At 61.0% G+C, this 67,658-nt stretch overlaps 4 protein-coding genes across 8 annotated transcripts in view; 2 read left to right on the top strand and 2 right to left on the bottom strand.

Moving 5' to 3' along the window:
* Positions 1-11,673: 11,673 nt before the first annotated feature.
* Positions 11,674-29,723, bottom strand: MTRR (5-methyltetrahydrofolate-homocysteine methyltransferase reductase). Its single transcript, XM_055123656.1, has 15 exons — positions 29,631-29,723; positions 27,392-27,548; positions 25,301-25,454; positions 23,823-23,940; positions 22,769-23,102; positions 21,103-21,228; positions 19,907-20,060; positions 18,846-18,934; positions 17,794-17,974; positions 17,604-17,646; positions 17,106-17,280; positions 15,033-15,151; positions 13,608-13,700; positions 13,348-13,530; positions 11,674-12,194 (listed from the first exon to the last, which is right to left on the bottom strand). Exons 2-15 carry the CDS (start codon positions 27,518-27,520, stop codon positions 12,050-12,052), a joined length of 2,043 nt encoding a protein of 680 aa, XP_054979631.1. The 5' UTR covers positions 27,521-27,548; positions 29,631-29,723; the 3' UTR covers positions 11,674-12,049.
* A 47-nt stretch (positions 29,724-29,770) lies between these two features.
* FASTKD3 (FAST kinase domains 3) lies at positions 29,771-37,948 on the top strand. 2 transcript variants are annotated; one of them, XM_004605630.2, is made up of 7 exons: positions 29,771-29,876; positions 30,676-32,134; positions 32,858-32,943; positions 34,084-34,258; positions 35,004-35,073; positions 36,309-36,423; positions 37,599-37,948. In XM_004605630.2, the coding sequence occupies exons 2-7, from the start codon at positions 30,709-30,711 to the stop codon at positions 37,695-37,697; spliced, it is 1,971 nt and encodes a 656-aa protein (XP_004605687.1). In that variant the 5' UTR covers positions 29,771-29,876; positions 30,676-30,708; the 3' UTR covers positions 37,698-37,948. The 2 variants fall into 2 exon arrangements, with proteins under 2 accessions (XP_004605687.1, XP_054993028.1); XM_055137053.1 differs by lacking the exon at positions 37,599-37,948 and having other exon boundaries at positions 34,084-34,211.
* Positions 37,949-41,957: 4,009 nt separating this feature from the next.
* CFAP90 (cilia and flagella associated protein 90) lies at positions 41,958-47,025 on the top strand. Of its 2 annotated transcripts, none has more exons than XM_055145717.1 (3): positions 41,958-42,191; positions 45,206-45,322; positions 46,385-47,025. In XM_055145717.1, the coding sequence occupies exons 1-3, from the start codon at positions 42,039-42,041 to the stop codon at positions 46,556-46,558; spliced, it is 444 nt and encodes a 147-aa protein (XP_055001692.1). In that variant the 5' UTR covers positions 41,958-42,038; the 3' UTR covers positions 46,559-47,025. The 2 variants fall into 2 exon arrangements, with proteins under 2 accessions (XP_055001692.1, XP_004605632.2); XM_004605575.2 differs by having other exon boundaries at positions 46,379-47,025.
* Positions 47,026-52,484: 5,459 nt separating this feature from the next.
* The window catches only part of ADCY2 (adenylate cyclase 2), a 318,735-nt gene continuing 303,561 nt past the window's right edge, over positions 52,485-67,658 (bottom strand). For 2 of the 3 annotated variants that reach the window (XM_055122120.1, XM_055122115.1), the window contains exons 22-25: positions 65,664-65,771; positions 59,595-59,709; positions 55,113-55,237; positions 52,485-53,270 (exon numbers count right to left, since the gene is read on the bottom strand). In XM_055122120.1, coding sequence (XP_054978095.1) covers positions 53,118-53,270; positions 55,113-55,237; positions 59,595-59,709; positions 65,664-65,771 — 501 coding nt within the window. In that variant the 3' untranslated portion in view covers positions 52,485-53,117. Of the gene's footprint in view, positions 53,271-55,112; positions 55,238-59,594; positions 59,710-65,663; positions 65,772-67,658 lie in introns of those variants that run through there. The other variant, XR_008627337.1, reaches the window with a different exon arrangement.

The following is a 67,658-nucleotide window of genomic DNA, read 5'->3' as shown; positions in this document are numbered from 1 at the left end:
GAGTTCTAGAAGCTTGCAGTAAAACAATTACAACCTACAGGTGCTGAGTTGGAGGAAGAGAGTTGGGAGGTTTGGATCAGAAACGCCGAGAGGGCATGCAGCCTATGGGCTGACTGCAGAACGCAGCTGACTGGGCTGGTTTCGGGGACACACCCTTGTCCCACCTCGGGAAGTGGTGAAGGGCTCTTGAGAAAACACACGGGCGGCGGGGATATGCCGCTAATCCCTGAAATTCCATAATATTGTCAATCCAGGACCAATAACAAATACTCTTAAAGCATCCTGTATGGATATTACCAAAAAAGAAAAAAAAAGCGAAACACTCAGAGATCAGAGATAGGTTCATCAAGGATCCCAGGGGGTGGTGCAAAAAGCCAACAACTTCCTCTAGGCTCCCGGGAGCAGGGCGGGAGGCAGGGAGGCTGCACGGGGGCTCTGCTGGCCTTGCTTTGGCCACATCCAGACCCAACACTTACCTCAGTCCAGTAGGAAGTGACTCGCAGGTTGAGAACCAGCCTCAAGATGCTTGTGGTTCTTTAGAAAACTTTGAGGCATTGGGGTCATCCTCCTCTTCCATGTTCCAAATAGATCAGGCTCTCTTAGAAAAAAAGAAGTCTCTTTTTCGGTATAAAATCAACTCCCCCCAACCTCCTCCCCCCAAAGAAAAAAACCAAGACAGTAGTATTAGAATAAGTCAAAGAAAGACTTATTCCTAAGCTCAAACAAACACAGCCAATGTTTGTTGCCATAAACTACGGAACTCTCCCTTCTAGGGAAAAATAAGATGAAATTAAATCCAAGTGTTAAACCATTGTTTTCTACAGATTCATAGTCGAAAGACCAGAAAAACCACAATCAATAAATCTGTGGCTGCTTTTTTGCCTTGAAGAATAAATAAATTTCTAAGCTATGAATCTTGCTCTCACTGAATGTTGGAAATAAACATTTGGAGTCAAAAACACCACGAGTTTCCATGGTGCTTCCAGAGCCCTTGGGAAATGCAACTCACAGGCTGACCTTGATCTCCAGGTGCTTCTTCTGACCCCACCACAATCAGCTCTTTGCTGGACTGAGACGAAATGGAATGATGGATGATAAAAACCAAACCCAGGCAATAATTACTTCACTTCAAAATGGCCTACACACTCCAAACAAAAAGCAGAGATGAGCAGATTAGATCAAACAGCCAGCCCCAAATATATGCTGTCCACAAGAAAACAGTTTTAAAAGTCAGAAAAAAAAAAACGAATTAAGACTAGGAGGAGGTATATCACGAAAACCATTACCCAAGAAAGCTGTATCTGTGTCGGAGTAGACTGAAGAAAGAGAAATGCCACCAGGCGGCTTCGTAATGGAAAAGTTCAGCTCATCAAAGAATATAATATTAAAAATACTTATTCCCCTATTAAGGTTTGTGCATGTCCAAAATGCACAAAGATAAACTTGACAGAACTAAAGAAGAGACAAGCCCCCGTTACAGCTGCAGATTCCCCACCTCCCTCTCGGACACTGATAAGACGCGTGGAGGGGAAGTCAGCCGAGAGAGAAGAGAAAACCAACTTGCCACTTTTGTGATTCTTCAATTTCTGCCCCTGCATGTGCTGCTAATGTAGACTCGGAGACACAGCATGAGAGAGCAGGCCACGAGGACTAAACAAGTATTAAGAATAGGAAACGGACGCAAAGATACACAACAAAATAGCCGCAAAGACCCAAAGGCAACATAGTGGGGAAAATGAGCCACAGAACTGAGTTGGAAGTGGGGGGGGGGGGGGGCTTGGAAGGGAAGGGCGTTGCGGCCCTTGAGGGAGGGAGGTCGGTCCCCTGAGGATGGGTGAGCTGTTGAAATGATGCAAGAGAAACCATTATTAATTAAACCACAAGAAATAAATACATGGAGTCTCATCCTACAGTGCTCTCCAGCCATAGGAACTAAATGAGAAATAGGTAACAGGGCCGGGGTGGGGCTGAGTACTAGAGCCTTGCGGGCGTGAGGTTGAGGGCCTGAGCCCTGGTCTACAACCCAAGCTGGTCTGGACTCTGTCCCTATGGGTATGACCCCTATTGCCCCACACAAGTGCAACTGACCCCAGGCATGTGAACCAAGTGGACCGCCCCCTACCCCACCACCCCCACCCCCATTTTTTTCTAGTTGTGGTGCTTGCACATGCTCACTGGGGCTTGCCTACAAACACCCTTGAAGAAGTGCTCCCTAAGGGAGCTAATCCGAGTAGTGCTCACCCAGATGCTCACCGCAGGCCCTCCTCCTGGTCACAGTGCCAGGGTCTCTCGGCGGCGGTGCTCACACACCTGGCTGCAGCACAACCAGGGGGCCCACCCAGCGGAACCCAGGTGAGCGGCGCTGGGGACCCAATGGCCTCTCTCATGGGGCTGGAGCGATAGCACAGCGGGGAGGGCGTTTGCCTTGACGCGGCTGACCTGGGTTCGATTCCCAGCATCCCATATGGTCCCCTGAGCACTACCAGGGGTAATTCCTGAGTGCAGAGCCAGGTATGACCCAAAAAAACAAAAAAACAAACAACAACAAAAACCAACCGAATGGCCTCTCTCGTGCAAGGCGGATGCTTTGGTCAGGGAGCCGTCCAGGTCCCGAAAGGGTCATGTTTTCGCTGTGTCTAGTCACGCATGTAGTCCTGAGAGTCACAACCCATGGCCCATTCCAGCCCGTTCTCTCCAGGTGCTCCAAGGAGCAGCGGCAGGGAGGCGCGTGCCCAGGGCGGGATGAGGCTGGAATGCCCCCTGCAGCTCACGGGCCAGACAGAAGCTCCGTGCTGCTCTTGCCCAACAGGATCCAAGTGGCCGCCTGACTCACGGTAATTCCCCGAATCTTACCAAAATAAGTCACTTTCTACCTCTGTATTTTTCAAGTCCGGATCCAAATGAGCCCTCCCCAGTTTTTGAGCCTTTTGGACTCCAAATAAGACCAAAACAGCGGGATCTAAATACCTGCTAACACCCCAGCTTATTTAGCCGTGGTCGCTATTATTCGGTGATGGTGATATTAATTCATGGGCCAGGAAAGAAGCAGCCCACAGACACAACACAGCCTCAGGACTGAGTCCGGCTTGAGACTGGCTGCTCTCCTGTTTAGCACCAAGCTCCTTACAAAGGAAGGCAGCTCAGGTAGAGAAGGGAGCACCAAGTAAAGGATGCTTGGAGGAGCCGCCCGGGATGGGAGATCTGCGTGAAAGTAGACTATAGACCAAACATGATGGGCATTTCATACCTACACTATAGGTCACAACACCCTAAAGGAAAAGGAGAGAGAGAGTAAAAGGGAATTCGCCTGACACAGAGGCTGGGGGGTAGGGGGTTGGGGGATGGAAGGGATACTGGGAACATTGGTGGTGGAGAATGGGCACTGGTGGAGGGATGGGTACTCGAACATTGTGTGACTGAAATGTAAGCATGAACGTTTGAAAGTATCTGACTATATCTCATGGTGATACATTCACTGTCACTGTCTTCCCGTTGCTCATCGATTTGCTCGAGAGGGCACCAGTAATGTCTCCATTGTGAGACTTGTTGTTACTGTTTTTGGCATATTGAATATGCCACGGGTAGCTTGCCAGGCTCTTAAAAAATAATAAAATAAAAATTTTTAAATAAATAAAAATAGATGTTTATTTTCAATGTGAAAGTATTTAGAACTTCATCATATTGATGACAGGAGACTTGAACTGCTTGTCTACCACAGTTCTTTTGGTTCTTTCAATAGTGGAATCTAGGGGCTGGAGCGATAGCACAGTGGGTAGGGCATTTGCCTTGCACGCGGCCAACCCGGGTTCGATTTCCAGGACCCCATATGGTCCCCTGAGCACTGCCAGGAGTAATTCCTGAATGCATGAGCCAAGAGTAACCCCTGTGCATTGCCGGGTGTGACACGATAAAAATAAATAAATAAATAGTGGAATCTATAGGCCTTGTTATAAAGGTTATGAGACTTTCAAACTTGTCAGCTTCTCTATATATACCCACACATATGTATGTATTTATGCACAGATAGTGTTAAACCATACACCTAAGATTCTGTAAACGAATGATAAATCAATAAAAGGATAACTATAATAATAAAAAAAAAGAAATACAGCTCTCTCGGTTCCCCTTGGGAGTACTCGCGGAGACCGTTCTGATCGCCGTGATCAGCTCTGAAATAAAGGCAGACTTAACGGCTCTTCCTGATGGAGTCACGCTCTTTGCTCAAGTCGCCCATGTGGAAAAAGAGAAACATGATTTAGACTTTTCCCGAACCTGTCCCTTTGCCTGTTCACCTTTGGAGAGTGAATTAAAGCTGCCGCGAGGCTCCGTGTTAGCTGCCCTGGGGCCACGGGCCGTGGAGACAGACGTGTGCCCTGGGACCGGTGGGACTGCATCTGGGACCCGGCCCAGGGTACGAGACAAACATGCAAGGACACACAAACACACAAGGACGGCCCGAGCTTTGAGGCTACCAAGCAGCCCTCAGTGGGCTCACAGACCATTTATCTACTATCATGTCACACAACACGCCCCCCTGCCCCACGCTGGTTCCCAACCTGTGAGCTGTTGTTTGACGGTGATGTTGCGGACAGCCGGAGATCACACCAACATTTCGGCGGGGTGTTCCTCAACGCTCTGAAGGCAGGCACTCCTGACGGAGACATCCTGACAGTCGCCTGTTCTAGTTTGGCCAAACTGCCCTCTACATCTAGAAGACCCTGAGCAAGGCTTTTTGTTGTTGTTTTGGGGTCACACCCAGAGGTGCTCAGGGCTTTCCTCCTAGCTCCACACTCAGGGACCACTATTGAGGGGACTCAGTGGGGGAGGGGGGGACGGAATTCGGGGGGCTGAGCCTAAGTCGGCCAGATGCAGCAAAAGCCTTGTCCACTGCGCTATGCCTCCAGCCCCAGGCCCGAAACTGATTTATTCTATGACTTCTTGGGCACAGTTGTGCTTGCCCTGTAATCTACTCTGCTCTTTCCTGGCTGCCCTCTGTACCACCCATTTACATTCCAAGGCCTAAGCTGCTTTTGCTCTAGGGTCTTGGGGTTAGTTAGGAGGATGCTGTACCACAGGCCTGACCCTTCCCGGAGGCACCAAAACCATCACCCCGTGCAATGGGCGGCATTGGTGCAAGGCGGCTCCAAAACCTAGGCCGCCTCTCCACAAAGCTCCAGCCCTGCTGGGGACCCCACAGAGGGGCTCGTAGCAGTGACAGTGTTCTTGCAGGTGTTTTCCACCTCATCTACAAGACTTAAAAACTTCACACCAGAAAAAAAAAATAAATAAATAAAAACAGCTCTCGGAAAACCATCTCAGGCAGCAGAGAAGAAAATCTGAGCGGAACCCCCGGTGTCCACAGCCACTTTCCAATGGCAAATGCACTTCAAACGTCGATTTTTTTTTTTTAACATTTGTCTTAGCTCTGCAGAGCTTCATAATGAGCACCATCCCTAGGGAGCATCTTCTCGCAGTTCTCTGTATCGGTTTGCATTTCCCACCCTGCAAGAGAGACTGAAAGGAATAAATCATTCTTTTTCCGAATATTTGTTTCAAGAAGTCCCACTATGAAGAAAAACTTCAAGGACCATAAAGCAGAGCAGATTTGAAATAACACAGGGTTTTTTTTTAGTTTATATTCTCATTGCCATCATGTTAGATCTTGAATCTCCTGTTTAAATGCAGTAATATATAACCCTGCAGAGACCGGAGACACAGATGGTACCCAGGGCAAACGCTCGCAAACCTAAATGCCTCTGAATTGGGTCTCCAAGTGAACTCGGCCTCTCTCACTCGCTGCTGGTGAGAACTAAGACAGCACATCCAGGGGCAGATGGGCAGCTTCTTAGAAATTTTTGTCGAAAGGGAAAAAAAGACTAATTTAGCTGATGACTTACAAATGTTACTCTTAGCTATTTATCCAAGTGAACACTTGGGTTCATGTAGATTTCCTTCAGCAGGGGGCTTACATATGCACACAAGGGGATAAACACAACTAGACCATGAAAGAAAACCAGGTATCCTTGTACGGATACCACACATGGATGGACTCAACGCACTGACGCCAGCTCTTCTACTACCACCTGTGGATCACACTTGAATCTAGCTCAATTGACACAAATTGCAGCACCGAGTTAATGTGTTAAAGACATTTTGCTAAATTTAAAAGCACTCTGTTGCCTGATTCTAGTCTCTTGCCATCTAAGAAAGGCGAGATAATAGGGATGAAATGCAGACAATGCTTTTTCAAGAAGAAACTAGGACTCTTGTGGAAAAAGGTTTATTTTAGCATTGATCAGGGGACTGCAAGATGAGCTTTGAGCATCTGGGTATGCCAGAAAACACAAAACTTAAAAAATAGAACCAAGGTTCCTGAAAACTTAAATAAACAACGACAGCTGGAACCACTCAATGGCCTTGCAGCAGTTAAAGACCGACATCTGGAGCCACCCAAATATACTTAATTTCTGTCATTAATATTATTCAAATCCCACCTTTAAACTATTCTCAACATCTGGAAATGTATTTCACTGTCACTGTATCACTGTCATGTCATTGCTCATCGATTTGCTCGAGCGGGCATCAATAACGTCTCCATTGTGAGACTTGTTGTTACTGTTTTCGGCATATCAAACATGCCACGGGGAGCTTGCCAGGCTCTGCAATGCAGGTTAGATACTCTTGGAAGCTTGCCGGGCTCTCTGAAAGGGGCTGGGGAATCGAACACAGGTCAGCCACGTGCTAGGCAAACGCCCTACCCGCTGTGCTATCGCTCCAGCCCAGAAATGTATTGAAGGTTTTCAAAAAGTGATTGAAGGATCATGGAATATTTAATGTTCCCAAGAATAAAACTAAGAAGAGCTATGTAAGCCCTATGTAAATAAAATCACAAAACTTTATTGAAAGACATTATAAAAAGATTTACCAGATGGAAAGCAATGTCATTTTCATAATAACAAGCCCCAACGTGGCAAAGATTCTAAAAATCTATTTAAGGCTATCCTGTCTTTAAAACTTCTGTAGGATGTTTCGGTGAACTTGAAAAGCTGACTCTAAAGTTGACAAAGAGTAACACCCACCTGGGAGTCACAGAGACGTTCTTTCAGGAGAAGAACAAGGTCTATGGATTTATGGAGCGGTCACACCTCCTCAGCCAAGTCCCGTTCGCAAACTGAGACTAACGCCGCATACCTCACCAAGCTTCACTGAGGCTTCCACGGGCCCACCCGGGCCAGGCAGCCACCGTGCTCAGCCAGCGCAACTCTCTGAGGAGGTGGCGGGCGGGCTCACTCCCCCATCAGGACAGACGCTGAGGAGACCTCTCAGGACATGGGGACACCCAGCCTCGTCCACTGCTCCGGCCTCCAGCATCACTCATGGGCACTTTGACTCGAGTCCTGAGCTAAGAAAATGCAGCACCTGAACCTCCCTCTGGTCAGGAACACGGAACAGGCATCTAGAGCAGTTCTGGATTTCCGTGAGATGCCGCCCGCTGACGCATAAAAAGGGAAATGATGATACTGACCAGCATGCAGGTGAAATTCTAGTTTATACCATGGCTGCATGTTATCGGGGGAAAAAATGAAAATATGTAGCTCACAGAAAACACAGGGCATATAGGTGCTATGCACACCTTCACCTATTTAAGACATTTATATTTAGGACATATATATATACATATATATATATATATATATATATATATAAATCCAGGGCTGGAGCGATAGCACAGCAGGTAGGGTTTTTTCCTTGCATGCGACCGACCCGGGTTCGATTCCTCAGTCCCTCTCGGAGAGCCCGGCAAGCTACCGAGAGTATCTCGCCCACTTGGCAGAGCCTGGCAAGCTACCCTCGGCATATTCAATATGCGAAACAGTAACAAGTCCCACAATGGAGATGTTACTGGTGCCCACTCGAGCAAATCGATGAGCAACGAGCTGACAGTGATACAGTGCTATCAATATATGTATATATATATATGTGTGTGTATATACATGTTCATATGTGTGTGTATATATACACATATCCTGAAGAGAGGTGGGTGAGAATGGCCAGTTGCTGTGTGTAAGTAAACACGGAGGTTAGGAACATGCCCGAGGACATAAGCTGTGTGTGCCACTTGCGCATCGCACACGTGTCTGACTCCAGCCTCTGCTTTTCGTGCTCGGGAGGGACCCTCCCAGGACATGCTTGGGGGTCGGGTCCGTGCTGGGTGCTCCTTGGCAGGTGGTCAGCACTCAGGCCCGTGATGAGGACGATGGGGTGTCCGGGCCACGCCAGCAGGGCCTGGGGCTGGACGGCTGCGTGTGAGCTGACCCCAGGCCGAGCCGCTGACTACCAGCCTCTTCCTCTCCAGATGAGATTCCTCAGTCTCAGGCTCCAGACTCCGCCTCCTCGCCTCCGTCCCACCAGCAACCCCACCGCCGAGGGAAGCCCGCAGGAACTTGACCAAACATCCCCCCTCAAAAAAAAAAAAACAAACAAACAAACCACTGAACAGTTTATTTGCATTTAAAATGCAAATAAAGGAATAAAAAGTCCCCATGTAGCGAAATACAAATCCAGAGAGAAATGCTTGTAAGAACAAAAGACGGTAAAGCTTCAGGGTGTCATCAGGGGGAATCTGTCCAACCCGGCAGTTCAGCGATCTGCCCGTAAGATAGGAAACGAGTCCAAACCACTTGCTGAGAACGTTCTCGGAGCCTTCACTTACAGCCCGGGCCCACGGCAGGAAGCGGGCCCTGCTCAGCTCACGGCCCCTCACTGAGGGCACACTCCCCTAGCCAGGAGGGGCCGCTGACCTCGGCCAGAGCCCTGGACCCACGGAGGTCAGAGGCACACACTGAGATTGGGTCGTAAAGCCCAGAACTGGGAGAAAAATCCAGAATTGGTCCTGACTTAAGGTAGTGGTTTATTTTTCGTATAACGAGATTTAAATTCATAGTCACCGTCTGGATGTGGAAATGACAACGTCCTTTATTTTCCCCGACGGGAACAAAAATTGCCCATCAATCTCCTGCTTCAGTCTTGGTAACTAAGAGTCTCATTCACGGCACTCCCGGGAACAAGGGGGTTTTCCTTCCATTCCATGGTCAATTCTCCAAATCTCTGGACACCAACTAGGGCACCCTACAACTTTCAGTTCTGACACTGGTGCTGGGAATTAGTCCTAAACCCCGTGGTCAGGGCTCAGTCCTGAAGTGCCCAGTCCCGCTCCTCTCTGCCCGGATGTGACCCTAAGCAGCCGCACACAAACGGCTCCTCCGTTCCTGAACGCCCATGATCCCAGAGGCCAACTAACTACTTTCCGCACCCAGCGGCTTCTTGCAGAAATGCCTCTAGACTGTGAACTAAGCTACGGCCCCATGCTGCCCCTGGAGGGGAAAGGTTTTTCTCTCTCGGCCTTTCCTTTCCCCGGCAGTGTGGTGACCGCCATCTTATAAGGCCCACTAAAGAGAGGTACGAGCTTGCAATGATGCGACTCCTGGCAGAAATTTCTCTGGACTTAATTACTAAAATACCAGAAATCCAAAACCATGAGGCTGCTATTGCGGCCACACAACCTCATATGCTCTTCATTCTCAGCAAGGGAAAGCAAATTATCAAATGATGCCTTTTCGGCAGGTCTGATTGTTGGGGGAAAATTCCAAATAATAATAGTGAGTTTTCTGTTGAAATATTGAATGTAATCAAAGTAAAGAGAAAGTAAAGTGAAAATCATCAACCACACGCGGGGGTGGGGGGATGGGAGTTATACTGGGGTTCTTGGTGGTGGAACGTGTGCACTGGTGAAGGGATGGGTGTTTGATCATTGTATAACTGAGACTTAAGCCTGAAACCTTTGTAAGTTTTCACATGGTGATTCAATAAAAAATTTTTAAAATAATAAAATTTAAAAAAAAATTTAAAGTGCCAGTTCCACACTGGGCACCAGGCCCAAGTCCCAGGGCCTAGCAGGACTCCTAAGCAACCAGCTGTCCATCTGGGTCCCTCCAGTCCCTTCTTTGAGCTTGGTCATTCGCCAGGTCCACTCATCAGCCTCGGAAAGTCACTGGTTTGGGGCTAGAGAGACAGTACAGCGGCAAGGAACAATGAAACAATGAAATTTGCAGCCACTGGTTGGAACAGGCATCCTAAGTGACGTGAGCCAGACGAAGACAGACACCCACAGGACGGCCTCGCTTCTCTGTGGAATGGAGAATAATGGATGAGGAAATGGACTGCAGTGAAGGGGGGTGTCGTGTCACCCTTGACACCAGAGTTTAGGGATGACGAGAAGGAAAGAAATCAAGGGGGGGGGCTGGAGCGATAGCACAGCGGGGAGGGCGTTTGCCTTGCACGCGGCTGACCCGGGTTCGAATCCCAGCATCCCATATGGTCCCTTGAGCACCGCCAGGAGTAATTCCTGAGTCCATGAGCTAGGAGTAACCCCTGTGCATCGCTAGGTGTGACCCAAAAAGCAAAAAAAAAAAAAAAAAAAGAAAAAGAAAAAGAAAGAAATCAAGGGGGTCGGAAGAAGAGAAAGGGAAGTAATGGGTGAACAGGCTCGTACCTTACATGGCCCCTGGCAGGCGCCTACAACGTGCTCATCTAGGCACACACAGTGTCTGGGTGGTATGTTTCCTAGGTACGGGGTGAGGAAGAAAGGGAGCAGGTGCCACCCCACTGTAAGAGGGTAGGCTCCAGGACTGGAGGAAGTGATGGGCTAAGGGTTGGTCGTGAACACATGGGCAACTGGGATTAACCCCCAACACCAGAGTCCCCCGAGTCCCACCAAGACGCAGCCCTCAGCAGAGCCAGGAGTGAGCCCTGAGCACAGAGCCAGGAGTTAGTTGACTCCAAACAATAGTCACTCCTGGGCACCTGCTCTCTTGACTTGCCCTAACTTCCTAGCACCCCAAAAGCAGGGTCCCAACGAGGGACTGGATGGACCCAGGGCAAGCTGTGAGCTACCCTGGCATCGAAATGCGCCAGGCCAAAGCACCATGTAAGTTAAGAGCATGGTCATGGATAAACTGTCATGATCCAAAAAGTACCAAGTGAATTAGAACCCTGCTAGGGTTAAGAAAGATTACTCTGGCCTGAGCACTGTAGTCTAAGCTCTACAGAGAGATGTTCCCAGGAGAGCCCCCCTACGAGCTCAAAGTATCTCCTACTGTGCCCATACAAAATATCGTGAAAATGTGACCAACCGGCCTGGCCCTCGTTTCTTCCTTCGTCCGCCCATGGCATCAGCTGTCCCGGGTAGGGGAGCAGCCAGAGACCACCGGACGCGGGTGGCAAGAGAGAACTGCGTGCTTCTTACTCGTTTCATGAATACACATCCCCTGAGCACAGAGCCGGGAGTGATCCCTGAAGCATAGAGCTGATAGCGGGAGCGAACCCCGAGCACAGAGCCGAGAGTGAGCCTTGAGCACAGAGCTAGGCGTGAGCCCAGAGCACAGATCCAGGAGTGAGCACTGAGCCGGGAGCGAGCCCTGAGCACTGAGCCGGGAGCGAGCCCTGAGCACTGCTGAGTGTATCCCCGAACCAACCAACCCTTGGTGCACACAAGTGTCTGTATGCTGAAGCCAGTGCTCCTCGTCTAGACTACAGCCCTCTAAACTGTCGTTCTGCCAGGTTGATTCTCCAAAATATACTTTACACCAATAACATCATTAAAAAAAAATCCACACGAGAGTAGCTTAAAATATATTTTTATCAGAAATAATCTTGGCAATAAATAATCATCTGCTGCGGCTCCGTGGACGTGTGGACGCGTGGTCGCCGGGCGGGGCGTGCTTGTCCATTACCCACACGCACACGGACCTTCCTCCCGGCGATCCCACGTGCAGGACGGCGCGTTCTGTGCGCCTGTGCCAGCGCCCGGAGCCGGTAGGGCGTCCACCGCAGCCTGGACGGAGGGTCCCGGCGCAGGGGGCCCAGGCCTGGGGTGGACACGCGGCGGCAGCAGCTGGGTCCCCGACGAGCGACTCCTGGGCGCGTCCGGAAGCGCCGCCCCCCCCCCCCACCCGAGCCCGGCCCGTCCCTCGCTCGGCCTCGCCCCCGCCTACGCCCAGACGTCCTGCAGGTAGCGCCGCTCCTCCCGCAGTGTGGCCAGCGCGTCCAGGGCCTGCAGGCTGGTCAGCCCCGCCGCCCGGCTCAGGACCTCCACCAGGGCCTCGTTCACGTCCCGGGCCATGTTCTTGGCGTCGCTGCAGGACACGGAGAGACGGAGAGACGGCACCCACCGGTGAGAAGCAGGACGCGGCCCGCGCCCCGGGCGGCACCCGGCAATCGCCAAGGCCCCTGCTGCGACCCGCACACGGGCACGCACACGGACACGCACACACACATGCACACATGCACACACATACAAACATGCACATACAGAAATGCACACACGCATATACAAATGCATGCATGCACACATATACAAACACACATGCATACACATGCACATGCAAACGCATACACACATGTACACACACATGCACACAAGCGCATACACACATGCACATAGAAACACGCAAATGCACACGCAAATGTATACACACAAACGTGCACACACATGCACACATACAGGCACACACATGCACATGTGCACACACACCAGCAGGGCCCAGAACAACACCCTCTGCATTGCACACACACACATGCACACACACCCCCTCTGCAGTGTCCACAGCACCCCACACCCCTCACACGCACACACACTGACCCTCCACAGCAAACACCTCCCTCCACTGTGCTTCTCCCCCGCGTGTACTGGCTGGCGCCCGTGAGAACTGCACTCAGGTGGGCAGCAGGGGCCGCTCACGCTGTGTCTGCAGCCACCCAGGACAGTGCCACGCGACCACCCACGGCCACGAGCACTGATGGGGTGACTGAGACTCGGCTAAAGGCTTCGTGTCCCGGCCCAGACGGCGCCTCGAGGCCAGGCCCCGACAGACACGCCCCCATCAAGCACCGAGGACTCGGCCCTGTGACCCATCCCTGCTCGGGTGAGCATTCACCTGGAAACACTCACCCACACACGGAGCACTCACATGCGGAGCACTCACCCGCAAGCACTCGCCTGCACACGGAGCACTCACCCACACACATAGATGCAGCCGCACACGAGCACTCACCCGCACACGGAGCACTCACCCACAAGCACTCACCCGCACACGGAGCACTCACCCACACATGTAGATGCAGCCGCACACGCGCACTCATCTGCACATGCGCACTCACCCGCACACTTAGACGCAGCCACACAGGGAGCACTCGCCTGCACGCGGAGCACTCACCCACACACGTAGATGCAGCTGCACATGTAGATGAAGCCGCACACGAGCACTCATCCGCACACGGAGCACTCACCCGCACACGTAGATGCAGCCACGCTCCTGCAGGAGGGCGTGGGCCAGCTGGGCGCCTTGCCGCCGCAGGTGGTCCTGCACGTAGCGCGCGGGCGCCGCCTCCCCGTCCGCAGGCGCGTCCCTCGAGAAGGACACGTGCAGGTGCGTGAGGACGCCGAGCTTCTGGAAACGCCGGAGCTCGTCTCTGAAACGCGACCCCCGAGGCGTCAGCGGGAGGCGCAGGGGCCAAGGCGGGGGGAGAACGGGCGCGGCCGGTCGTACCTGAACAGGTAATCCCGCTCGCGGTGTCTGCAGCCGAAAAACAGCCACGTGGCGCCGAAGGGTCCCTCGGGGAGCTGCTCCTGCAGCTTCTCCCTGCGTAGGCGGGAGCAGCAGGCAGGCGTGACCCCGAGTCAGAGGCAGGCCCAGGTGGGGGGCGTGACCCCGTGTCAGAGACAGGCCCGGGCGGGGAGACGGGGGACCAGGGCTGTGACTCGGGGACGCCCCTGGGTCTCAAACAAGATAAACCAAGAAGGGGCCTGAGCGACAGGACAGCGGGCTGGGCACCTGCTTTGCTCGCAGCCGACCCATGCTCAGGCCCCAGCATCCCCCGTGGCCCCCTGACACCACCAGGGGCAACTCCTGAGCCCAGAGCCGGGAGGAAGCCCTGAACTGCTGGGTGTGACCCAGAAACAAAACAACAACAAAGAATGTGGGCGGGAGCCACAGTATAGCTGGTATCCGCCTTGCATGTGGCTGACCCAGGTCTGATCCCCGTTATCCCGTATGATTCCTGAGCACTGCCAGGAATAATTCCTGAGCACTGCTGGGTATGGCCCAAAAAGAAAGAAAAAAATTTTTTTAATTAAAAAAAATTGATTTTCTATCCAAAGAGTATCAGTCCGGTCTCTGGGGACCAGCTCGTACCTGCTGGGCCCTGGCCAGAGACAGAGACACGGGAGGTGCTTGACCCAAGGCCCCAGCGGTGAGGGCCCTAGCAAAGAGCCAGGAGCAAGCCCTGAGCATCACTGGATGCGGACATATAAATAAAACCAAGAACGAGCCAACAAACAAACAAAACAATTGTTCCCTGGCAGACCCGGGAGAGAAATGGTTGGTTCCACCCCTCAGGTCTGTTCTCCAAGGAAGCTGCAGCCCCATGCAGGTACTAGGGTCGCCTGCTCTGACCTCTCACCCCGAGGCACGAGGTGTGTCACTGCACACCCGCTGGGAACACGCTGGAAGCAGGGCCGGCAGTGACCAGGGAGGCGCGAGGCCTTGGGGACGGTCACTGCGGCCACGTCCCCCTAACACGTGTGAGGCGAGCATTTTTAAATCGTTGGTTTGGGGCCGGCCCTGGCAGTGCTCGGGGCTGACTCCTGGCAGGGCTCAGGGGACCATATGGGGTGCCGGGGATCAGACCCGGACCGATGCAAACCTGTCTTTAATAAAAAGCTCAGAAACGCCACAAATCACGGAAGAACTGAAAAGGGCTCTACCAAGGCTCCACCTGGCACTGAGAGGCACGGTCCTGCAGACACAGGAAGGCCCACCTGAGCCGCAGGAAGAGCCCACCTGAGCTGCAGGAAGAGCTCACCTGAGCCGCAGGAAGTGCCCACCTGTGCTCCAGGAAGTGCCCACCTGAGCTCCAGGAAGTGCCCACCTGTGTTCCAGGAAGTGCCCACCTGTGCTCCAGGAAGTGCTCACCTGTGCTCCAGGAAGCCGATGAAGGGTGCTACGCCGGTTCCCGGGCCCACCATTATGACAGGGACAGAGGGGTCCTGCGGGAGGCGGAAGGCGTTGGCAGCTCGGGGAGAGATGAAGATCTGAAACGTGAAGCCCACGGTCAGTGTGGGCGGGAGCCCGGGACGAGAGCAGCAGGCCCAGCGGCCCTCACAGAGACCCGCCGGCCGGCAGCTTTCGGCACACACAGCGGGACGCTGGGCGGAAACCAGGCTCGGTGCTCGCGGCAGGGCAGCCTGCTGGGAAAGTGCTCCTTTCCCTCCGAGTCAGAGACAGAAGACAGGAGACACCAGGCCCGGCGTCTCTGGGGGGCAGCGGGAGCGGGTGGTGCGACCCTCGGCCCGGGAGTCACGGCTGCCGTCCCACAGCCCAGGGCTCGGCCATGGAGAAACACAGGACACGCCAGCCTGCATGTCCACAATGAAGACATGAAGTGACACGGGGGGGGGGGGGACCCTGAATGAAAACGGAGGGGGGGCGGGGGGAGAGAGACAGAGAGAGACGGAGAGAGAGACGGAGAGAGACAGGGAGAGAAAGAGGAGAGAGGATGAAAGAGAGGGAGAGGAAGAGGGAGAGAGAGGAAGAGAGAGAGAAAGGGAGAAAGAGGAGACAGGGAGAGAGGAATGGGGAAGGAGAAAGGGAGAGAGAGGGAAAGGGAGAGAGAGAGAAAGGAGAAAGAAGGAGACGGAGAGGAAGAGGGAGAGAAAGAGGAGAGAGGATGAAAGAGAGGGAGAGGGAAAGGGAGAGAGAGAAGAAGAGAGGAATGGGGAAGAAGAGAGGGAGAGAGAGAGGTAGTGGGAGAGAGAAAGGGAGAGAGAAAGAGGAGAAAGAGAAGGAGAGGGAGAGGGAGAGGGAAGAGGAAAGAGGGGGAGAGGGAGAGTGACCGGCCACCCCAAGTGGACAGAACTCACTGCTCGCCCTGCAGGCCCGGCCGGGCTGTGGCCAACCCCCAGGCTGAGCTGAGCCCATGGACACCCCCTGCCCTCCTGCTGGACAGGCGCGGCCCGGGTGGCCGGGAGAGGCCCAGCAGCCCGGCCCGTGGGAGGCAGGCGGCAGGTGGGAGGGGGCAGCGGCCAGCAGGAAGCCCCGGGCCACATGGGGGCACGGCCGGCTGCAGGCACGAGTGCCCGGAGCCCATCTGCGCCGTGTCCTGTCCTGTCCCGCCCTGCTGCCGGCTCCCCGGACAGTCCCAGCCCTGTCTCCGGCCACCTGCACATGGGAGCCCACCCCGGGCCTCGGAGCGTCCCCGAGACACAACCTGTGCTCACGCCTCAGGACGCCACCGAGTGGGGACACCAGGAAACAGCGACACGGGTCCCAGAGTCATGAGGCAGGTGACATCGGTGGAAGGGGCTCTGCACCCACGGGGCATGGTGGGATGAGAGGGAGGGGTGGGCTGGGAGCCGTCTGGGGGTCGTGAGCTGTCTGGGGGCTGGGAGCTGTGTCTGGGGCCGGGAGCACTGTCCCTGAGCCGAGGGGAGTGTCACCTGGTGTCCAGCTGTCCTGGTGGGGGGCCCTGCTGGGCTGTCCCCGTGCAGGCGGGCTTGGTGAGGCAGGGAGCAGACCCCCGTGAGACCCAGGCATGGGCTTGTTCAGACAGAAGGACCCCGTTTCCCGGGGCCTGGACACCCCCACCAGGCTGCCTGACGCCCGCTGCACCATGCAGGGCGGCGGGGGGCGGAGGGGGGTGCCGAGAAGCCCCGGAGAAGCCCGGACACGTCCCCCAGCGGGCTCCGAGCTCTGTCCCCTCGCGGCTGGGTCCTGCACGGCCGCAGGAGAGCCAGGAGTGGACAGAGGAAACACGAGGAGAAAAGCCGGTGACCGAAAGGGCCCCCGGCCGCACTCAGAGCCCCTGGGCCGGCTGACGGGGCAGACGCGGGTGGGAGCTGTCGGGAGCGTGGCCACGGGTCAGAGATGGGCCCGGGCAGGGCTGCCTCTCCCGTGGGGCAGGAGAAGGCCTGGGCCCGCACCCCGCACCCGCACCCCTGCGCCTCAGGGGCCCCGTCACACCCACTCTCACACCCCCGCAGCCCGTACCTCGGGGGCCGGGGCTCCCCCGCCGCCTGCTCCGTCGCGCGCCAGCATGGGGCCCACCAAGCCCGCGAGCCAGCCGGTGCACAGCCCCCGGCGCACGGCCCCCGCCCAGGCCCCGGACGCGAACTCCACCACGTTGAAGACAAAGCGGAGCCGCCCGGGCCGGCGCAGGCTGGAGCTGCGGAGACAGGGAGGTCAGCTGGAACTGCGACGGACACACGGACACACGGACACACACTCACACACACACACACACACACACACGCGCGCGCCACGCGGGGCCACAGGCACCCGGCCACACACAGGCAGCCGGGGCACAGGGCAGCGGCCCCCCGGGGCCCACCACCCACTCCCAGGATGACCTGCCCTCCCGTGGGCAGCTGGGGACGAAGTGGCCGGGCCTGGCGCAGGGCGCCTGCACTCGGGGAAGGAGACCCTGCAGGGGGCGGAGCCCACCCAGCCCCAGCCCCAGCCCCAGGCCGGCCGCACACGGGTCAGTACCTGGCGCAGGAGTACGGCCGGGGCTGCAGCTTCGGGAGATGTTCTGGAAAGGACGGACACGGCAGTCACCAAGCAGGGCAGGCCCCTCCCGGCTCTCCCTGGCCCCTCCCCCGGCTCCCCCTGGCCCCTCCGGACTCTCCCTGGCCCCTCCCAGCTCTCCCTGGCCCCTCCCGGCCCTCCGGGCACTCACCCAGCAGTAGCTCGAGCGGCGGCCGGCAGGACGGAAAGGCCCGCAGCAGGTCCCCGAGCCCGGCGCCCGCGTCCCGCACCCAGCGCCCGTAGTCGGCCGCGCCCTGCCGGCTGCACAGCTCCTGCAGCCGGCGCCTCTCGGCCTCATCGCCGGTGCAGTCCGCCAGGGCCCGCAGGAACGCCTGGATGGGCAGAGAGGGGACGGTCACTGGGGCGCAGCGGGGCCCACGGGGGTGGCTCACCCCAGGGCCAACGCCTGCAGTTGGGGCTGGGAGGGCCCCGCGCACACGTGCTCAGCCTGGGTTCAACCCCGGCACCCCGCAGGGTGCCCCACGCCCCGGGCGGGCACTGCTGGGGACAGCCCCACACCCCCGGAAAGGGGCACCGCACACAGCAGGCGGGGAGGGGGGGCTCGGCCCGAGCACGGTCACGTGGCACACACGTGAAGTCCAGACGCCACGTCCGGGAACAGCAGGGGCGCTCCGGAGACCCCCAAGTGCAAAACCTGCATTGCCGGAGGCCCCCGCGCAGAGCTGCCCGCAGTACAAGGCGGGGAGTTTCCGCGCGGCTCGGGCAACACTGACACCTAGTGGACGCTCCGCACAGCTCACCCGGCACGGCCTCCGCGGCCTCTGCAGCACTCGAACCCCCCATTAGCCTCAGGAGGGTGGCCCCAGGGGGCCGGGGGGCAGCGGGGGCTGTGCGAGGGGGAGCGCTGCCCACACACGGCCAGCAGGAGCACCGCCAGCCCACCCAGGGCCCCCACAGGCCCCCGCATAGGTCACTGCCGGAAACGCTCACGTCCCCGCGGGAAACTCCGCCTGGAGACCCTCGTCTCGCCGGACACAGACAGCGCAGCGGAGACCCCCGGCGGCCCGCGGGCACCACGCACGGCCCAGGGGCGGCCCGCGGGCACCGCGCACGGCCAGGGGTGGCCCGCGGGCACCGCGCACGGCCCAGGGGCGGCCGGGCTGGCTCGCCGGGCTGGCTCGCCGGGCTGCACGTGCTCCCGCAGCGTCCCTCCCGCCGCACGCCGGCGCCCGGCCCCGGTACCTTCTTCGGGGTCGCCCGTATGTCCACGCACCAGGTCAGGAGGGCCCGAAGCGAGCAGCCCGCGGGGACGTGCGGTGGCAAGGTGGCGCCTTCGGGGGGGACAGAGAACATGGGAAGAGACTCGTGAGCACTTTCATCCCTGGGAACACGTGAAAGGCAGTATTCCACGTCACAGAGTTTCCGACGTGTAGTGTGTGTTGGGGCGGGGGATGAGACCCCACATACACGCAGCGGAGAAGCCCACCCCCCAGGACAGACCCCGCGGGGCTCTACGAGCCAGGCAGAGGAAACAGAAGCACCTTCTCTGAATCAAGAAAGGCCAAGAGACAGATTCTCAGAAAGAAAAGCATCTTAGAGTGACGAGCAGCAGTCCAAGATTCAGAGAAAGCAACTAAAAACAACAAAAAATAAACTTTTCTTAATCATGGGGGGGCAGGAAATGATAATTTATATGCATCAAACAAGCAATGGGAATTCTTTAAGAAAAATGGACATTGGGGCTGGAGCGACAGCACAGCGGGGAGGGCGTTTGCCTTGCACAAGGTAGACCCGGGTTCGATTCCTGGCCTCCCAAACGGTCCCCTGAGCACCACCAGGAGTAATTACTGAGTGCAGAGCCAGGAGCAACTCCTGAGCATCGCCGGGTGTGACCCAAAAAGCAAAAAATAAAGAAAAAAAAAAGGCATTAAGAAAACACTTAATTTCAGAAATTAAGAAAACACTTAATTTCTTCAGAGCTCCCTGCATCTTTCTCTGAACGTGAACTTGGGAAGGAGGCGATGGCAGGCGGGGGGCTGGGGCTGGGGTCTGGGGTCTGGGGCCTGGGGCTGGAGGGCCGAGCCTGGCTCTGTGATCTGCACGTGGGTCCAAACGGTCCCCGAGCTCGGCCGGGAACGAGCAGTCTGGGCGCCGGCAGGCTCAGCTCAGACCCACCGGCGGCCTGTGCCTGTCCCCCGTCCCCAGAGCCCAGTGAACTGCAAACCCGCAAACTGGCCGGCATCCCCCAGTCTCCGCGGGCGAACCCCTGGGGGAGGCCCACAGGGACCCCGGGCCGCCCGTACCTTTCTTCCGGGTGTCGGCCCTGAGCTCCAGGAGGACGCGGTGCTCCGCCCGGCCGGCCAGCTGCAGCCGCTGCAGCAGGCTCTGCACCTCGGCCTCGCCGTTGGGGCAGAGGACGTCCACGGCGTCCCCGGGCTGGTAGGAGAAGTCCGCCTGCTGCGAGAGCCCCAGGCAGGGGCAGGGCCCAGTCAGACTGGGGCTCTCCTGCTCAGGGACTCCACGGGGGGCAGGAAAGTGACCTGACTACAGGGACCTGACGGGCCGGCCGCGCCCAGCCACGGAAAAGAGACCCCTCGGCTCAGAGTGTCTGAGGGGACATCCCCGAGGGCCAGCGCAGGTGGGAGGGGGACGGAGGCGGGATCACTGGGCTCAGGACTGGCCCGAGGGCATGGTGGCGGGGCCCGGGGGTGTCACTGGGAGCGGGGCTGGAGGCCGCTGGCCGCACACTCACACCCCTCGCCGGTGGTGACGAGAATGGGGATGATGAAGCCAACGCGGGCAGCAGGGTGGACGCGGGCATCTGACCACACGGGCATGAGGACATTCGCGCAACAGGGCCAGAGAGGCAGTACAGGGGAGGGCGTTGGCCTGGCACGGGGCCAGCCCGGGTTCTATCCCTGGCACCTCATATGGTCCCCCGAGCACCACCGGGAGTGACTCCTGAGCACAAAGCCAGGAGTAAGCCCTGAGCAATGCCAGGTGTGGTCAAGAATATTTTTAAACAATGAATCTGGCTTCTCTGCAGTGCTGCCCCACCTCGGGGCCTTCCCGGGGGTAAAGGGAGGCGCCGTGTGACCCCCAGGAGCCCCTCACTCATGTCTTGTGCCTTTGGGTTTGAGGGTCACAGAAGGCGGTGAGTGGGGAGACCGGGTGTGCTGGACTCGAACTCAGGCCTTGGGACACATCTGGCCCCCATCAGGACCTGGGCAGGGCCGTGCGGGGGAGTCAGAGAGGGCGCGGGGCCCCGCACACACAGCACAGGACACGGGAGCACGAGCAGAAGCAGAGCGAGCACGAGACTCGCACCCGGGCCCTGGCCAGCTCCATCCGGCCAGTCGGCCGCCTGCGGGCTCCACGAACATGGACACTGCTGCCCCCAAGGTCCACCGCGAGTGGGTCTCTCCGGCCCGCCCCAAGGGGAGAAGGAGGAGGGGCCAGGCCAGGCGTGCGGCCACCCTCCCTGCACCTGCCCACTCACCGCGATGTCCACTTCCACCATGAGGGCAGTTTTCACTGCGTCACTGGCCGTCAGCTGAGCCGCCTTCGTAATCGGGACCCGGAACACCGGACTCGATGTCACTGTCACCGGTGCTGAGCTCTCCTCCTTGGGGGACGGGGAGAGAGCGTCACCCGCCGGGAGCTGGGGGCACCGCAGCCCCCTCGCTGGGCTAATCCAGGGGAGGGCCGGCAGAGCAGCAGCGCTCAGCCCCCGGGACGGTGGACACGCCCCACCTCGGGCCGAGGCTCCGCATCATCCTGCCCCAGACAGAGCAGACGCTAGGCTGAACTACGGAGTGTGAGGCCAGCAGGAAATGAGCCGGCAGTGTGGGCAGGGCCCAACGGTCAGCATGATACGTCCCCAGTCAGCGTGGTTGGGGCCAAAACGGTTAGTGTGGGCAGGAGCCGAAACAGTCAGTGTGGGCAGGGGCCTCAGATGGTCAGCATGTCAGGGGCCTCAAATGGTCAGCACAGTCGGGAGCCCCAAACTTAATGGCCCACAGACCCCTTTGCAGAAAAAAAAAAAACCTCTTGGCACAGACAGGGCCCAATGCACCCCAGGTCACTCCTGCACTTTGGATGGTTCCCGGAAACATCTGGGAAAGACGGGGACAGACGGTCACGGGGCTGAGACGGGTGGAGGCTCATTCCACAGTGCTCACCCGAGGACAGGAGCGCCCCCGCCCAGACCATGCAGGACAAGGGCCACAAGGGTGAACACTGTTAGAGGCCAGTGAGACTGAGGAGCTGGACTGGGGGGGAGGGTCCCCACATGTCCTGTTACTTGTTCCCACCACAGGGACACGCGTGGTAATGTGGGGTCTGGGCGCAGCCTGCATGCCCACACGTCCACACCCGTGGGCCTCAGAGGGGCCGCACATCCCTCGGAACCACTCGGACAGACCCCCAGGCTCTGAGCTGAGCACCCCCACCCCGTCCCCTGAGATGACGCCTGTGACGAGCGGCAGCCGGAGACGGGCTTCACCGCCTGGCCACCCGCTGGCGGACGGGCCCTCTGCGGCGGGGTGGAAGCCCCCAGCCGACCCTCGGCAGTCACAGGTCTCCGCCTATGGGGGTCTCTGATGCACAGCCCACGGCTGCTGCCCCTCTGCACTCAAGGGGGCAGCAGGGAGCGTCTGTCCCACCCACTATCCACCCTGACAACAACACGGGCCATCCGTGGGCTAGGGACGGCAGGATCTCATCCAGCCCCTCTTACAGACCGAGCTGAGCTGTCCTGGGTGAGTCAGACACTCCCACAGGGACCCTGGAGCCCACCCAGAGGGAGCCCTGAGCACTGAGCCGGGAGTGAGCCCTGAGCACTGAACCAGGAGTGAGCCCCAAGCACTGAGCTGGGAGTGAGCCTCGAGCACTGAACCAGGAATGACCCTGAGCACCAGGCAGGTGTGGCCCCAAAACAAAAATAACAAACCAATAAATAGACGAGCTCGATGACCAGAGCCCACCTGTAAGTGGCTCCCTCCCTGTGTGGGGTCCTGGCCAGTGCTCGGGGACCGGGTGCAGGGCAGGCAGCTGGTGCTCCCCACACGGCGCCCGCTGGCCTTGGAGGCCCGGCCCAGCCCGGCCACCCACCGCCAGCCCCTTACTGGGAGGGAGAAGCGCCGTGACCCCGGGGAAGCGCTTACCTGGCCCGGAGTCTCCTGCAGCCGCACCTGGAGGTAGGCGGGGGGCAGGGCGGGCACCGTGAGCTCGGCCAGCGATAGCGGCGGCACCGAGCGGGCCAGCGAGGCCTCGGGTGGGGCAGCGGCGGCCGCCGGGGGGTCCGGAGGCCCCAGGTCCTCCCCCCGCGCCTCGCCCACGCTGAGAAGCTGCAGCCGCGACGCGAGGCCCGACGCGTCCTGGGAGGGGGTGTCCGGCGCCGGGAGACCCCCGGGCATCTCCTCTGCTCCGCCAGACATGACGTGCTCCGACAGCGCGGCCCAAAGCCCGGCGATCCACGGCTCGACCACGAGCTCTAGGCTGGACACGGCAGAGGGGCAACAGGACGTGCCCGGTGAGTCCTCCACAGAACACGGGGGGCACTGCCCACTGCTGGCCTGCCACCGCGCTGCCCACTGTCGGTCTGTCCACTGCCCGTCTGACTGTCCGTGCCTCGCGGTCAGAGCCCCGGAGTCCGGCAGTCAGCCGGGGCCAAGGCTCACACCGCACAGCGCCAGGAGTGGGCCCGGGGCACGGCCCAGGGTCAGCCCCAAAGCCACACCCGAGGCAGACGCGGGCCGTGCGCTCGGCTAACAGGCAGCCTTGAGGGCGTGACCCGGGGCCGGGAGCCAGAGTGGCCGACAGGGACACACACGGCTCTACTTCCGGGCTATTGGCAGGACCGTTAGGGCCACAGGAGGGTGACACTTGGTCCCGGACACCCTCCGCATGAAGGCCAGCACTACCGCCTCCCCCTCACCTATGAACGCCTCTGCCGCATTCAGCCACGCTCCGAGTGCCAAGACAACCCTCCCAGCGAAAGGCTTGTGGGAGGAGAGGCCCTGGGCCTCTAGGGGGTACACCGGGGCCCGGGGGGCGGGGGACACACTAGGGTCTAGGTGCTGACCTCTCCCTGCACTGAGGGGGGCTTTCTGGACGGCACGGAGAGGGCTGGGGAGAGAGCGGGAGAGGAGGGAAGGGCAGGGGGAGGGGCGGGTGAGGGGGTGAGGGTGGGAGAGGGGGGTCCGGGTGGGCTCTCACCCCACGCAGTCGTCCGCGTGCCCGGTGTCATAGAAGTGCCGGGCTCCGAGCTCCTGCAGCCGCCGGTCGATGATCTTGCCGCCGTTGCAGAAGTAGGTGTACTCCGAGTCACCCAGCCCTGGGGGGGCGGGGGGAGCGTGAGGGAGCAGCCAGGCCCGCGCCAGACTGAGAAGCAGCTGACAACGGCCAGCGTCACGCCAGTCCCGGACAACCTCCCCAGCCCCACGGAGGCGCCAAGCCCACGCTCCGTTCACCCCGCAGCAACATCAGACAGACCCCCAGCAGCCGAGGGGGCACCTCTGGCCCGTGACCAGGGACACAGTGCTCACACGAGTCTCCCTTACAGAGAGGAGCGGCCGCACCCGTCCAGCAGGGAGGGCACCGCCCTGCGCAGGGCTGACCGGGCAGTCCCGGGCGATGCCTGTGTGCAGAAGCAGAGGCCTGAGCACTGCAAGGCGGGCCCAGACAGAGCAGGCGAAGCAAGAGGTGACATGTGCCCTGCACGAAGGGCCGCAGCAGCTGACCGCGGGCTTGGCTGACCCACGGGAGGGCCAGGTGGGGGCGGGGGGCCTGACAGGGGGAGACCCAGGGCTCAGCCTCCAGACCCCACGGGCCCAGAGTTTCAGACGCGGGGCTGGACGGGCCAGGCCCACCTGCTCGGTGCGGGGACAGCAGCACTGGGGGCACGGCCGGGCAGGGGGCACCTGGGGGAGACGGGCCGGCAAGCGGCGGAGCTGTGGTGCCCGGGTCAGCCCCGCGGTCCCCCTGACCGGGGCCCCGTGGCTGCTGGCCCCAGATGAAAAGCTAAAGATCAGCATCTCGAGGCCAGGGGCCACAGAGACTCCCAGGGGCCACAGGAGGGGGAAGAGGCAGGCAGGGCGGGCAGACTCAGGGAACAACACTGGCCCGAGGGGCCGAGGCAGGGCCATGCCGGAGCCACCGACCTCCCCAGACCTGCCCGGCTGAGCCTGCGGCGCCCTGGGACGAACCCTCAGGGCCGGGAACCCCTCGCACGCCCGGGCCAAGCAGGAAATCCCGCCACGGGGGCCCCTGCAGAGGAGGCTGCGGGCCCACCGAGGCACAGGCCGGCCTGGGCTCCCCTTCGAGCCACGGCTTCCGTTCAAGCACGCAGAGACAAGGGCCGGAGCGACAGCACAGTGGGGAGGGCGTTTGCCTTGCATGTGGCCGACCCGGGTTCGATTCCCAGCATCCCATAGGGTCCCCCGAGCACCGCCAGGAGTTATTCCTGAGTGCAGAGCCAGGAGGAACCCCTGTGCATCGCCGGGTGTGACCCAAAAAGCAAAAGGAAAAACCATCTATGTAGTGCGTCCCCCCAAAAAAAATGCAGAGGACAAGGCCCACAGGATCACGCGCCCCAGGGTCCGAACCCACTGAACCGCCCGACCCAGTGACCACCGCACGGCGAGAGCGGGGCCCTACCCCCCCCCCGCCCCCCGTGCCCCCCGCGCCCGCCCTACCCAGCAGCGCGTAGCGCAGGTGCGAGAGGCTGTCGGCGGGCAGGCTCTGGTCCTGGATGTCCCTGACGAAAGCGCGGGCCGAGTCCGGGGGGTCTCCGGTGCCCGTGGTGGAGACGACCACCACGAGGGGGGCGCGCTCGGTCCTCAGGTCGAACTGCGGCACGGGAGGCAGGTGAGGGCCGGGCGTGGGGCCCAGGGCCGGCCACCAAGGCTCGTCCTGAGCCACGCCCGGCCCCTGTCCGTGGGCTTGCTTGTTGCTGTTGAGGGTTTTGGCTTTGGGTGTTTTTTTTGGGGGGGATGGAGGATGCTGGAGCCACACCCAGCAGTGGTGCTCGGGGTTTACTCCCTGCTCTGTGCTCAGGGAACCAGAGGCAAGCACCTGAACCTCGAACCCATGTTCCGGTCCCACACACAGCCTGGACCTGATCTCTCGGCCCAGTCCTCCACACCCCCCAGCACGAGCTCGGAGACGGCCAGGGAGGTGGGGACGGAGCAGGTCAGTCCTGGGGTCACGGGGACTGGTTCCTCTCACCCCAGACAGCTGAGAGCAGCCGAGGAACCAGGAGCTCACCTAGCCGTAAGCGTTTCAGGCAGACCTCCCCGCTCTCCTGCACCCCACCCCAGCCTGGCGCGGGGGAGCCCCTGCTCCCACCTACTCATTCACTCAGTCACCAAGGTTAGGGCAGAAGGGGAGCGGGCGCAGGGGGCATACTGGAACACACCCGGCGATGCGCAGGGTTACCCCTGGCTCTGCACTCAGACATCACCCCAGAGGTGCCCGGGGAGCCACACGGGTGCTGTGGGTGGAACCCAGCTGGATCTGGCCGGGCGCTCACCCTGTCTGCCGCACCACGGCCCGAGTCAGTGAGCCCTGAATGCACCTTCCACCGGGGGGGCTATGGGTCAACCCTGCGAGCCGCTGGGCCTGCTGCGAAGTACTGAGCGGCGTCGCCTGAAGGCAGCCGAGAGAACACAGGCAGCACAGAAGGACACACAGAGATGGACAGCACAGACGGACACACAGAGATGGACAGCACAGACACACACAGATGGACAGCACAGATGGACACATACAGACAGACAGCACAGACGGACACACAGATGGACACACAGACGGACACACAGACACACAGACGGACACAGATGGACAGCACAGACACAAATGGACACACACAGACAGACACACACAGATGGACAGCACAGACGGACAGCATAGACGGACACACAGAGATGGACGGCACAGACAGACACACAGACGAACAGCACAGATGGACAGCACAGACGGACACACACAGACGGACAGCACAGACGGACACCTAGAGATGGACGGCACAGACGGACAGCACAGACGGACGGCACAGACGGACACAAAGAGATGGACAGCACAGACAGACACACAGACGGACACACAGGTGTACACACAGATGGACACAGACGGACAGCACAGATGGACAGACAGATGGACACACAGACGGACACAGACGGACAGCACAGAAGGAGAGCACAGACAGACAGCACAGATGGACACACAGAGATGGACAGCACAGACGGACACACAGAGATGGACAGCACAGACAGACATACACAGATGGGCAGCACAGACGGACAGATAAATGGACACACAGATGGACACAGGCGGACAGCACAGACAGACACACACAGATGGACACACAGACCAGTGAGCAGCATCTCCCAGCGCGGAAGCAGGGCTGAGGGCCGAGAGGGGCTTCCCCAGGGCCCCTCTGCCCCGGGTGGCGGGAGCGGGCGGGGCACGAAGCCCTAGGCCTGACTACATCGTCCACCAGGTAACCCCAGCGCCGCGTGGTCTCTGCTCGGGGCCTGCGGCCGGGAGCTAGCACGCCTCTGCTCTCAGCCCCGCGACATCTGCCGTAGCTCTCGGGCCGGCCAGCGACTGCCCTGGTTCTTGAAACTGCTCGTCCAATTTGAACGCTGACCCGTTTCAAACCAACAAAAACACCAAATCCACCCAGAAGCCGCCCAGGAAACCTGAGTGCGAGGAAGACCCCGAGTGGGGGGGGTGGGGGGGCACGGGGCATCCCGTTTCGGTGCTGCAACTGGCGGGGGCCTCACCTTGCCAGACTCGCTGAGGCAGTGCAGCTCTGCCGAGAAGCCCTGCGCCGCGGCTCGCTCTCGGATCTCCTCCGCGATGGCCTTGGCCTGCCCCTTCTGCGTCGCGTAGAGCAGCAGAAACCTCCGCATGCCGCCGGCCCCCCAGGGCGGGCAAGCGCTGAAACAGGAAAGGCACAGGGGCTGCCGGCTAATGGGGTCAAAGGCATCCATCTCTCCCGCAAGCTACTGAAAAAGACACTGACCCCCGCCATGAAGGGGTCTCCCTAATGAATGACCCCCGAGCCCTAACACAAGAATCCACCCAACCGCTGAGCGCAGAGGCGGGGAGCTCTACCCCCACGGTCCAGAGCCCAGAGCCAGGAGCCCGAGATAGTGCCAGCGGTGGGCAGGAGGGGGGGCCCTGGACTGGAGCACGGGCAGGACTGCATCCCTGGCACCCCGCGGTGCCCACCTTCCAAATATGAGCCTGGAGTCAGACCGCTTGGGTCTAGATCCACTCACAGCTGCAACAACTGAGAAAAGACGTGAAACCGAGTCTCAGTTCCCTCCCCCTGAAAATGGGGAGATTGATGCTCGTTCCCACCGGATGGACCCCGAGAGCTATAGAGCCCCCAGACGGTAAGGGGCGGCAGTTCCTGAAACTTGAATCCCTTTGTTCACTACAAACGGGGGCCCAGGACGGTAGTACACCAGGTACAGCCTGTTCCGGCTGGCCAACATTAACGCCCTTGGTACCAATCCTACATAGTGCCCAGAGCGCTGCCAGGAGTGACCCCCTGGGCAGAGGCAGGAGGAGTCCAGAGCAACCGCCAGGTGTGGCCACAAGAACCCCAGTAAAGCCAAGCTCCCATTTAATGGTAGGATTCTTGGGTGGAGAGAGTACAGGGGCCAGGGTACTCGCCACATTGCCGGCCCCCTCCCAGTCCGTGGTCCCAAATACCCTGACAGCGCCACGTACAGCCAAAACCCCCCCACCCCAAGTCTTTCAAAATGAAGTGGCAGAATTCTTGATTTTTACATACAGTTCAATTATATTTAGCATTATTACCTGCACGCACCCGTGTATGTTAAAAAGGAACAAAACTATCTCCTGCCCACCTGAGTGTATTACTACCATTTTTTTTTCCTGAGAGAACAAGGAATAAGATACAAGACACCCCTGGGCGTAAGAGATACTACATCTGGCCAGGAGCTCGGCTTGTGCCCACCCTGCCAGGGTACCGTCCACCGTACCACATAAGAACCCCGCCAGGAGTGACCCCAGAGCACAGCCAAGTGTAGCACAAAAACAAAACCAAGGAACCAATAAATAAGATACAAGCACTGCTCAGCATTCCCGACTCATAGGAACTGGCACGAAGCACCAATATAGAGTCTGCTCCTCTGGTCCAGGCAAAACCAAAGAAGGACACAATCAAGGCCCGGACACGCTCAGCAGCAAGAGGCGCTGGAGACTTCAGAACAACGACTCCGGGGAACCGCGAGCAGTGCTTGTCAGACCATGAACGCAAAAAAACTGAGTACAGGAAAAATAGGACTAAAAAGTGCTCGCGTCTGTATTGCAAACCACAACGCCCCAGAGCCGAGAGAGAGTAAGCAGGAAAGACCCTTAGAGGCAGGGTCCGGGGTGGGGAGGGGGTGTCGGGAGAGAAACTGGGGACACGGGTGGTGGAGAACGTGCCCTGGCGGGGGGGGGGGGGGGGGGGGGGGGCAGGTGTTGGAACATTGTATACCTGAAACCCAAGCATGAAAGCTTCGCAACTGTATCTCACGGTGATACAATAACAATAAAACAAAGTAAAGCAGCTCCTGGAGGGCTGGTCAAGAGCCGGGGGCGGAAACGTGGGCGCTCACGACCTTTGCCTGCGTGTGTGTCCTCCTGCCTCTGTCCCCAAGGGCTGGCCAGGTCCAGGGCTCTGCCAGGACGAAGCCCCTGGACAGCAGGCACTGCCCCTGCCGCGTGCACAGAGGGGTTCCCGGGGCGCCCGCCGGGCAGGCTCGGCCAGCGGGGCGGCCGGACAGGAGCCCGCGAGTGTCCAGGACCCTCCCCGCGGCCAGCAGCGTCCAGGGGTGGCCAGCAGCGTCCAGGCGCGGCCAGCAGCCTCCAGACGCGGCCAGCAGCGTCCAGGGGCGCCCCTCCCGGCCCAGGCAGGCCACAGAGGCCGGTGCCCCAGTGCCCCGAGCCCGCCGCCGCCGCGCTGCCCACAGCTGCACCGGGAGCGGCCAGCCGAGAACTCACCTGCGCGCGCGTGGCCGGCCGTCCCGCCGAGCCACGCCCGCCGACCCGAGCGCGCATGCGCCGCCGCTACAGCCAATAGGAAGCTGGGGCGGAGCCGCACCAATTCCCCCCAACCCCGGGCGAGGGCGGGGCCCGGTGTGCCCGCGCAGGCGCACAGCTGTCCTACTCACCGCCGCGCGCACCTACGGAAACCCACGAGGCCCTGAAGCCTTCACGGCCGCGCCGCTCGCCCGCCTTCCCAGCTCGGTAGGTGTTCCCCGGGGAATCTGAGCGCTGGACCCCGGGCCTGGCGTGCTCGGACCGGCGGCCGGGGCCCTCAGCGCTGCGCCCGCGCCCGTGGCACGCGTGTCCTTCCACTCCGGAGTGGACACGGCTGCCGGGCCGCCCTTTCCCCCTGTCCTGCAGGCTCCCGCACGCACTGGCCGCTGCCGGGTGTGGAGGGCAGCGCGGCCGCCCAGCCTGCACCCCACACACCTCCTGGCTTACTTTCTCCCCTCCCTTCCCAGGCTCCCCGTTTCCATCCTCAGTCCCGACCAGATCCGCCCCGCGAGTGCCAGAGGGATCCCCAGGGCGCCCGCACTGCACGTGTCCAGGTGTCCAGGGCGCGTTTGCAGACTCGGGCTCTGCTGACCGCTCCGAATTGCAGTTACTTTCCCCGTTCCCTTTTATTTCTAGTAGATCGAAGCAAAAAAAATAAAACGCTTCCTCCAGCCAAACGCGTGCAGGGCGCGGGGTCGGAGCCTGGGGGACAGTTAACCGGCCCCGCTCCCTTTCCCGCGCGTCCTGGAGCGAAAGCATCGCTCCCCCGAGCTGGTGGCCTTGCTGGACTAACCTAGCGCGTGGGAGCCCAGCGTCGTGCACCAGAGCGGTGACTGCCGAGGCTCCCGGGTGCTAGAAGCCACCAGGCTCCGTTCTAGGGGCTAGCTGTCCACGCGGGGTTTCTCCTGGCCGCTCCCCTCGGCGTCCGATGCTGCGTGACTCTCGGTACTGATGCTCGGGTCTCTGAGATGGTGCTTTGTTCTTTCTTCCCACTTTCTGAGTGTAGTCATCCAGCCGGAGGAGCTGAGAACCCGATGGCATGGCCTTGATCACCTTGCGGAGGACCCTGGCGCAGCGGCCCGGCTTGGGGCTCCACGGCGCTGCGTGGGCGCTGAAGGACCCGCCCGTGAGTGGCCTGCACCGGGTAGCCGCTGTCCGGCCAGGCCGGCCCGGGCGCTTCAGGGTCAGGTTCCACCACGCCTGCTGTCAAAAGTTCCACTCGGAAAACGGACATGACCCAGGCGGACCCGCGCCCTCTGCCGTCCAGGACCCGGACGCAACGCCGCAGGATGTGCGCAGCGTGGACGCGCAGCTGTTCCATCAGAGGCTGGACGGCTGCGCTTCTTCTCAAGAGGTCCTGCGGTTCCTCGAGCCGCTGTCCGTGCTGCCCGACACCCTGGCCGCCAGCGCGCTGCGGCGCATCTGTGAGCTGGAGCAGGGAGCTGGGGACAGGGCGGACGGAACGCTGCCCGGCCAGGTCCAGGAGAGCCACGTCTTCCACGCCCTGTGTGTGCCCTTCCAACGGGCGCCCACCAGCCTGTCCGACAGCGGGCTGCTGACCGCTCTGCAAGCCCTCGCTTTGCTGTGTGAGGGGCTCCAGAGCGCTAAGAGCAGCCTGTTACTGGACCTGCTGGCCGAGGCCCAGCGTCGGCTCCAGGCGCGAACCCTGGACGTGCGCAGCCTCTGCGTCCTGGGGGAGATTCTCGTGAAATTGCGCGGCCCCGGGTGCCCCTTCAAGCTGATCATCTGCCAGCTCCAAGACAAAAAGTTGGAGGAGTTCGCCCCCGAGGACGTGGTGGCCCTCTACCGCATCCTGCAGGCCTGTCCCGAGAAGCTGGACCAGCACCAGCCCTTCCTCAATCGCATCAACACCTTCGCTCTCTCCGTCGCTTCCCAGCTGAGCCCCACGCAGATCAGCCAGGTGCTCACAGCCCTGGTGGTGCTCGATCAAACGCAGGCGCTCCCGCTGGTCATCAAGCTGGGCAAGGGCGTGGTGAGGCTCATCCCGCGTTTCACCGATGCGGAACTGGGCAGAGTCTTGGAGGCCTTCATCCACTTTGGACACAGTGACAGGTTCTTCACACAAGGCCTGGAGCGGCATGTCGCCTCCCGGTCCCCATCTCTGGACCCCGAGGTCCTGGGCCAGATCCTGGGCTACTGCAGCCGGAAACAGATCCTGTCCACACCCATCCTGAACGCCGCTGCGGATACGCTCCTCTGCCAGGTGGAGAAGCTGCCGCCGGCCCAGGTGTGTGACTTCCTCGAGCCATTCGGGAAGCTCAACTATGTGCCGCCCAACGCCTCTGCCTTGTTCGGGAAGCTGGAAAGCAGGCTCTTGTCCCAGTTCAAGACTTTCCCCCCGAAAACGCTGTTGAAGCTTCTCCACTCCTGTTCGCTGCTCGAGTTTCATCCCGTCAACTTCATGGCGAAGCTCTTCAGCCCTTATTTTCTCCAGCAGCTGCAGGGTGAGTGCGCTGAGTGCCAGTGGGAGAAGCCGCCTGGGCGCCTCGAAGGCTCTGGCTCTGCCCCTGCCCCCTCACCCGGCTTGCCTGGACTTGGTCCTGCACCAAATCCTGCACCAAATCTCAAGATCCCAAAGTGCAGGCGCTCTGAGACCAGCAGGGGGCAGCAGGCACTTTCTTTTAAATGTTTTTAGGAAGCCCCGGGGAGATACACAGTTACAAAGTTGCCCATGACTGGGTTTCCGTTACACAGTGTTCCCACACATCTCCCCTCACCAGTGCACATTAGCCACCGCCAGAGTCCCCAGTTTCCCTCCTTCCATGTCCCCATCCCCATCCGCCTCTGGCAGCAGGCGGGTTTCTCTAACGGTCCGCAGGGCTGAGGGTGCAGGGTGGTGGGCTGATGGAGCCCAGTGGATGGTTTTTTCACTCTATCATCGTACTCTTAATTAAGGCACAGTGGACCTCGAGACCCCCCCACTTGGTTTGTTTTCTGTGATCATTGATCTATTCAGTTGCAAGGTAAAACAAAACTTGACCAGGTGCCCCAGTTTGGGGCCGCCCTGGTGGAAGGAAGTCGTCACTCACCTGTGATGTGCTTTGTCACTTTGAGCCCTCTCTGGTCGGGAGCTGGAGTCCCGGAAGCCCCCGGGAGAGCCCGGCACGACGCAGCATCCCCGTGGGTGTGGCCGTGCCCTGTTTGACGGCGGACGCTGTGTGTTTCAGGCGGGGACCCCCACCTGGACAGGCTGGCCCTGGCCCGGCTGACGCAGCTCTTCCTCACCTCCCTCCTGGAATGTCCTTTCTACAAGGTACGCGGGGACCCACGCCTTGCCCTGCCTGCGCGGTGCTCTGTGTTTTGTGCTTGATTCGGGGACCCTGCCTGGCAGTGCTCAGGGCGTGCTTGGGGCTCTGTGCTCATGAGTCACTCCTGCAGGCTCAGGGACCCTATGTGGTACCAGGGATGGATCGAACCCAGGTCTGCGCTGTGCAAGTCCCTCCAGCCCCACATCCAACTACACCGAGCCCCTCTATTTGGGGGCACTCAGTCCTGAGCACATTGTAAATAAATACCCAGTACACCCCCCCCCCCCCACACACACACACACACTACATACTCCTAGTTTGTCAGTGGGGGGTGTTTGGGGTCTTTTTGGTTCCGTTTGGTTTTTTTCCTGTTTTATTATTTCTGGTGTCTTTTTGCTAACTTGGCGTCTTTCAAGTTTTCTGTGGTCAGATCCATCCGTCTTTCACGGCTTCTAAGTTTCCGATCTCCCTTGAGTATGTTGCCACACCTGAGGTAGTAGAGACACGTCACTGTACTTTAGAAACCTCCTTCTGAGCGTGTTCGCTCTTGCCTGGCAGCGTGGTCTGCGGGGTGTGGGAGAGCTTGAGTGAGACTCTTGGTGCAGAGACTCACCTGCAGGCCCCGTGTCTGCTGTTGCCCGCCTCCTGCTCCATGGAAACCTGTTTTCTTACCTTTTCCACAATGTGGTACTTGAGCCAAATGGCCTCGTGGTGTGGTCAGTCTCCAGCAGCTCCCTCTGTGCCCTCCAACCCCTTCTCCCTCCCGACCTTGACCTTGACCAGCTCACAGCACACTCAGAAAACATTTAGAACAAACTGAAAAGTATTTTTGCGAAAGCTATTTGTGCTTCAGGGCTGGAGTGATAGCACAGCGGGTAGGGCGTTTGCCTTGCACGCGGCCGACCCGGGTTCGAATCCCAGCATCCCATATGGTCCCCCGAGCACCGCCAGGGGTGATTCCTGAGTGCAGAGCCAGGAGGAACCCCTGTGCATCGCCGGGTGTGACCCAAAAAGAAAAAAAAAAGACTATTTGTGCTTCTTCAGGCTGATGTCTGTGCTCCACAGAGCTTCCGTTTTAGTCTCTGATTGCGGGCGGTGGGCTTCCCGTCCTCCCTCCCTCCCTGATCGCACCTCCCGCCCCCCAGGGCCCCAGGCTCCTTCCACAGTTCCGGGTGAATTCGCTGCTGACGCCCTGCTGCTCGCTGGAGAGCCCCATGGAGTTCCCGCTCTACAAGTCCGTGATGCTCGGCCTCATCGAGCTCCTGGGAGCAAGGTGGTATTTCGCGTCCAAAGTGTTAAGCCCCTATTGTTACACGCTAGGTAAGAAGCCCGCAGGACTCCACTCGGCCTCGGGGTCCCGGGGTCCGGACACAGCGGCGGGGGGCACCGGGAGTCACAGCCTGCCCTGGGCAGCGGTCAGCCTGGGCCGCTGACTACCCTGAGAAGGGAGGGTCCAGTGGCAGCTGACGGAAGGGAGGAACAGGGCTGGGGCCAGGAGACCCATGGACACGGAGCCTGGGGTCGCTGCTGGGGGCGGGGTGTATATTTCCAGGGAAATGGGGTGCTCTGAAGTCCAGGGCCCAGAGCCAGTGGCCAGGCTGAAGTGCTCCGTAGCCACACCCACCGTGGGCCCACACACGCAGAAGTGTGGCCAGTAGCGGGAAAGGGGCCCTGAGCCTCAGAGGGGACAGGCCACAGGCTTCTGCCCGGGCACGTCTCACTGTCCCCACTCCCGGCTCCCCCAGCACTGCTGGACATGAGACGGGGGGCAGGGGTGGGGCAATCGCGGGCAGCGGGCACTGCAGGATGCCGTATCCGCTCGGGGAACTGCAAGGGGTAGGGGTGGCGTCTTAGTGACCAGGGATGAGGGCCCGCAGGGGCGGCCTTGCCCGGGGTGCGGGAGCCGTCACCGAAGGCCCCGTGCGTCCTCACCCCTGCCCGGGCAGCTGTCACTCTGCAGCGGTGCACGCGGCAGGTGGACGCGGTCAGGCCGGGACAGGGAAGAGAGGAAGGCCGTGCTCGGGAGGACCTCACGCAGCGACCGCCTCCTGTCTTCTCTCCCCAGACGTGGAGATCAAGTTAGACGAGGAGGGGTTCGTGCTGCCCTTCACGGTGAATGAAGACGTCCACAGAAGGTACCGTCCAGGCCGCGGCCGGCTGGGCCGGGAGCCCCACTGGCTTCATTCCTTTTGCTTTGCTTCTCTTGGCTTGGGGCCACACCTGGCAGTGCTCAGGAGTTACTTCTAGCGGTGCTCGGGGGACCACGTGGGAGGCTGGGGCATCTGTGTGCAAGACAAGCACCAGACCTGCTGTACTCTCTCCAGCCCCAGTTGGGATGGCTGGGGTCACCTCGTATGGTGGGGAGGGGAGATGGGAGGGAGAGAGAAGAACAGGGGAAGAGAGATGGACAGCGAAAGAGAGAAGGGGGAGAGGGAGAGAGAGCAGGGGAGGTAGAGGAGGGGGAGAGAGAGAGAGAGGGAGGGAGGGAGAGAGAGAAAGAGAGGGAGAGAGAAAGAGAGAGAGGGGGAGAGGGAGAGAGAGGAAGAGGGGAAGAAGTAGAAAGAGAGGGGGGAGAGAGAGATAGAGGTAGGGAGAGAGGGGGAGAGAGAGGGAGAGGAAGAGAGAGAGGGAGAGGGGGAGAGAGAGGTAGAAGTGGGGAGAGAGGGGGAGGGAGAGGGGGGAGAGAGAGAGGTAGAGGTAGGGAGAGAGGGGGAGGGAGAGAGAGAGGTAGAGAGAGGGGGGAGAGAGAGGTAGAGGTGGGGAGAGAGGGGGAGGGAGAGAGAGGTAGAGAGGGGGGGAGAGAGGGAGATAGAGGTGCCTGCCATAGAGACATGCTGGGGGTGGGGGCTGTGGCCAGAAGGAAACCGGGTCCTGGGTGGTGGAAAGTGTGCGCTGGTGGAGGGACGGGTGTCGGAGCACTGTAGGACTGAGACCCGAGCATGAACAGCTTTGGAACTGCATCTCCCGGTGATTCAATTAAAAATGAACAAACCAAAAACCAGTGGTCCCTAAGGGATGGGCCCCGAAGACCTAAATCGGAAAAACGAAAGTGAATGAAACCCCGCCTGGCAGCCGCAGGGCCGGGGCCTTCTGCGTGCGGTTAGTGCCGCAGCGTCCGTGCCTGAGGCTCTGCTCTCCCTCCCCCTCCCTCCCCCTCCCTCCCCCCTTCCTCTCCCTTCCCCTCCCTCCCTCTCCTTCCCTGTCCCTCCCTACCTCTCCCTCCCTCTCCCTCCCCCTCCCTCCCTCTCCCTCCCCCTCCCTCCCTCTCCCTCCTCCTCCCTCCCCCTCCCTCCCTCTCCCTTCCCCTCCCTCCCCCTCCCTCCCTCTCCTTCCCTGTCCCTCCCTACCTCTCCCTCCCTCTCCCTCCCAGGCTCGTGCTGTGCATCGATGGCCCCAAGAGGTTCTGTGTGAACTGCCGCCACCTGCTGGGCGCCGAGGCCACCAAGCAGCGCCACCTCCGCCTGCTGGGCTACCAGGTGGTCCAGGTACTGCCGCACAGGCCCTTCCCCACTCAGCCCTGCCCCCGCCCCCGGCTTCCCCGTCCTCTGCCAGCGAGGGCAGGGCTGCACCGCCCAGCCGGGCTGGACTCTAGAGCTGCGTGTCCACTCTCCTGTCCCCTGCTTCGGTGACTGATAAAGGACAGTGAGGCCAGAGCGATAGTCCCATGGGGAGGACGCTGGCCTGGCACACGGCCCACCCGGGGTCAGTCCCCAGCACCCCATGTGGTCCCCGAGCCCCGCCAGGAGTGAGCCCTGAGCACCTCTGGGTGTGGCCCCAAAACAAGAGAAAAGCACAATGACCTGTTGACAGCAGGCAGTGGCCTCGCCGTGCTGTGCTTCTCACCACCCGCGGACTCCGTGAATTGTGCTCCGCTGTGTCAGATGGCCCCACACCTAAGCGTCATAGAAAATTCTGGCAGCCAGAACTATTCCTGTCCGGACGGGTTGTCCGAGTGTGAGCCACCAGTGGTGCACGCGGGTGCCAGCGTGTTCAAGGGGTGGTGTCAGCGCTGGTTGGTGCGGGGGGACTTCAGGCGCCCTCAATCCTTGGGCCCCCTGCAGCCTGCCCGCTGCCTCCTGCCCACGCCCAGGGGCCTCCTCTGTGGCCCACCCCCCCCCCGGGCCCAGAACACCTGCCCCCCCGCCTTGTTTGTTTTTCCTTTTTCCTTTGGGGGTGCACCCGGCAGTGCTCGGGGCCGGTCCTGGTGATGTTAGGGAGAACCTCTGTGGAGCCCGGGTTGGAGCCAGGGTCAGCACCCAGCCACTGTGCTCTCCCCCCGGCCCTCACCTTGAGGGTGGAGTGACGCCACCCGAGTCTGCGGGCCAGCGGGCACCCAGCCCACAGCCCAGGGCCCCTCCCCGCCCGGCCTTTCTCCTCTGCCCATGGTGCCTCAGCCCTGCCCCATGAGCACTTCGACACGAGTCCACGTTCAGCTTGGCCGGTTTGTGGCTGTACATTTCACGTCCAACTCCTTGCAGATGCCATCGCATCTGACTCTTCCCGGGGGCACGTCCTGCTTACTGCCTGGGCCCGCGCTCTGCCAGGGGCGGCCAGGGGGTCAGTGCCCCCGCTGGGGGTGCAGGGCCAGCGGCCCTCCCCCGGAGCCTGGGGCCTTTCACGTCTGCAGGCTGATGACGGACCCTCCCTTCCTCCCTGACAGATCCCCTTCTACGAGATCGAGATGCTGAAGTCCAAGTTCGAATTAGTGGACTACTTACAGAGGAAACTCTTTCCGCAAAGGACGGGCATGCACTGGTGACCCGAAGGAATACGGCCCCGCGTCCTCCCTCAGCAGACGCGGCCGACGGGCCGGAAGCACTTTGGCCCCGCCCTGTCCATGGACCGTGATGACCAAAGACAGAGGGGCCTGGGGCTGTCTACACATCAGGGATACGCTGAGCATAATTTCAAATTAATTATTATAGTTTTTATTTAATTATCAGCTCCACGGATGCTTTTCTACATCAAACTAATTGGCCCAGTACAATAAAGGAACATGAGGAAGTGTTATTTTTTCACAGCTTTCATTTGTAATGGTTAACCCATTCGCTGAACATATGTTCTCTAGACCTTTAGGGTTTGAGGGGAGGAGGGTTGTTTTTAGGGCCACACCCAGTGATGCTCAGGGGTTCCTCCTGGCTCTGCACTCAGGAATCACTCCTGGCGGGGCTCTGGGGACCATATGGGATGCTGGGAGTCGAACCCGGGTCAGCTGGGCCAGTCAGTGTGCAAGGAAGGCGCCTTCCCTGCTACGCTCTCTGCAGCCCAGACCTGGGTTTTCTCGTGGAGAAGGGGCCCCCCACCCCGCGTCTCCTGCCTGCAGACTTGCAGGGAAGGGAGGGGAGAGCAGAGCTGAGTAGTCCCCAGATGTGAGCGTTTGCAGACTCAGGCTGAACTCGCCTGTGGCTTGGCCAGGAACCTCTGGGATCCGAGGAGCGTTCTACTATTTCCCCTCCCTCCCCCGGTAGAAACGATAAAATAGTGAAATGGGCTAGGGAGATAACTCGGGGTGGAGGTGCTTGCCCAGCATGCAGCTGGCCACGTCTGACCCTGTCATTGAAGATGGTCCCCAAGTCCCCCCAGGAGCACATTTGGGAGTGGCCCCCGAACAGCAAAGAGCCCGAGTCCCATCAGCTCCCACAGGGAGCACAGGTGGAGGTGGGACTCGGCCTCAGAGTAGGGAAGGCTGGGGGAGGAGATTCCCCGTGAGGCAGGAAAGCTAAGGGGGTCCCCGTGAGACAGGAAGGCTGGGGGGTCCCCGTGAGACAGGAGGGCTACGGGGGTCCCCGTGAGACAGGAAGGCTAGGGGGTTCCCGTGAGGCAGGAAGGCTAGGGGTTCCCCGTGAGGCAGGAAGGCTAGGGGTTCCCCGTGAGGCAGGAAGGCTAGGGGGGTCCCCGTGAGGCAGGAGGGCTAGGGGGTTCCCGTGAGGCAGGAAGGCTAGGGGGGTCCCCGTGAGGCAGGAGGAAGGCTAGGGGGGTCCCCGTGAGGCAGGGAGGCTGTGGTCAATCCCGCAGAGGGACTCCTGCCGCCAGTGCTCAATTCCCACCTGTCCCACGGGTCAGGCACCTTTCCCAGCCTTTTCATCTTGACAACAGGAGCTGAGTCAGGGGAGCTCCGTGGTCAGCTTGTTTGGGCCGCACCCTGCCAGGCTCAGGGCTTACCCCTGGTGGTGCCCAGTGGCCGGACGGGGTGCTGGGGGTCAGGGCAGGACTGAGGCAAACGCCCGCCCTGCTGACTTCCACCCCGACCCTCCTGGCGTCTCTTTAAAGGTGTTGGCGGGGCAGGGGCGGTGGGACAGCGGGGACAGCGCCTGCCTTGCCCGCAGTTGTCCTGGCTGCACCCCGGCCCACCTCGAGGGCCCGACACTGCCAGGTGTACCCCTCCCCCACTCGGCGGAGGGGGAGAGACCCCAAGAGGAAGTCGGGAAAGCACCCCAGGCAAGGACGGCGCTGGTCTTAGGGACCCTTGCAGGGGGACCTCTGTCGCTTGGCTGCGGACCCGCCACCCCGTCCTGGTACCCCTCCCGGCTTCCAGCCTCGCACCTCTGGGCGCAGCGCCCCTTCAGGCGGGACGGGGAACTGCGCCGCTCGGAGCTGCCCTCCAACGTGAACAGAGACGCCCGAACTCACCTGCCGCCGACCCCCCTTCAGAAAAGAAATCACTCAGTGCCCCCCAACCTACCTTCTCGGATTAGACAAAATGCCCCCTAATTTCCCCCCATCATTCCAGTCCCCATCCCTACTGGGGTGGAAACCGCCCACGCGGGGAAATGCTCTGGCCGCTGCCCTGCACTTCCCCCTGCACTTCCGCTCAGTCCTCTGAACCTTCGCCACCTGTGACTGCCCTGGCGCTTGCAGGCAGGAGGGCATGCATCCCTCTGCCCGCCCACAGCTGCCCCAGAGCGCCATCCTGTGGACTGCAGAGGCCACCAGGAAAGTTCCCAGCCTGGGGAGGGGGAGAGGGTGAGGGACTGAGAATGACCAGCCTGAGAATGATACTGTCCCACCCGAGCAAGGACAATTGGGGTCAGGCAGGGGACTTCAGGTTGACTGGGTGTCCCAGGAAGCCAGACAGACCTACAGACACAGCTTTAGAGCAAACCTGAGCCCTGAAAGTGTACGTCTGCGTGCGGTGAACATGACTTGAGAGAATGGACAGACCAGCCCAGCCACGGGTTTCACCAGCGTGTGACCGTGACCAACCGTGACCAACCGTGACCTTAGAAATGCAAGTTCTTATCAACGGGAATGCGTGCCGCCTCTACAAGTGATAGAACTTTCCTTAAAACCTAGCCTGGGTTTCCTTAAAATCTAGCCTTGCCTTGATCATTTATCTCAATGAATAACTTGATGATTTTTTCCAATAAAGCACAACCGTGCTATGGTTTCTTCACCACGAGGGCAGAGCGGAGCAGAAGCCACTGTGCTATTCTCAGTGAAGACCACCAGGGGGCAGCAGAGCTGAGGCGCTCACTGGCTGCTGCGGCTGAAACAGGCTCACCGGGGAGCAGAGGCGGTGCGCGCGTGTGTAGGTGTGGGTGTGTAGGGGTGTATGCATGCAGACAGGTGTAAAGACCTGAGCACCTCCGCTGCAGCTGCCTGGAGGCTCCGGGCGTCGGCTGGCTTTCTCTGTAACGTGAGCGCTGGATTCAGGCTTGCTGCAAAGCAGCTGCTTCCCAGGGGGCTAACGCAGCCCCCATGCCTCAGACCCTGCTCTCCGGACCCCAGAGTAGCTGGGTAACTACTACTCTGGGGTAGTAGTAGTAGGGCTGTCTGGTGGCATCTTCCCCCAGGGATGTCTGGTGGCCTCTTCCTGGCTCTTCTCCAGGCTTTAAAATTCCTGCTCTTAAGATCTGAAGTCATCCACAAAGAGTGATCACAAAAACCCCGCCTTGTCCCATAAAAGCAAGACCCAGGCCCGAGCTCCCCGCGGACCCTCACTGCCTCATGGACGGGGTCATTTCAGGTCTTCGAAGCAATGAGCCACTGTCTTTTGCTGCTCAAAGTTTCTAGAGTTTTGGTATTTTTTTAAAAGACTCCTAGCAGGGGGCCGGAGCGATAGCACAGTGGGTAGGGCGTTTGCCTTGCACGCGGTCGACCCGGGTTCGATCCCCGGCATCCCATATGGTCCCCCAAGCACTGCCAAGAGTAATTTCTGAGTGTAAAGCCAGGAGTAACCCCTGAGTATCGCTGGGTGTGACCCAAAAAGAAAAAAAAAAAGACTCCTAGCAGATTTAAGGACCGCAAAGCCAGCTTTAGGGGGCTGGAGCGATAGTACAGCAGGTAGGGCATTTGCCTCGCACGGGGTAGACCCGGGTTCAATCCCTGCCATCCCATATGGTCCCTCAAGCACCGCCAGAGTAACTCCTGAGTGCAGAGCCAGGAGTGACCCTTGAGCATCGCTGGGTGTGATCCAAAAAGCAAAATAAATAAATAAACAGAAAGCCAGCCTTAGTGCACCTGGCTGAGCTGCATGGGACCGTGCACAGGACACCCTTCCGCGCCACCCCAGCCCCGCCAGCCCCTCGGCCATCCCCGTCTTGTCCCCGTTAAACCGAGGCCCAGGACTGCTGTGTCCTCTCCCTGTCTCAAGGCAGGACACTGGACCCAGGCAGAGGCTGCCCCACAGCCTCGTCCCCCGTCTATGTGATGATGATTCAGGGGACACAGCGCAAAAGTCTCTCTGGGCCCGACCCCAGCTTGCCCCCACCCCGTGGTCCCTCCAGCACTGCGGGCAGAGCCCGCGGCCCCCACGTGCACGCTCGTGACCTCACGCGGGGCCCTCATAGCTCTGCCACAAGAGCCCAGCTAGGGACAGCAGCTGCCGGGCGGGTCCCGGGGGTCAATCTGAGTCCCCAGCACCCGCCTGATCAGCCGGGCTCCCAGGGCAAAGCCTTAGAGAGGGCGCAGGACCCCAGGTCAGCGGGGGACGCCCCCCCCGCCGTCCCCGCCCACACAGCCCCGCCCACCCCGAGGACACGCCCCTCCGGCCCCGCCCCGACGCGGTCTCCAGGCAACCGTGGAAGGCGGCCCGCGGCGGCGGCTGCGGCGCAGGGCAGCCGGGCCGGACAGGCTGGAGGCCACGCGGAGCGCACAGGCCATGGAGGACTCGGACGACGAGGAGGAGGTGACGGCGGACACGCTGCGGGGCAGGACGCGCCCGCCGCCCCTGGCCGCGCTCTCGGCCTTCAGCTACATCCCGCCGCGGCGCCTGGACTCCAAGGAGCACAGTTACTACTCGCGCCAGGGCCAGGTGCCCGGGAGGGCAGGGGAGGGAAGAGGCGGGGAGGGATGGAGCAGGGGAGGGACGGAGCAGGGGAGGGGCGTGGCGGGGGCGGGGAGAGGGACAGTGATGGGCGGGGAGGAGGAGCGACCAGGAGGGGAGAAAGTGGGGGTACAGGGGATGAGGAGAGGAGGGCGGGGAACAGGAGGGGTGGGGACAGGAAGTGGGGGAGGGGGAGGAGCAGGGGAGGGCAGGGAGAGGAGGGGAGGGCCAGGAAAGGGGTCGTGGAGGGGCAGGAGGGTGAAAGGGAGCAGGGGTGGGAGGGACAGGGCTGGGCAGGGACGGCCGAGGGGGGAGGTAAGACAGGGGAGGGCGAGGAGAGAGTCGCGGGGGCGGGGTGAGTAAGCTGAGGGGCTGGGGCGGGGCTCTGGGGACCAGCTCTGGGCGCAGGCGCTGGGGGCGCAGGGTGGAAGAGCCCTGGCGATGCGAGGGTCTGAGGCCTGGGTGGGGCCGGGGGTCTCGATGCAGAGACCCGCCCTGCCCCGGGGGTGCGGGGAGTTTCCGAGGGGGCGTTGGCCAGGAGGAGGGCGGGGGCTGGTGTGGAGGGGCTGGGGCAGCAGAGGGTGAGTGCAGAGGTGGGCACTGCCCCCCCAGGCCAGCCTCCAGGTGGCCCTTGGGGAATGCTGGGAGCGCCCAGGAAGCAGCCCAGGTGCGACCTGCAGGCCTGGGAGCTCGGCAGAGGGCGGGAAGGAACAAACAGCCCCCGCCCCGCGGTGCCAGGGACAGGGACAGGAGTGGTGGCCCTAACAGTGCCGCGCTGGGTCTCCCTCAGACTCGGGGCGCCGGGTCCCCAGCGCCGCAGAAAGCCACGCTGCCTTCTGCTGGGTTTGGGTTGTGGGTGCTGGGGTCCCACTTGCCGTGCTCAGAGCTTGCTCCTGGCTCTGCCCTCGGGACCCCTCGCAGGGGGCTCAGGGGATGGTAGGGGGGCTGGGCACATGCTCCACCCGGTGAGCCGCGTCCCACCCCAACCGCGGGGGTTGGGAGCCTCAGGCCTGGAGGAGCGGTGTTGCCGCTGAGTCGGGAGTGATGTCGTCTCCCCCCGGCTCACTCGCCCTCGGCTCTGGGCCAAGGGTCACGCGCGGATTGGCCAGCCGGGTCGGGGGCTTGGTGTGACAGTGGGTCTCAGGGCCCGGGATAGGCAGGCTCGGTGCCGGGAGGCCGCTGGGCACCGACGTGAGGGCACTGCCCTCTTGGCCAGGCGGGCTCTGGAGACCCGGGACCCCACAACCGAGTCTCTGGGCCAGGGGCATGTGGGGGCCCCTGCATTGGACTCTGCCTCCGAGACCATGAAAGGAGGGAGCAGGGGGGAGGGGGGAGGTGCTCCGTCTGCCAGGAGCTCACAGTCTCCGCCTCTTCCCAGTCTCCCTGCCTCTGGTCACTGCCGGCCTCTCCCTGCCCACCAGGATGTGGGTGCGCTGGGCCTTACCTTGTTGTGAAACCCGGCCCCCAGGTTCTGGCAGTCAGTGAGGGCACAGAGGGGGCCTCAGAGAGATGCCCCTGGGCCGGCCTGGAAGGGCTGTTGGTCCCTGCTCTCCCCACCTCGCTGACCGAGGGACTGCGGCCTGCACACAACCATTTGTCTTGGGGGCCCAGGGTGCGGGGAGAGGCGTGGGGCCTCTAGAAAAGAAACAGATGAACGCAGTCATGTGTGGAATATTTTGCCTTGCATGTGGCCGACCCAGGTTCAATTCCCAGTATCCCATATGGTCCGTGGGAGAGAGACAGAGACAGAGACAGAAACAGAGACAGACAGAGACAGAGAGACAGAGAGAGAGACAGACAGAGAGACAGAGACAGACAGAGAGACAGAGACAGAGACAGACAGAGACAGAGAGACAGAGAGACAGAGACAGAGACAGAGGTGCCTGCCATAGAGACAGGCTGTGTGTGTGTGGTGGGGGGGGTGATGGGAGGGAACCTGGGGACACTGGCGCTGGGAAATGCACACAGGCGGAGGGCCGGGTGTTGGGACACTATGACTTAAGCCCAATCATGAACAGCCGCCGCTGAGGGGACCTTTGGAGCATGACAATGCGGGAATCAATAACACAGGCGGACACAGGAGAAAGGAGTGACAGTTCCCGCCTGCTCAGAGCCAGCAGCGAGGGGCAGTCCCGGGCCTGTCCCCATGGGCGGGACCTGGGGTGAGCAGCACAGGGGACTAGAGCATGTGCTCCGTGGTGCTCCAGAGGCAACTGTGCGGGACCCCAGGGCTGGCCCCTGTCCTGCCTCCACCCCCACAGCTTGGGCGCCATCCCTGAGCACAGGCCTGGGAGCAGATCCGAAGATTCAGAGGGGAAGGGGCGGGGATAAGGGCGGGTGCTGGCCCTAGGGGGCGGACCACGGCCTGGCACAGGGCCGCTGTGTCGGGGCAGACTCCTTTGGTCTGGGCGGAGATAACAGAGATCATGGCCCTCGGTGGAGGTCAGCTGACGGCCTGCAGAGGGCGCTGCGCACACAGCCGGGCTTGGGAGCAGCCTGCAGAGGCAGCTGGGCCAGCGGCATTGTCCTGACATTGAAGCCTTCCTTATCTTTCAACGCCTGCCGCTTCTCAGAGAAGACGGGAGAATAGGAAGAGTCGGAAAGAAGGGACGCACACACACGCACGCACAGTCACGCACGTGGCCGTACACGAGCATGCACACACACATGCACATACACATACGTGCACACATTTAAACACACACACACACACACACACACACACACACCCTGTAGTCAGGTACCCGGTGGGTGAGTGCCCGCTGCAGGTTTACATCCTGCAGGTGGGTGAGGGGCAGGGGGCGCTGTGGAGAAAGAGAAGGTGCCCGGCTGGACCCCACCCACCCTCTCAGCACTGCTGTGGCGTGGGGGCTCAGCCCCTGCTCTGGGGTGGCCAGGCGTGGCTCTCCCTCGGGGGCGCGGACCCCTGCCTGCCTGCTGTCCCGGGGAGGGGCTCCCGGCGCCCTGGGTCAGTGCCCGCCTGCCTGCTCTCTCCACCCCAGCCAGGGCTGCTCTCCCTCTACGACAGCCTGTTCAAGACAGAGCCCGGCTACAACCAGCACCTGCACCGGGATGACAGGGCGCACGCCAAGAGCCTGGGGCTGCACGTGAACGACGAGGTGAGGGGGGGCATGTTAGGGAGATGGAGGGGCGCCCCGGGGCTGTGCCCTGGCTCCTTTCCTCTCCCCTCTCCCTCCTCTCTCTCTCCCCCTTGCTCTCTTCCTCTCTCTCTCTCCCTCCCTCTCTCCCCTCTCTCTCTTCCCCCTCTCTCTCCCTCCCCCCTCTCTCTCCCTCCCCTCTCTCTCCCATTCTTCCCCCTCTCTCTCTCCCTCTCCCACCCTCCCTCCCTCTCTCTCCCTCCCTCTGTCTCTCTCTCTCTCTTCTCTCTCCCTCTCTCTCTCTCTCTCTCTCTGTTCCCCCGAGGGTTTTCACGATGCTGCTTCACTCTTGTCCAGACATCATGTCTTGGCTTAACCCCAGAGTCCTGGCCCCAGAGCTCTCAGAGGGCCACAGGTTACCCACCCCCAGTCCCATGACCACCCCACATCTCCAGGAGGAGGGGACGCAGTGGGTGGGTGCTGAGGGCAAGACCCAGGTGAGGGGGGCTCGCCCTCCTGCTGCCTGCTGCGTTCCCTCCCAGACCCCAAAGCCCCACCCATCCCAGTGGTGGGTGCAGGGCTGCTGAAACCATGCACAGGAGTCCCGAGGCAGCGATGGGCATTCTGGGGGTGCATGGGGGCTGTGTCTGCTCTGACCCAGGTACCAGGTACCGAAGCCCCCTCTGGTGTGAGGGGAAGAGGGTGCAGAAGCTCCGCTGTGCAAGCACCTCATTCTCTTCCCGCAGTTCTGGGTCCAACACGTGGGTAGTGTCGCTGGTGCGTCTCCTCGCTAGTTCTTGAGGTCACTGGCCTCCCGAGTCCTGGGGCGCCCCACACCCGGGCGAGAAGCATGGAGGGGCACGGGGTGGGTGTGGTGGGGAGGGAAGTATCCCCGGGGACAGAAGCTGCAGTGAGGTGCTGGGGGACCAAGTGCACGGGTCCGAGCAAGCGAGGGGAGGAGGGCAGGTGACCCAGGACAGAACCCCAGGCCCGGGAGGGGCCAGGCCTGACCCAGAGCGGCCAGGGGGGGAGGGCGGGAGGGTGCTGGGCGTGGCTGACCGCGGCCCGTCCGGGCAGGAGCAGGAGCGCACGGTGGGGGTGCTGTCCTCCACCGTCTACGGGCAGCGCATCAACCAGCTCCTGGAGCCGCCGAACCGCGACCACCGGCGCATCAGGCACACCAAGGCCGACTTCTACCGCAAAAACGAGATCCCGGGCCTGCGGGAACCGGGCTTCGGCCACGTGGAACCCGCCTGAGCGCAGGCCTGGCCGCGGCCCCGCAGGGTGTGGCCAGGGCCAGGGACCGCGCCAGCCCGGCCCCGGCCACGCCCCGGCCACGCCCCTCGGTGAAGGCCACGCCCCGTGCAGGCCCCCCAAGTCTGACCACGCCCTGTCTGGAAGGCCACGCCCCTCCCAGCCCTTGCTCTGGCCACGCCCCTGCCACGCCCCTTCACGGAAGGCCGCGCCCCACCCTGATCTGGCCCCGCCCCAGACTCTTAGCCCCGCCCCTTCACTCCCCGCCCCTTGCAGACTGTGGCTTTAGGTTGTCCCCGCCCAGTCCCTGTCCTTCCTCATCCCCCCTCCCCCACAGTAGTCTCATCCAGAGGCGGTCGTGGGAGGGCCGGGGCAGAAGTGGCTCACCCCCAGCCCCCTTTGCGGAGAGGTGCTCCTGGTCTCCACCGGGAACCCTTCCTTGGCGACAAATAAAGGGCTCTCTGTTTTCACGTGGGGCCCTGGGCACCTCTCAGTCACCCGCTCTCTGCCTAGGCCGGGCTTCCTGGGGGAGGCACAGCTGGGGTATAAAGGGGAACGTGGCAGGGGTGGGGGGCTGTAGCTGCCTTCCCCAACTTGCAAGCTGCTACCTGTGGGGTGCCCCCAAACAGTCCTGAGCGGCCCCCGCTTGCGGTTGGGAGGGTGGGGGAGCTGGGATGAGAAGAGCGTCTGGCTCAATCCCCATCTCCGGGGATGGGGGGATGGGGTGTCAGTCCTTGGGGGGCAGCTAGCCTGGGGGCAGGGCAGAGACCAGAGGGGATGAGGTGTCACTCCTTGGGGGGCAACTAGCCTGGGGGCAGGGCAGAGACGGGGGGGGGGGGGGGGGGAATGGGGTGTCACTCCTTGGGGGGCAGCTAGCCTGGGGGCAAGGCAGGGACCAGGGGGGATGGGGTGTCAGTCCTTGGGGGGCAGCTAGCCTGGGGGCAGGGCAGAGACCAGAGTCCGGGGGCCACTTCAGCATGCTTTACCTGCCTGGACAGATAGCGGCTCAGGCAGGACCCTGGAAGGCAGCTGGGTGTCCCTGAGTCCCACCCACTCCGCACACCTGGAGGCCACTGCAGAGCCCTCGGAGGGTGGGCCGCACCCGCCAGGCCGCCAGGAAACCACCCTGACTTAGTCAACCAGAGTGCTCATAAACCCGGGGCTCCCTAGACCCCTCCTGGGGCTGGTGTTCAGCAGAGCTGCCCGCGGGTGCAGCATGGTCTGCAGCTCCAGCCCCTGATCTTCACGGGAAGGCCTCGGTCAGAAGGAGCGGCAGGAGCAGCTGGCACCGCTGGCCTCGCTGGAAGGGGTTGTGAGCCAACAGTGCAACAGCAGCCTGGCCTGTGGGGTCCAGGGCACCCCCGAGAAGGAAATGAAGAAGGAGAGGCCCTGGCGGTGGCGACCGGAATTTCAGCAGTTCCATGGGTGGGGCATTCATGGGAATCAGCGGTGTCCATGGGCAGGGTGTCCGTGGGAATCAGCGGTGTCCACGGGTGTCTGTGGCATGTGTGTGGGGGCCGGCAGCCGCCCCTCCCACCGAAGTGTGGAAATGCTGGCTTCGGAGCTAATTGGGGACTTTGTTCCCGTCTTACAACTTCCTCTCGGGGCTGGATGTTGAATGAGTGGGTCAACGGGGGAAAAGCACTCCTCATCTACCGTGATCCAGTTTCCCTCTGCGGAGCACTGAATGGACAGGTGATTTAATTAATTTCAATGCTGATGTCTCTTGGCTGGTTTTATTGTTTGGATCCTCTCTAGACATTTGACACAGAATTGCTGGCAATTTCAAGGGTGGGTGACTTCTAAATATTTCTTTACGCTTTTGAAAATGTTTCTTTCACTGCAGGTGTCTTTCGTTTTATTTTTTAAAAAAAGCTTTACACTATATTTATAACAACATAGTGGAAAATACATTTGGGGGGCCTGAAAGATAGTACCGTGGGTAAGCACCGGCCTTGCACACAGCTGACCCTGGTCTGATCCCAGGCACCAATTATGGTTCCCTAGGCATTGCCAGAAAGATCCCTGAGCACAGAGCCAGGAGTAAATTCTGAGCACTGCGGAGTGTAGCCCCAAACAAATAAATGCAAAATAAAATGAAGTTTGGGTTATTGAAATTTTTTAAGTTGCTTATTGATTACCAAGATAGATGATTTCCCAGACTTCATCTTATAAATTAATGTCAAGCTAAATAAATGAGTGTTGAATCAGATCCTACTCCTTTAACCTAGTCTTTTCATTTATTGAATCACTGTGAGATATAGTTTAAAAATTCCATGTTTGAGGGGCTGGAGCAATAGCACAGCGGGTAGGGTGTTTGCCTTGCATGCGGTCGACCCAGGTTCGATTCCCAGCATCCCATATGGTCCCCTATGCACTGCCAAGGGTAATTCCTGAGTGCAGAGCCAGGAGCAACCCCTGTGCATCTCCGGGTGTGACCCAAAAAGCAAAAAAAAAAATTCATGTTTGAGTTTCAGTCATACAATGATGAACACCCATCCCTCCACCAGTGCACATTCCCCACCACCAATGTCCCCAGAATCCCCCTTGCCCCCCATTCCAACCCTCCCCCTGCCTCCATGGCAGACAATTTCCCCCATACTCTCTCTCTACTTTGGGGCATTATGGTTTGCAACACAGATACTGAGAGGCCATCACATTTGGCCCTTTATCTACTTTCAGCACACATCTCCCATCCCAGTGATCCCTCCAACCATCATTGCCTTAGTGATCCCTTCCCCATCCCAGCCCCCTTCTCCCCCAGCTCGTGAGACAGGCTTCCAACCATGGGACAATCTTCCTGGCCCTGTGTCTACAGTCCTTGGCTTTAACCAAGTCTTAAATTAAAATAAAACTGGGCTCCCTTTGACTATGGTGTCAAAAGAGCTCACGGATATGTGAGGGAAATGAACTGTGTCTCCCTTGGAGTCTTGATGTTCTATGCTCGGAAGTGAGTCCCCGAATCCCCCTTGAAGGCATGGAAGAGAAGCACCCCGTCAGTTTGTTCAGGGTTTATGGGCACCACCCTGGGCCGGGGTCTCCGAGGGTCGGTAGCCATGCTCGGCAGGGGATGAGGGTCCCAGGAGACCCGGGCAGAAGCCAGGCGTTTCGAAGGAGAGCTGGAATGTGGGTGTCTTCAGGCGACAGGGTGGGCAGAAGGGCACCTGTGGGGTCCTCGGTGAGAGTGTGTCGCTGCAAACCCCCAGGCCCTGTGCTGGCTCCCAGGTCAGAGCTGGGGCAGGGTACAGGGGTAGCCTGACTTCCGGGGCAGGGGTTGCCCTGCATGCACAGTCTGCGTCCTGGGCTCTGGTTCCCTCCCTTGTGAAGGACCGGGGGGGGGGGGGGCGTTGCTCTGGCTTCTTGGGCTCCCTCTTAGCTGCAGAAATTGTCCTTCCAGCCCCTGAGCGTGTGGGTGCTGCCGCAGCTCCAGCTAGGGCAGGGCCTGGGCATTGGCGTGTCCCAAGCTGATGCTGTCGGTCAGGGCACAGCCTTTGAGAGCCCTGGACACACAGGCCCGGGGGCGGCAGCCCCCGCTGTGATGCTGCCTGCTTTCGAAGGTGGGTCTGCTCTTTGCAGGGGTGCTGGGAGATGAGCAGTGGCACGTGGACTCAGGAACTGGCGCTACCGCTACCGGAAAGGATGGGCCTGGTGTCCTTTGGGAGAGACCCGCAGTGACGGTGCCCTGTGGTCGTCGGGGGGTGAGAGCAGCGCCAGGGGGCCTCAGCCCTGGTGCAGTGCGGTCAGTGGGGAGTGAGCCGGCAGAAAGCAGCAGAGCGGCCCCTGGGCCCCCTGGGAACCAAAGGGGCTGCTAGCGGGGGTGGGGGGAGGGGTCGAGGGGCCTCTGGGGGCAGGAGGGCGCTGGGACTTTGGTGGGGTCAGGGATTCTTTTCTGTGTTTGTTGTTTTAGTTTGGGGGATACACCGGGCAGTGCCCAGGGCTGACTCCTGGCCCTGCATTCAGGGATCACTCCTCTCGGGGCGTGGGGGTCCACACGGGGTGTTGGGGGTCAAACCTGGGTCAGCTGTGTGGAAGGCAAGGACCCTACCTGCTGTACCATCTCTGGCTCCAGAGGCCGCGCGCGCTTGCGCGCGCACACACACACACACACAGGAAGCTAATCTCCTGAATGTCTATGGTATTATCAACCAAAGATCAGTCATCAAAAAACAAGTGTCTTGTTTCTTAAGACGGGTTTGGGGCGAGTAGACCGATTCCCCGAGTGTGCACCAAGTCCAGCTCATCCCTCGCCAAGCAGAGAAGGAAGCAGGTGTCGGAGAACAGCCGGGGAGTCACTCAGCCGTGGGCTTGGCAGAAGGACCTGCGACCACCTTGAATTGCCCCGAATCGCCCAAGGGGCAGCCGCTGGCCCCACTCACAAGTGCCACCCAAGGTTGCTTTGAAGCCCCAGTACCTTAGAACATCCTGTCGCAATCTGCCGTTGGCCAGCCACCAAGGGACACCCTTGTGCTATTTTTCCCTTCCTTCAGTTCGAGTTTCTGGAGACCCCGAGGCATGAAGGTCAGTGCTGAGCCCGGGTTACAGGGTCAAACAGGCCCCCACCGAGGCAGACTATGAAACACGCTGGCCGGGGTCCCACCTGCGGGCTGCAACCATCATTAAGTCTCTAGAGCGCGGGCAGGGCCAGCATCGGGGGCCGGGGCCAGTCTGGTCCCGCCAGGTTTGCTCACGGTCATGAGCTCATGGGACCAGAGCCCGGTGCCACCCTCGGGGACACACTCCCCAGAGGCCCGGCTCCCTCGCACACGCCGGGAGAAGCCAGAGCCGGGAACGCACTGCTGGGTCCCGCCCAATCCAAGCCCCCAGGCCGAGGGCTGCCTTGAGACTGCTGGGGTCCGGTACCCGCATCTGGTGTCCTGCACTGACGTCCACCCCGACCCACGCGAAGGAGCTCACCAGCCCGGCTGGTATCTGAGATTCGCATTCAAGCATTAAGACTATGCGGCGTCCCTCCCTCCTTCGGGCAAGTCATGGTTATTTCGGGTAAAGGGGAAACCAAACCTTTAATTAGGCGTGGATGGACTGGAGCTCAGCGTCCAGGGCTTCTTTCACTCCTGAAAGATGCACGATAGGGACTGGAGCGACAGCACAGCGGGGAGGGTGCCTGTCTGGCACGCAGCTGACCCGGGTTCAGTCCCCGGCATCCCCTAGGGTCCCCAGAGCACCTCCAGGAGAGCAGAGACAGGAGTCAGCCCTGAGCACTGCTGAGTGTGGACCCCAAACAAAAAAAAAAATAAGCTTTTAAAGATGTTGAACACTGGCCCTGTACCTTCTTAAGCGTCCTCAGACCTCACTGGCAGCGGATGCGGGACAGAAGGGGCTGTCAGGGTGTGTCCACGGGCTGTGTCCATCACTGACTCTCAGAGCCAGGTCTATGCTCCTCTCAGCTCAGCACAGGTGCACAGACTCGCACGCAGGGGCCAGGGGGGTCTCATCACCCCGGAGAGCTGCTTAACGGAGAGCCCGGCAAGCTACCAAGAGTTTCCTGCCCACACGGCAGAGCCTGGCAAGCTCCCCGTGGTGTATTCGAGATGCCAAAAACAGTAACAAGTCTCACAATGGAAACGTTACTGGTGGCCGCTGGAGCAAATCCATGAACAACAGGACGACAGTGCTACATTATTACTATCATTGTTGTTGTTGTTTACTGAGCCTCTTCCGGCAGTGCTCAGGGCTGGCTTAGTCCTGGCTCTGTGTCAGGTGTCACTCCAGAGCCCAGGGGACCATCCGTGGTGCCATGGAGCAACCCAGGTTTGCATGGCACATGGCCAGCCTGGGTTGCTCCGAATCTCTTTAAAGCTGGGGCGGGGAGCAGGGAAGGAAAATGCCCTTGGACTCAGAAGCAAACCAGGAGAGAGAATGGGGCCGGGGGGGGGGGGGGTGCGGAAGAAAGACGCCGCCACTCCGAAACCAAAGTACATAAAACTTTTAATGAGTTAACCTTACAAAAGACAATGGTGTCAAAACATCGGACGTGTCTGGTACAAAACAGGTGCGAGTTATGAGAACAAATGCGGGGGGGGGGGGGGATGGCAGCGTGCGGCTGGCGGGCTGGCACGGGACGCCTAAGAGCAAGGGAGACACAGCCACGGAGACCCCGGGGACCACGGGGGCCACTGGCAACAGGACACAGCGGGGAGGGGGAGGCACAGTCAAACTCCATGGGGGGGGGCGGAACCCAGAGATTCACGAATACTGTGTGTTTGGATATCAGACTAGCGGATGCGGCTGGCGATCTACCGTATTTTCCAGAAAAGAACATGCACCAGAAGATACTATACACTCCCTAGATTTATTGCCGTAAGAATGTGTGGTTGCTTCACCTCGAGCATGGCAGTCGGTTCTCCGGAGGGGCCTCTCCCCCGAAACCTGCTCCCCTCGCCCTCCGCCGCGGAGCGGGCGCACAGTGCAGGCGGCAGCCCGGGCACGCGGCAGGGGAGCGAACGTGAGGACAACGCCGCGGGGTCGGAGGCGGGGGCGCAGAGGCTCGGAGGACAGGGCAGAGCAGGCACACGGGGACAGGCGGACGGGCGGGGGCGGCGCCTCAGGAGGCCAGGTTGCTCTGGGAGAGGGACCGCGACATCTCCGTGTTGACAAAGTACGTCTTCAGGTCTCCCTTGCCCTTCACGTTGATGATCCCCCGGCACGTGCACGTGTAGCCCAGGGTCTGCAGGACTAGGCTGGTCTCCTCTGTGACCTGCAGGGGGCGGGCGGGGGGGAAGGGGTGTAGGGCCCAAGGGGAGGTGGAGGGGGTGGGGGAGGGGGAGATCCGGAGGAGAATCGGAGGAGAACGGAGATGAGATTGGAGTAAACTGCAACTGAGACCAACCAGCCCGGCCCTCGTTCCCTCCTTCATCCGCCCATCGCCAACGGAGAGACCACAGAACACAGGCAGAGAAAGAGAGAGAAAGAGAGAGAGAGAGAGAGAGACAGAGACAGAGACAGAGAGAAAGAGAGAGAGAGAGAGAAGAGTGAGAGACAGAGACAGAGAGAAGGAGAGAGAAAGAGAGAGAAAGAGAAAGAGAGCGAGAGAGTGAGAGAGAGAAAGAGAGAGCAAGAGAGAGTGGGAGAGAGACAGAGAGAGCGAAAGAGTGAGAGAGAGACAGAGAGAAAGAGAGAGCGAGAGATGGGGACTGGAGAGATAGCACAGCAGGTAGGGCATTTGCCTTGCACGCGGACGACCCGGGTTTGATTCCCAGCATCCCATATGGTCCCCTGAGCACCGCCAGGGGTAATTCCTGAGTGTAGAGCCAGGAATAACCCCTGTGCATCGCCAGGTGTGACCCAAAAAGAAAAAAAAAAAGAGAGTGAGAGAGAGTGAGAGAGACAGAGACAGAGAGAGACAGAAACAGAGAGAAAAAGAGAAGAATGAGACAGAGACAGAGAAGAGAGAGAGAAAGAAAGAGAGAGCGAGAGAGACAGAGAGAGAGAAAGAGAGAGCGAGAGAGAGTGAGAGAGAGACAGAGAGAGAGAGAAAGAATGAGAGAGAGTCATCTCGGCCTTTCTAAATTTATTTTTGAATACATGGGGTGGGGGGTCCTGGAGAATGGGTTAGTGCGGGGGCTGAGCTCCGCTGGGAGGTGCCTGCTGGTGGGCAGAGGCGGGGCTTGGCCCCAGCACCACAGCCAATAACCTTGCCCCACTACTCCAGCCGAGAAATCAGGAGGGGGGGCAGGGCAGAGGAAGGGCTGAGAGGCCATGCAGAAGTCTGGAAGCACCCTCAAGTTCCGGGGGGCTCCAGGAGCGGCAATGCTGCCAGTCCTCGGCACAGGAGCCTGGCGGGGGGCGGGCAAGGAGTCTGCCCTGCATTCGGCCGAGCCAGCTGGGGTCCCCGACACCCCACAGGGTCCCCCAGCACTGCCAAGAGCAGAGTCAGGAGAAAGCCTTGAGCACTGCCAAGTGGGAGATGGCCCCAACCCCCCTCACATTTTAGGTTTTTTTTTCTTTTTGGGTCACTCCTGGCTCTGCACTCAGGAATTACCCCTGGTGGTGCTCAGGGGACCATATGGGATGCTGGGAATTGAACTCGGGTTGGCTGTGTGCAAGGCAAATGCCCTCCTTGCTGTGCTATCGCTCCAGCCCCTAAACCCATTTTTATTTTTATTATTACTTTGTCTTTGGGCTGCGCCCAGTAGGCTCAGGGCTCCCTCCCGGCTCTGTGCTCAGGAAGCTGATGTGGCACCAGATGGGCAGGGCGTGTGCCCGGCCCCGCGATGCAGCTCTGGGCCCTGAAAATGTGCTTCAGGAGAGGAAAAGTAGCCATGCTGCCTGCTGCCCAGGGCAGCCTTAGGGGGCAAGGACAGGGACTCATGCACACTCTGAAGAGGACGGGGTCCCCCCCCCGTAACCCCCGACCCTCAACCCTCTTACCTGTCCTGTGGGGCGGGAGCAGGCTCGAGAGAGACCCCCTCACGCCCTGTCAAACCCAGACTCTCACCACGTGACCATCAGTGCTCAAAAATGCTCCCCTTCCCCACGCCCGGCCCCTGGTCACAGAGTCGCTCCCCCCAGCTCAGGCCCAGTCTCGCCCCTGGGTTACCTGGATTCTGTCCAGGACCCCGGTGCTGTCCATGCGGCTGGCGACGTTGACCGTGTTCCCCCAGATGTCGTACTGTGGCTTCTGGGCTCCGATCACACCGGCTATGACCGGCCCGTGGTTGATGCCTGGGACACAGCAGGAGAGGGTCAGCGAGACTCCAGCCAGAAGGTTCTCGAGAGCACGGGTCAGCTTCCGGACCCAGAGCCCAGGCCCAGTCCACAGACTGCTCCACGGGCCCGGGGTTCCCTAAGACGCGGCAGATACCTCCCGCTTGCACACCCCCGGCTGCAGGGCCACTGCTCTCCGGCCAGTGCTCTCCCCGGAGCAGCGTTCGGGTGCCTGTCTGCCCGCCTGTGCCGTCCCTGATTTGTGCTTCTCTGCCACTCGTCACCCGCAGTGCCAGAGATTCAAGAGACAGAGCATCCCTCTGCAATGGGAGAGGCCTCTGGCAAGAGGTGTTTGTTACATTGTTTCCCACAGCTCTGTAGCTACTGCGCGTTTGTTACACTGTTTCCCGCAGCTTTGTAGCTACTGTGGGTTTGGGCTCCTGCACTTCTACTTCCGCGTAGCTTACCTATTTGGTCACTGCTCTGCCGCTGTTGGAATTCAGGGCCCTGCCAACACTCGTTAAGCCAACACAGTGCTCACGATGACAGAATCTGCATCCAGTTTCCCCTCCCTGCTCTAGACCCCTGCCTGTAAACTCCACGACTCCCCCGTCTCCCCCAGACAGCTGCAGGAACCATCCTCCCCTCCTTTCCAGACCCCGGGGGGGGGGGGGATGCGGCGTGAGCAGAGAGCCGTGGACAGGGTGGGGGGGCAGGCTGTGGAGCAGATGGTTGGATCCGGCCGAGGCTCTAGTCTCTCCCTGCCACCCTTGGGTGCCCTGCCCTTCTCGCCTCTCCCTCCCTTTACAGAGACCTTCTGGGCGCTGGACGCGGGCACACATTTTGCTTGTCTTTGCTGGTGGATTTTGGGCCACAGGGGGGCTGTGCTCAGAGATCGAGGTTCAGGGGACCCTAAGCGATCCCGGGGATCAATCCAGGGCTGGCCGCGTGCAAGGCAAATGCCTCACCTCTGTGGCCCCACACACAGTCTGAATGCAGTGCCTGCAGCCAACGGCTGGTTCTGCAGCGGTGGGGCCGGGACACCTTGGGAGAGGAGGGAGGGGCCGTGCGCCCGGTGCCAGGGGGACACAGGAAGCAGACCCTTGGGCTCGTGTTGCAGGGCATTAAGCTTATGCGGCTGAGTACCCGCCACAGGCCCTTCGCCCACACGGTGCCCTCTCGCCTGAAACATCCTGCCTGAGCTACTGAATTCCACAGAGCCTGTGGGTGCCGAGGGCTCCCCGGGCTGCTCCCGCTTCCGGAGGGCTCCAGCATGGGGCGGGCGGCCAGGGAGGCTGCGGGTTGCCCCAAAGGACGGTGAAGAACATCCAGCCCCACAGAGTGTCGCTAGGACTCACATTTGGGGAGAATTAGTTAGAGATTTAAAACTACGCAGCTGGGGAAGGAGAGGCGGGCACTGAGGCTGGTCCTCGGAGCCTCACACTTTGGGGAGGAGCCCCGAGGGTGGGCGAGCTCACGTGATGTCGGAGGGTCCTAGATGCCTCCTGGAAGGCCGCCAGGCCCTGCCGGCTGGGGTGCTGGCTCCCTGGGTCTCGGGAGCGTCTCCTTCTGGGCCGTGGCTCTCCGGGAGACACCAGGACCAGAGAGCATTGGAGACACGCCAGAGCTGCCATGGGCCTGGGTTCATGGCTGCCGTGCCCACCCTGCAGGCCTGGTGCCTGTTATCGTAGGGCATCACCCTCGACTAACTGCAGTTTTCCCAGTGACCCCCCCCCCCCCCGCTACATGGACACGAGCTGACATCTGGCATCTGGTGAGTTTCTGCCACCAAGAGCCCCTGGCCTCCCCTCGCCCTGAGCCCCTTGGAGCCGCAGTTCCTTATCCCAAGGGCTCCGTTGTCAGGGGGTTGTCAGGGGGCGGAGTGTGGCAAAGGCCGACAGATAGATCAGAGACAGGGGTCTTCCCTGCACTTCCTCCTGGCGCTGAGACCCCCTTCTGTCTGCAGGGGCAGCGGGCACTGATGAGTAAGGCATTTCTGCGGGCTCCTGAGACAGGACCCCGCTGTGGACTGCTGCCCCTTACAGGGTCTGGCAGGGCTTCACGCTTGCAATTCAGCTGGCCCGGCTTCATGGGTACATGCATGTCCGCAACAGGCATGATGATCACGCTTTACAGAAGGGAGGGGCAGGAGACAGTCCCGGCCCTGGGCCCCCCAAACCGTCCCAGGGACACAAGAGCGGGAAAAGTTGTTGCTTTGGGAGAACTCGACAAAAATCCATCCCTCACCACCCCCCTACAGACACGTCTGTGTGTGTCAGGGGTCCGAGAGCTTGGGGAGAGACAGGACCTCCGCCCCGTGTCCCAGCATGCCTCTGGCTGCTGCTCGCGCCTGTGTGGTCAGTCCTGGGGTGCAGGTATTAAAGATCAGTGCCTGCTGGCCCCGTGGCTGTATCCGGTCAGTGTCCTGGCTTTGTGGTTCCCACCCGCCACCGGCTCCTCACCTCGACATGAAGGAAAGGGTGAGAGGAGCCGGTTCTGCCCACTCTGGGTGGCACAGCACGCCTCCCATTTCTGCCCACTGCCACTGGGGGGCGCCAGGCTCCGCCTGCAGAGGATCTGGGCAAAGGCCCGCTCCGAAGCCAGAAGGAGCCCGGCCGGGGCCAGGATGGAAGGAAAGACCATGGGCATGGCCGGGACAGTGAGCTGGCTGGGCACGTGGGCTATGCATTGTTCACCCCATTGTTCTGGGCCAGGTGTGTCATGCCACAGGAGGTGGGTTTTAGGGTTGGCTTTGGGGCCACACCCAGTGGTGCTCGGGGCTTACTCCCAGCTCTGTGCTCCGGATCGCTCCTGGCAGGTTCTGGGGACTATCTGGGGTGCCGGGAGTGAACCTGAATCTGTCACGTGCTGGCCGCGTGCAAGGCCAACGCCTTCCCCTTGCTGCTCTCTCTCCAGCCGCACCCCGCCAGGGTGTTTGCCAGGATGGAGCTTTGGGGACCCCACTGCCAGGCCACCCAAACAGAAACAGAGGCCCCCCGGGGGCCCTGCAGACCTGAGGGGGTCAGCTCTGCCTACAGCAGCACCCTGGCCAGTACTCAGGTGGGGACCTGTCCTGACAGTGGTTCTGGGTGCCAATCGTTGGCCCCGTGGGCAGAGAAGCCTCTTGGCACAGGAGAGGAACAGATTTGGGGGCTTTTAAATTCAGCACCTACGCCCGGCCAAGAAAGCAATGCGCCGAGAATAGATGGGCTTAGTGAGGGCTGGAATCTGCATGCAAGAGCCGTAAGGAGCCTTTCCGGAGGAATTTGCTGAGGACGCCTTGCATGCGGACTCGCTTTCAGAAGTGGCAAAATGAGTTGCCAAGAAGCTGCTCCTAGAGAAATCCGAGCCGGCTGCCGGCAGCTGTGCAGAGCTGTGCAAACATGCAAGCCAGCTCGGGGCGCACAGGAAGCTAGCCTGGGGCGCACAGAGAGCTAGTCCGGGGCGCACCGGCCTCGTGCCGCGGGTGCCAAGGCCAAGGCCTTGAGAGGAAAGGGGGAGGAGCGTATCAGAAGCAGCTTCCCTCCTCCTCACTCCTCTCCCGTTTCCCTTCCCTTCGGCAGCTGCTTCGTTGCAGGGCCAAGGGTCCAACACGGCCCCTCACGGGCAGAGCCCCTCTCTCTCTGCCCTTTCCAAAACCCCTGCCTTTACTCGCAGCTTCTCAGCATCCGCCTGGCAAGCCACCGCTCAGGGCCCTATGGCAGGTCTTGGATAGTCCGTCCTGCTGTGGCCTGTGGTTGTAACTCTAACAGGAACTCGATTCCATTTATTTATTTATTTGTGGCTTTTTGGGTCACACCTGACGTTGCACAGGGGTCACTCCTGGCTCTGCACTCAGGAATTACCCCTGGTGGTGCTCGGGGGACCCTATGGGATGCTAGGAATCGAACCCAGGCCGGCTGCGTGCAAGGCAAACGCCCTCTCCGCTGTGCTATGGCTCCAGCCCCTCCGTGGGTTTTATTTTTAAAAAGATTTTCCCCGTCTCTCTGACTTGATGCATCTCAGAGCCTGCGACGGGACCATAAGCCGAGGGAGTTGCTTCCGGCCGCTGGTGTAACTGCATTGGTCAGGCCGGATTGAGGCCGAGTGCCTGTCCCTGTCCCGGGGAAGCGGGCGGGAGGGCAGGGTAGGGCTGGGGCGCTGAGAGCCACCTCACGGGCGGGCGATCACTGCCCGGATGCGTGCAGTTGGCTCCACCCGAGCCAGCCAAAGGAGTGCTCTGCCCGGCTCTCCCTCCTCCCAGCCTTCGCCCAGACCCTCCCCAGCGCATACGGGCCCTCTCACCCGCCCGCCCGCTCTCAGCATACCTGCAGGCAGCTCTGTCAGCCCGCGGGGGGCTGCTCCCCACCCCACCCACCCACCCCGCCGCACCTACCCACGCGCAGCTTGAAGTCGTTGAAGGAGTGCTTGTTGATGGCATCCAGCTTGGCCACCAGGGCGAAGGCGAACTCCACCATGGTGCCAATGTGCATGTACTGCCGCTCGGGCTCCTGCAGGGAGACGCAGGGGGCGGTGAGTGGGCAGGCGGGCGGGCGGGCAGCCGGGGTGGCCAGAGCCAGACGCGAGCAGGGGAAGGTTACACGATGGGAGGAGGAGGGTCCTGGTGTCTGTCTGAAGACAGACAGAGGGAGGAGGCTCCAGGGAAAGGGTAGCACGCTCGGTCTAGATTTGAATGAAGGGGTAAAAGGCCAAAGGACACCGGAGGAGGGAGACAGCTGCAGGGGTCACACACAGTCACTTCCGGGTCACTTCCAGCAATGCCAACCGCAGATGCGGCAGAGGGTCACGACCCACGAGAAGGAGACGGGGTTTACATCCGGGCAGTCGCAGACCCGGGGACAGAGGGTCCCTCCAGGGCCATGGGATCAACCAACCGATGCGGGGACAGGGCGTGGCCCCGGCCCTGGGAGCTCCTGGGGCTCAGTGAGCACCCGGGGGGACCCCTGCTCACTGGGGAAGGTCCCTGAGGCAGAGCTGGCAGTGGGCATAGGGCTGGTTTGCGGCTTCTCCGTGGGCAGTGTGTTCCCGGCCCAGTTTCTCCTAGAGTTGGGGAGAGCCCCGCCCCCCGCCCCGGGAGACTGGACAGACCCAGGGGTGGGGTGGGAGTGGATGCAGCTGGGACACGGTCTGTGTATCCACTTATGGTCGGTTTCCATGCCACCGGCCACGTGACTCTGGGGACCTCAGGATGCTCTCCCTGCCTCAGCACAGTGCTCAGGGGTCCTGGGGCCCAGCCAGGAGGGCCCTTGGTTCCACGTGTGGACTGGGCTGTGGCGGGGGGGGCGTCTCTTGGCCGTAACGAGGGGCAGTACTGGGGCGCAGCACGCAGACCCTCACGCCCAGGCCCTCCTGTAGCAAGGCTTGCGGGCTGACCCCGAGCCCGCTGGGGGCCGCACCCAAGAAGCTGCGGGGAGGACGGGCCTGGGCTCGGGGCTGCTGCTCCGAGTCCTCCCCTGCCTGGACACGGCGACTCGGCTCAGAGGCTGGTGTCTGGGGCCCTCAGGGCATCCCTTTCCTGGGAGTTCCCAGGTGCTGGTGTTGGCAGGAAGTGCCCAGGAGCGACTCTCAGAATGACCCCCGGTGCCCGCCCGTGTCCCCGGCTCAGGGGTCCCCTCCTGGGTGGTCCCATCTCTCAAGGGGGCAATGGGGTCACTGGCAGCAGCCTCAGGAGTGGAACTCGGTCCCAGAGGGACCACAGACCCCAACCCCTCTGTCCTGAGGGGTGCTGGGGCCCCGGGGGAGGAGGTGGGCCCCACCAGGGTCAAACTCCTGCACCTCCCGGCCCTGAACAGTGAGAACGGGAGGCTGGTGGCGGGGACCCCACAGCCAGCTGGGCACCGGCTTCCAGCCCGGCACCACATGGTGGCGAGCACTGCCCGGAGCCGGATAGAGCCCGAGCACTGAGGGGTGTGGCACACGATGTCACAGGCTGTGGGCTGGTGGCCAGAGACACTCGAGGGGTCCCAGCCGCTCCCTGGGCCCCCCGGCTTGGGGGCTGGCGTCTGCACAAGGCCCTTCCAGACCAGCGGACCTGGCCCGACGGCCACTCCTCAGAGCCCCTCGGACACCGCCCTCGAGGGAGACGGGAAGTGCCCTCACCCCGGGCAGCTCGGCCAACCCGGAGGGCCAGCTCCGTTGGGGGCTGCAGCTTGCCCCGAGGGGGACGACCCTGTGCCCAGCTCGCGTCTTTCCAGAACACGCGCCCCGCTTGCTTCTGCCTCTTGGCTGGCTTGTCCCCCTCGGGAGACGCCCGCGTTCCCTCTCGGCCCCTCGCCGTGCTTCTCCTCTCTCCCGCCCTCGTAGCTTTCTAATTATGTTTTGTTCAATAACAAGATCTCGCTTCAGTAAAACAAAAACAACCTCTGCCGGTGCTCGACGAGCACTGCAGGATCCAGCCCCGCCCGGAGCCCGGCGTGGGGGAGGCGGGCACTCAGGGAGGGTTGCTGTGCAGTGCTCCACTCCGGCCGGCCGGGGCGAGGCCCGGGGGTCCTGTGGAGAGGGGTCTGCCGCGGGAGGTGGGGGCAGAGGGGCAGAGCAACGTGGGTGGGACGCAGAGGCGAACCCCGCCCGAGCGAGCTGGGACACACACGGCCGCCTCAGGCGCCGCCCGGCCTGCCGGGGCCTGTGTGGACACAGCAGGGAAGCGCCTCTCCTCACACCGTGGAAGCAACACGCCGTCACGCCCCAAAAAGCGAGCGGCCACTGTCCCAATGCCTCCGGGCCAGAATGAGCAGAGTGCTCGGGGCCTTGGGGCGGTGGGTGGGGGGGATCTTCCGGACCCCTCGGACATCTCTGCCCCTCCTGTCCCCTGCTCTGTGGCGGCCCCCCATCTCCCCTGCGCGTGCCGGCGACGCATGTCCTGCCCCGGGAAACGGGCCGTGGCGGCAGGAGCAGGACCCGAGCCCGGTTCGGGCAGCCCCGAGCAGCAGCGCCCTGTGGTGTGAGCCTGCTGAGCTGCCACTAACTCCGGAAGGGCACGGCTGTCCTCGCCAAGCTGAGCCGGGACGGGGCTTGGTCTGGCCTCGCCCGGCAGGAGTTCCGGGTCTGTGTGCAGACTCAGTGGGGCCGTGACCTGCGATTCTGGCCCCTCGCAGGCCAGGTGTGGCCCGCCTGCTTGAGCCGTCCTCTGCTTGGCCCAGACGTCACGATGAGGATTTGTAAGTGCCAGAGATAAGGAGTCACGCATTAGGGAGGGACGGGCTCCCTCGCTGAGCTTCAGGAGGAGACGGCTCCGGGGAGGCGATAGGGGGTGGTGAGGAGTGTGGCCACGGAGGGGAGAAGCATGCCACAGAGCTTTAGCTCTCTGCCCCACCCACAACAACCGTCACCAGAAACGGCAGATGCCCCACCGACCTCCAGGAGAGGCTGGGAGACGCCTCCCCAGGGAGACGTGCCTCTCCCTATTTGAAGGTTTTTTTTTTTCTTTTTTTCTTTTTGGGTCTCACCTGGCGATGCACAGGGGTTAGTCCTGGCTTTGCATTCAGGAGTTACTCCTGGCAGTGCTCAGGGACCATATGGGATGCTGGGGATCGAACCCGGGTTGGCCGCATACAAGGCAAACGCCCTCCCGGCTGTGCTATCGCTCCAGCCCCACGCGCCTCTCCCTAGAGAAGTCGGCCACTGAAAAGCGACAGTCCCTGGTGCTCAGCTGAGCTCTGAGCACTGGGACACAGGGGTGGGGGTGCGGGGGCTCGGCAGAGGGCCAGCTCCGGGGGCAGAGCCCGGGACAGCCACCGGCTTTGCTCAGGGGCGGGCAGGGAGGGTGTCGGGGTCGGAAAGGCGCCAGTGCCGAGTGTCACCCTGCCTTTCCTGGCCACCGCGCCCGCCTCCTAATAGCCACCAGTCGGCTGACACAGTGCAACCAACCATTTGCTCATGTTGTCCTCAAGCTTAAAATTAGAAGCCATTGTTTGGTTCAGAAAATACAAACGCAGCACAATAAAGGCAGGCCGCGGAGCCTCGCTCCGCCGAGGCGTGGGAAGCCTCCTCAGTGCTCATTTTCCCCGTGGCCAGCTGCTCCCGGTGGCAGGCAAGTGCCGGGGTAATTGCAGAGAGCAGCGACGTTCCAGAAGGCGGTTCTCCAGCTACCTGCGCCCGCTTTTATTCGGAATTAAGGAGAGCACATTATAGCCTTGGAAAAACTCCCTCTACTTTACAAAACAAAAGTCTTTTGTTGGCAAACTAAATATTCCCTTAATGTGAGATAGAAAAAAAAAATTTTTTTTTGTTTGAAACAAGTATTAAGCTCATTTTAGATAGGTTACACGTGTCAAAAATTACATTCATTTCGTATAAAAAACAATATCCACATTCATAATTATTGAGCACGTTCTCCACCCCCTCGATCAAATGGAATGTGCTTTCCTTTAACAGGTTTCTGCTTCCAGATACCTTCAGGAGAGCCTTCTCAAGAACTGAACCAAACGCTCTAATTAAAAATCACTCACTGGGGCTGGAGCGATAGCACAGCGGGGAGGGCGTTTGCCTTGTATGCGGCAGACCCGAGTTCGATTCCCAGCATCCCATATGGTCCCCTGAGCACCGCCAGGGGTAATTCCTGAGTGAAGAGCCAGGAGTAACCCCTGTGCATCGCTGGGTGTGACCCAAAAAGCAAAAAAAAAAAAAATTGCTCACATTGAGTAAAAAGTTCTTGCACGGCTCTGACGTCACATTTCATACATGTCCCCCATCTCCGAGCGCTATTCGACTGCAGGTATCAGTCTGCAGAGGCAGAGCGGGGACACCAACCGTGGCTGTATCATTACTGCCGTCCCGGGAGGCCGGCCTGCCACCTCAGCATGCCTCCCAGCAGCCCGGGGACAAGCACCCGCCTTCCCATGCAGAACTCCAGCGCAGAACGCTGAGCTACGTGACAAGCACGGAGCGTGGCCGAGACCCCCATCCTGCTGTCCCCTCCAGAGCCAGTCAGCTCTGGACCAGGAGGCAGCTGGGAAACAGCCCAGGGCCGCCAAGGAAACGCGCCTTGAGGAACAGGAAGGAGTGGGCTGGGAGAGGCGTGGCAGGGAGTGGCAGTGAGTGAGCGGCACTGAGCACTAGGGCCAAGAGAAAGCAAAGGGGCCCAGAGCACCAAGCCTGGGTCGGGACCACACGGAGTCCAGGGGCTGCGGGTTCAGGCCCACATGCCTGACACCCCATTTGCACAGCGCTGAGGGCACTGGCGTCAGCAGTGTCTCGGCCCCAGACAGGCGCAACTCGGGGTTCTCCTCCGGCCCCTGGCCCGAAGGCCCACGTGTGTCTGCTCTGCCATGTCCGTGGCACCTGAGCTCCCGAGTGCAAAAACCAGCGCAGGGGCGCGGGGGGGGGGGGGTGCAGGCTGGGCGCAGGGGGAGCAGGAGAAGGTGAAGCCTCGCCTCTCTCTGCCCTTCCTGGTCTTTGCACGACCGGGCAAGCTGCCACACTGCCGTGCCTCAGTTTCTCCATCAGTTGGGTGGAATGGAGGCGGGCGGGATGTCTTCTATGCCGGTGAGGAGGAGGTGCTGGCTGCGTGTTGCACAGTGGGGGTGGGGCGGGCGTGATTACAACAGCACAGGGGGGAGCACTGGGCAGGCAGCCAGCGAGCAAGGCCCCCTGATGGGTGGGGCGGGGACGCCACAGGACACGAGGGACCCGCTGGGGCCTGGGGTCGAACAAACATGCCTCCACCTTCCACGGAAGCTGTGATGCTGTGCGGCCTTGCCGGCGTAAGGCTGGGGCTGGACTCGGGGTGGGAGGCAGGGGCTGTGGGCGGGGAGGGGCCGGAAGCCCAGCACGGCCAGGGAGGGAGCCCAGACAGGCTCTCGCCGGGGAGGCGGGGCATCTGCCCTGTGTCGGAGTAAGCCGGGACTCAGGCTCCAGCCCCACGCTCCTGTGCACAGCAGGTTAGGGCCACCCCCAGAAGGCACGGGAGCCCCCGTGGGCTTCTGATGCAGGTGGTGGGTTTGCTCCACTGGGAGGGGGGGTCTGGGTAGGACTGGGTGGATCTGCAGGGGAGCGGGGTGCCTGCCTGAGGGGGAGGGGGAGGGAGGGGCAGGGGAGGGGAGGAGGGGGAGGGCAGGGGAGGGGAGGAGGGGGAGGGCGGGGGAGGAGAGGAAGGGGAGGGGCGGGGGAAGGGAAGAAGGGGGAGGGGCGGGGGAGGAGAGGAAGGGGAGGGGCGGGGGAGGGGAGGAGTGGGGAGGGGCGGGGAGGGGAGGAAGGGGGAGGGGCAGGGGAGGAGAGGAAGGGGGCTGGGACGGAAAGGTGTGGGGGACAGAGGGGCAGCTCTGGGGCGAGGTGGGCGGGAAGAGCATCCTTAGAGCTGGTGTCCCTGGGACTCGGGGCCCACGGGCAGGCAGTGGCTGCGGCTGGGCAGAGGCCGAATGCTCGCGGGCCTGGGCCCCTCTGGGAGAGGGCGGAGAAGCCAGGAGGTGTCCCCAGAGGGAGCGCGGGCAGGCGGGCGGGCGGGTACCTGGGCGTGCTCCTGGCTGGGCACGGCGCTCAGCCCTGTCGCCGCCATGTAGGTGCTGCCGATGGTCTTGATCTTCTCGACGCCGCTGAACTTGGGCTTGGACAGCAGCTGGAAGCAAGGACAGCGGCCGTCACTGGGGGGGGGGGGGCGCAGACACACCTTACGGAGCCACAGGGGCAGGGCACAGGCACCGCCCGCCCGGGCCCCTTTATCCTGCAGCCACAGGCTGAGCCTGACCTGACCCCAGGAGTGCAGGACGGTGGCCAACTGAGCAGGTGAGGAGGAAGGAAGAACAATCTAGAACAATCCCTCCCCACCCCTCCCTGCTGTTTCTCTGCCCTTTTCCCCTCCCAGTTCCGTCTCACCCAGACCCTCCCACCAGCTATGACGGGCCCTGGCTGGGACCATGGGAGCATGGGTGCAGAGAGCCCCGGAGGTTCTGGAAGGTTCTGGAAGGTTCTGTCCCCACCCGGGAGGTCAGCGTGTGTACAACGGCACACGCTAAGCACAGAGAGCCTCTTCCGAACCGTGGCTCCTGCTTTTGGAGCGAATTCTTTCAAGATTTGTGGAAAACAGCTTACGGAGCAAACCCTTGGCTACGGTGCCTCAGAGCCGGGTGGAGCTGAGAGAGGGGCTGTCCCCCAGCCACCACGGGCAGCCGCTTCTCACTGCAGGTGCACACCATGGGGACACCGCGCAGCTATGGCCATGACGGTGCTCTTGACTAGTAGTTAAGCATCATGGCCCTTGGCACGGCGCATGTCCATGCCAGGGTAGCTCACAGCTTGCCCTGGGTCCATCTGTCCCTTTGTCGGGACCCTGCTCTCGGAGTGCCAGGAACCAAGGGCAACGGAGGCTTCAGTCAAGTAAATATGGATGCCCAAGAGTAAGTATTATTTTGGAGTCAATTAACTCCCGTGTCACACAGCACAGCATCGACTGTCTTCCCGTGTCTATCCAAAAAGAACGTTGCTCAATAAGTCACGCAAGTGGCATAAAGGAAAGAGAAAAGCAATTTGGGATCATTAGTGCCTGATGGGACTGGGTGGGCCTCAGGGCACTGTTCTGGGAGTGGCTCAATAAGCCTCAGCTCCTGGCGGGAGCAGCAGGGACACCCCAGTGTGACCCAGCACAGCCAGGACACAGCCAGGGTGTCATGCGGGCAAGGGCGCCCCTCAGGGGGTCACCTTCACATCAGCACGTGGCGGGGCCTCTGTGTCCCCCGGTCACAGAGGGCCTGGGCTCACTGTCCCGCCCCCAGTGGACAGGCGTGGGACAGACCCTTAAGGGCGGAGCTCGGCTCTGGAGACAAGGGGACCCAGAGTCCAAGAGTCCTCACAGGGGCCGGACAGGTGACACGGGTGAGGCAGGACGGGGCGCGCAAGGCTGTCGGGTCCCAAGTACCCGCCAACGCCCCGCGTCCGGGCCCGGAGAGTCTTTTCACTCCCACCCCACGGCACGTCTTCCAGGGCTCCACGCCTCAGCCCCCCTTTTCTACCCCCGAGAACCCTATCCAGAACCTTCTATGCCTCTGCTGGCTGTGACTGAGCCTCACCTCTGAAATAGAGGGGCCCCACACCCGGGACCTGGCGCCACCCCAGGGTGAGGAACGATGGTCACTGTTGCCGGGGGAGATGGCATAGCCAAGGCCCAGGAGGGCAGAACCCAGAGGCGGCCGAGGAAGGTCAAAGTTCACCGTGCACAGCAGGATGGAAGGAGGCCGGGGGAAGACACACAGCCAAGGGGATCAGGAATCGGGGGACAGACACTGGGTGTCACCTGTTGTGTCGGGAAATTGATGTAAGTAAGCCAAGGACGCCGGCAACAGCGCAGGGTGAGGGGAACGTGAAGAGGGTCTGCTAGGAAAATGGATCGGAAGGAAAGGAAGTCGGGTACGTGGCAAACACCAGATGTGCCCACTTTAAACCAGGGCATAAGGCACAGCTTTCTCCGTGAAGGTGGAAGGTGGAATACTGGAAAAATGACACCTACCTC

The sequence above is a fragment of the Sorex araneus genome, chromosome 1 (assembly GCF_027595985.1).
Source record: "Sorex araneus isolate mSorAra2 chromosome 1, mSorAra2.pri, whole genome shotgun sequence".
Taxonomy (NCBI): Eukaryota; Metazoa; Chordata; class Mammalia; order Eulipotyphla; family Soricidae; genus Sorex; species Sorex araneus.
Note: the sequence above shows the minus strand (reverse complement) of the source record. Positions and strands in the feature narration are given on the sequence as shown.

What these genes read in the sequence shown, in the direction of transcription:
- MTRR (XM_055123656.1), bottom strand. Translation starts at nt 27,520, where the DNA reads ATGCGGAGGTTTCTGCTGCTCTACGCGACGCAGAAGGGGCAGGCCAAG. An exon ending in GCCGCTCGAGCTACTGCTGG is followed by an intron (nt 17,647 to 17,793) that starts GTGAGTGCCCGG and finishes CGTCCTTTCCAG; the next exon opens with AACATCTCCCGAAGCTGCAG. An exon ending in GGCTGCATCTACGTGTGCGG is followed by an intron (nt 12,195 to 13,347) that starts GTGAGTGCTCCG and finishes CGTGTCCTGCAG; the next exon opens with CGACGCCAAGAACATGGCCC.
- FASTKD3 (XM_004605630.2), top strand. Translation starts at nt 30,709, where the DNA reads ATGGCCTTGATCACCTTGCGGAGGACCCTGGCGCAGCGGCCCGGCTTG. An exon ending in TTTTCTCCAGCAGCTGCAGG is followed by an intron (nt 32,135 to 32,857) that starts GTGAGTGCGCTG and finishes TGTGTGTTTCAG; the next exon opens with GCGGGGACCCCCACCTGGAC. An exon ending in CCCCTATTGTTACACGCTAG is followed by an intron (nt 34,259 to 35,003) that starts GTAAGAAGCCCG and finishes TTCTCTCCCCAG; the next exon opens with ACGTGGAGATCAAGTTAGAC.
- CFAP90 (XM_004605575.2), top strand. Translation starts at nt 42,039, where the DNA reads ATGGAGGACTCGGACGACGAGGAGGAGGTGACGGCGGACACGCTGCGG. An exon ending in ACTACTCGCGCCAGGGCCAG is followed by an intron (nt 42,192 to 45,205) that starts GTGCCCGGGAGG and finishes TCTCCACCCCAG; the next exon opens with CCAGGGCTGCTCTCCCTCTA. An exon ending in GGCTGCACGTGAACGACGAG is followed by an intron (nt 45,323 to 46,378) that starts GTGAGGGGGGGC and finishes CCGTCCGGGCAG; the next exon opens with GAGCAGGAGCGCACGGTGGG.